General features: G+C 42.7%; 1 protein-coding gene across 1 annotated transcript; it reads left to right on the top strand.

Moving 5' to 3' along the window:
* Positions 1–20,236: 20,236 nt before the first annotated feature.
* Positions 20,237–67,685, top strand: LOC306764152 (uncharacterized protein; the record flags this gene model as incomplete). The annotated part of the gene is made up of 5 exons (XM_079251193.1): positions 20,237–20,392; positions 21,890–21,963; positions 22,421–22,434; positions 64,280–64,870; positions 67,195–67,685. The coding sequence occupies 5 exons, from the start codon at positions 20,237–20,239 to the stop codon at positions 67,683–67,685; spliced, it is 1,326 nt and encodes a 441-aa protein (XP_079107319.1).
* Between the last annotated feature and the right edge of the window lie 4,404 nt (positions 67,686–72,089).

The following is a 72,089-nucleotide window of genomic DNA, read 5'->3' as shown; positions in this document are numbered from 1 at the left end:
GAAGCAGAATAAATACAGCATCTTGCACGGCAGCATCAAAGTGGCTTTTCCCATTGATTTCCTGCTGCTGTGTGGCAGAAAGGCGGCTTGGCTAATAGGCTTCTGTTATGCAACAGCATGCAGCTGTAAAATCCCCACCAGTGCTCAGCTTGTGCAGATTAAAGTTGAGTGAACGGCCACCCTGACTGTGACACATGGATGCTGGTCGTCCACTCAAAAGAAAGTTGCTTTTTTTTTTTTTTTTGGAAATGTTCAGAATTATTCATTCTTTTTGTACATATGTGATTGGAAAATTGGATTTTTCTTGCGTCTGTTTTCTCTGGTTGGACTGGAAGATTTCAGCACTCAGAAGCTAATCACAAGCCAGAATCAACAGACTGTAAAATTATTGTTTACTTCCTGATTACTTGCTTCAAACAGAAGTATTTGCTTACTGTCTCATCTGTTTCTTGCTTCTGAATGCAAAAGCAAACGTTAATAACAATCTTCTTGGCTTGGCTTCTACCTCTCTGTATTTTTTTGTACGTGGCGTTTATGAGCTCGGAGAAACGCCACTGAGTTCTGGCTGTTGTGCTTCTCCTTGTTCAGCATCAGGACATCATCTGACTTGCACAGGAAAGCACTTTTATTTTGCTCTGTAGGCTCTTTTTGCATTTAAATTCTCAACTCTAATTAGCCTGTACGTGCCACTTACATTCAGGTCGGCATTAAATGCAGATGACTACCATTACTCTCGGTGAAGGCACCTGTCCCGCTGTAATGAATTTGGATTTTTTATTAGCATCATTTCCCCTGCGCCGTCCTGCAGCTACAATGCTTCCAGCTCAGCAGGTTTCAGCACAGCTGCTGCTTCACTTCTTGCCAAAGCTTGTTTGTTGTGTCTGGAACAGGCTTAATGCTGCAGAGAATATATCTAATACATGTAAAATATTCATAACCTGAACACGAGGATTGGGTCAGGTGGTGAATACAGATGTTGTAGTTTTTACATGCACCAGTGAAATAACTACGCAGATCTTGTACTTTTCAAATGAATTTCATGCATTTAAATGTTTAACCAGGTAAAAGTACAAAAATGAAGACCTAACTTGTGCAGAGTAACATATTTTAGATACTTTGTCTTTTAAGTTTATGTGCAATCATGTTTTCATCGCTACTGTTTCTATAGAACAAAGTATTTTAAGAGATGAACACAGATTTTCTAAATTTAGCCTATAAAGACCTGTAAGTCAATCAAACTGCTTTCTCCTCTCACACTGGACTCTTTCTTAGGGCACATTCACACTGCCTTATTGATTTGAATCCAAGTCCGTTTGCTCAGAAAGTCGCTTCATTTGGGGAAATGTGAACGTGTCACACCAATTCTGATTTGGACCAAAGAAGCGGATTTGGTCCATCTGCAAACGCAGGTCTCGGCCCGTTTCAAACAGACCAAATACAGGAGGCGGACGACAAAAAAAGTCCCTTCCTGCCTGTGGCATAGCATTGCATTGTGGGTAAATCCATAGCGATGGCGTTAAGGGTCCTCTGCCTCGTCTGGTGTTCATACTGCGTCCATTGTTGCAGTGGATTTCTGCAGTATACTTGCATAAGACACAATAAAAACCCAAAACAGCCATAGTTTGGTCTCCATGTTTAACTGGCAGGTGGAGGAAACAGAGTTTTCTTCTTCACGCCGGTCTTGTCCTCTCTTCTGCTAAATACCAGTGCAGCGCCACCTCTGGTGGGAATGGGGATAAATTATTCTAATGGTTTGACTGGTTTGACCAAAGTACAGCGTGAACACGATCTCACGGTTCGCATGGATACACCCCCCTAGCCGAGTCTTCAATCAGACTGAGTCTAGCGGACTATCCTGATGTGAATGCTTGAGATGAAGAGGAAAGAGGGGATGCGTGGCACGAGTGAGACGTGTGCCATGCATGTGCTAACACAGAAGGAATACGGAGATTCACCGGGACATGGCTGCGGGAAAATTCAGTTCATTTAAAACTTTATTTATGCTTCTCCAACATAAAATATGCAACTTGGTGTTTTACAGTTTAAAATCATTCCCGACCAACCAACCCTCCAATCCCAAATATTACTGACAGAATAGAAATATACACACACCTCCCCCGCCCTCTATCCCGGTTACACACAGCCCCCACAAAGGAAACACTGGAGGACCCCAAAGACCAAGAATCAATTTAAACAAAATAATAAAGGCATTTAAAACACATATAATGTATTAAGAGACTGAATAATACCCAATATATCCGAGCAAGCCCTGCCATGGACTGGTGAGCTGTCCAGGGTGTACCCCACCTTTTGCCCAAAGACTGCTGGGATTGGCTCCAGCTTCCCCGCGACCCTTCATCAGATTAAGCGGTTAGGATAATTAATGAATGAATGAATATCTGAGCAGAAAAAAATTATAAATAATTTAAAATCATTGAGTGAACTATTAAAAAATTAAACAGTAGAAATCAACTAAAAGCCAAACTATGTGTCCCAGACTTGAATATGCTTCGACGCTGCTTAGTCTTTATCTAACAATGTTAGCAAAACGTTAAAGGTCCCAAATTATTCCAAACTCACCTTCTAAAGGTTTTCTAAAAGTCATTTGTTTTATATCCTGTCTGAGGCACAAACATGAAAAAAATCTGTCACCTCTTTCACGTACTCCACTTTCTCTCCACATGAATTTCTGCTCAAACGGTGAGTTTGAGATCTTTCCCTTTGTGACCTCACAAAATAGACCTCGGTCGAGGATATTGTTGTTGACCCGGCTAACTGAAACGGCCCTCTGAAATCACTGAGTGGGTTCCAATGACAGCTGGATCCTCTCTCCAGATGGGCGTGGAGTTGCCGTGCACGAACAAGGTGTAGACATGGAGTCAGACTTGCTACAGTCACTCGCGGAAGGTTGAATTTGGGGTAAAACACTGAAAATAAGGTTGTTGGACCTCTAGTACCCAGATTAAATGATTGGAAAAATTCATAGTACGACCTTGAAAGGGAGGAGGTCCTGCAGTGGTTTCCAGCTTGGATACGTCGGAGCAAATCAGAAGATCTGCACGCATCAAACTGTTAGCAGTGAGGTTGGCTTTGTGCTGGGCCTGATCTAGAATCCCTGGAGCTGATTGTCCAGAGACAACTGCTGCAAAAGCTGCTGAACTAAATGGACTATAGACCACTTCTTAGCTTGCTGATACGTGACTCGTGCATGAGCACGCTTCCTGCTTCTGGAGGGCAGATGGTGCAGCTGTTAGGTGGAGAAGGTTTTATCTTCAAACTTTACCGAGGAAATTACACAGGTACCAGACAGTTGCTGTTTACCTGATTTGTAACCATTGAGGTGAGACGTTAGACATACAAGGAACACATTTTCACTTGGTTCCAGTGAAGAAACATGATGCTCTGGCACATGCACACAATGGTTGCCCAATGATGGCTATGGTTGTCTATACACATAAAGGGGAAATTGAGAGACTGAAATTGTCAAAGTAAATTGTCAGTTAAATCTTTACTCAGCTGTTTATTGATTAAATGCATTAAATCCACAATTAAATAAACTGGTGATCATTAACTGTTTACATGGACAATTATTTCTGATTGATATCTGATCAGAGATTCCAGCTGACTTGCCTGGACGTTGGATAAAATGATGCGATCGGTTGTGTTTACATGATGGGCAGATTTAATCGACCAAAATGGAGGATTGTGTCTGAAATGGAGGATGTTCTCTGGCTGGAAAGTGGGCTGGTTTGGCCGTCAAAATCCCGGCTAGTCTTCCATACATCCTCCTCAGCTTCTTCAGCCTTTCTGAAGTTTATTTGCCAGGCATCGCTTATGTCCTTATCTCACAATGTTTGAGAACCTCTGCTCTACACAACGCAGTGAGGAAACGGAGGGTGTTCAGTCAGAGGCTTCTTCATGTAGCTGCAAGGCAGAAAGATGCAATCATCTCCCCATCAAATCCACATTTATCTATAAAGCACATTTCTTGCATAAAATAAATCATTTAAATAATGGAAAAACAACAGTTTTTGTGTGAAAGTAACTTATCTTCTGCTCCTCCTTTGCAGCCAGCTGTTTTTGGAACGTTGACCAATGGCAGCGCGCCGTGCGACAACAGACTGGTAAGCCCCCTCATACGAACCTTTTTCCAGCTGGACAGTGGCGTGCTACAATTCTGAACATTTGGGGTTTTCCCGCTGAGAATTTTAATTAAAAAGCAGCAAAATTTTTAATTAAGCTAAAATTTGAGGATAAAGAATCGCAGACGCACCGACAGATGTCGGAGTTGAATTCTGCTCTGCGGTTTTTTTCATGGAAATTTTGACCCCTTTAATACTGAAACTGACTTTTCTTAGATGTTAATTAAAATTTTGAAAGAGTAAAACAGTGAAACATCATGGCAGATGTCTGTGGACGATGCCATGTCTTTACAGAAATGAAAGACTTCCTCAGTGTTTGTTGTTGTGTAATGCAAATGTGATGGCACACCGCGCAGAAAGCCAATTAAGCAGCAACAAAGGGCATTACTGAGCTGCCCGGGTGTTTGCCTGGCTAAATCTATCAGAGGAGGCGTGTATGCAGCGGGCCTGTGCCAACTGGCATGTGACTTATTTAATTACTTAGTTCACCCAATGAAATCAACAGATTTATGGATTCGTCCATTTCCCATTCATCAGAAATAGAATGAAAGCATCTCTTTATACTCTCTAACGTCCCCCTCCAGGGAGCTGTGGCCATCAAGCAGGACCCCCCTGCTTGGCCTTTCTCCGTCTGCTCTTAGTAATGGACTGCAGCAGGTGGGTGGGCGGTCCAGTGTCGATTCAGGTGCAATAAAGGATTTTAAACCCATTGATGGTGAAAGTGAAGCAGCAAGTGGATAATGGAGGTTTGGAGGCATCTGTTTCGGAGGAATCCGTCCAGGTTTTCAGTTTTCAGCTGCTCTGAGGAGCAAATCAAACCTTGGTCTTCATCCAGGTTGAGTGGACAAAGTTGCCTATTTTTCCTAACAAACCAACATGTTTTCACAAAGGAAGTTTTGTGCTTTCAGTGTCAGAATTTAACTTCTACAATCTGAAGTCTCTTTGAGAACAGATGGAGCCATACGGGCATTTTATAGACCTTCCTGTAGTAAAACCCCTTCCATTTTAATCTTGATTCACCTTATCAGAGATAACGTTCATATCTCGTACTATGAGCTGATAAAAGTTGGATCGTTCACGTGTTGAGCTTCACATGCATCCGGAAACTCTCTTCTTTTGTGCGATGTGCAATCTTGTTGTCATTAGGGATGGGCGATACTACTAGTTAATGATACTGATGTTGATCATTTTTGAAAGTCATACTTGAAGAGTCCACATTAACATCTTTATTTATCTGGATTATGGAATATACATAAAAATCAAACAGCAATACTCGAAAGAAATGCTTTTAAATCAAGAATATACTATACACATAAACAAAAATAAGATCAAATTAATCTTTTTATAATTTATAAAAGAGTTAAACTACATTTAGTAGGAGAATTTAGATTTATTAAAAGAAAATGGACTATAATGTGTAAAAACTAATATAAATATAATAAGTAAATCCCAATAACCTGCATTAATACAATGAACTATCTAAATAAAAACTCATCATCAATAACTGTATCATCATGACATCATGACACCGGGACATCTGATAGGCTATCATAATCATGTGACACTGAAAAAAAAATCCCGGCCTGTAGGACTCCATGGCGACTCCATGGCAACGCCATGGCAACACACCAACTGGACTCCAGCAAGACTTATTCATGACGTCCTCTACTGTTTAATTTCTCGCTCTCTCTTATAAATCACATCTGCTAAATGACAACAGAATAGAATAGAATAGAATAGAATAGAATAGAATAGAATAGAAAAATCTGTTGCTGGGCTTCAAATGCTATTTTACTGTTTAAATCAAAAAAGAGAAAAGAGAAAACAAATGGCATGTTTTGTATCAGCAGAGTGGTATCTCTATACTAAAAAAAAAGTATCAAAACCAATATTTTGATTGACTGATATCGAAGTATCAACTCCAGAGTATTGATACGCCAATTTCTAATCCATATTACATCATAGAAATACAGTTTCCAATCTGAAGCCTGAACACACAGGGGTGAAAGGGTTAAAATGAAAGCCTTTATGAATAAAATTGTTCAGTGTTTCTGTAACAGTTTATGAAAAATAAACAATTCAAAGGAATAAAACCAAAATAAATACATAATAAATAAAAGTAAACTAGAGAACACTAAACCAGACATGTTGTAAACTTGGCTATGACTGTTGTTACTTGGTTTTTGTTTTGTTTGTGTGTTTGTGGCTAAAAACATGATGTAATGGTATGGCCCAAGATTTGTTCGTTTCGTTCCCAGTTTGATATATTTTCTATTTATTTAGTGGATTATGTGATTCACTATATTCAGTCAGCATTGAGTAAACCTACTTCTAACCCCCCTGAGACGTTTTCTCATCTATTCTGACACGTTTCCTTTGCATCTGCTGACCTCACATAAAGGCACTTAAAGTGGAACGGCTGGACGTATCAGCGGAGGATTACGCTAACGTTATGTACGAAGAACAACAGATCTTTCAGTGGGACCATCAGAGAAAACAGCCGCTACGGAATCACCCCAGACAGATTAAATCTTTTGTAGAATTAATCTGGTGATAAATGCTGATTAATTTTACTTCTCCATTTAATTTCTTTTTTGACCATTTAGTCAGTCAGTCATTTTCAGAACCGCAGAGTTTAGTTAGGAGTTGCTGGGAAGCTGGAGCCGATCCCAGCAATCACTGGGCGAGAGGCAGGGTACAGCTTAGTCATATATGTGTATGTGTTTATATAGTGTAAATCTGTATGGCCTTTACACAAGAATCATTCATGTAAATATTACAGCATCAAAACTTTGGCTTATACAAATGTGAAAATATTTACTCTGTCAATGACAAACATCACATCTCAACAAACTTTTTATTTTTCAGCTTCCCGACGAGTCAAACGATGCAGATGGTGTTTTGGTTGACATATTTGTAATGGCGCGTTTGGTTGGCCCAAATACCCATTAATAGCTTTTCCGAGGCGCGATCTGCCATTCAACACACACAGTCCTTCAGTTTATTTTAAATGAAGAATAGAAAGGACCATGCAAAAACCATGCAAGTGGGGTGTAGTTGTCACCCTCCGAGTGGGTTGAATCTGGGAGAGAGGGTACTTGGCTCAATGGATGGGGGAAGCGTACTTCACTCCTTCCGTGCTTGTCGAAAGCGTCCTCCCTCGTCTTTCCCCGTCATGGGAAGCCGACTGCTCCGTTGCTTCCAACGCTGTGGTGCTTCTCCTCTGGTATGGCCCTGTGGCTGTCGTTGATCCTGTCACGACTCGCCGCCTCCGTTCTGCCGCTTCCTTTCCTCTCCTCAGCCTTCCCTGCCATCAGAGCCGGCCTCCCGGCCTCCGCTCTCGGCCCCTCTCTCACCCGGTCACTCTCCGTGTCCGCTCTCTGGGCCTCTCTGTCCACCTGAGAGAAAAGGCCTCCGCCAGCCAATCCCTGCTCAGCTGGCCCGGTCTCCAGGTGGAAGCATAAGGTGCTGATTAAGCTACCTGTTCTGGGAGGAACGGGGTGTCAAACACACACACACACACACACACACCTCTGACATATTGTGCTCAGGTTTGGTGTTTTATTTGTTGTCACACATTAAAAGTAACAACATGTGAATAGTTTTGTTTGTTAGCTACTTTTAAAGGTGAAATACAGTAAATTTTACAGCTTTTCCCACAACTTTGTGCAAAAGGTGCAGCAAAATCCAGCTTTTTATGCTCCTAAAATCACAAAAAAGATTTTTTTTGTCTCGGGAGCTTGAGCTAGTCCACTGGATTGTTTTACCTTTTGTTTTAACAAACGTGAAACTGGCGTATCGGCAGATATTAGCTCGAACACCACCATGTTACAGGTCACGCTTCTCACCATGCAGTTCCTGCATGCTGTTTACAAACGTCCTCTTGTATCATGGCACCTCAGTGCGACAGCGTCGTGTAAGCAGCGCTGACCTGAAGGTCTTCTCAGGAGCAAAAAGGTGCAGTATCTCTCTCATAATAGCCATTTCTTTTAGCCCTGTGTGATCATTTGCAGCGAAAGTCAGGTCTAATTCATCTTCAGTGAGATTCGGGAGCAAATCGTGTTTGTAATCCTGTTAAAGCCCACATGTGATAAGCGACATTTGGCGGACAGATTATGTCAGAGCCCTTAGAGTACCGTGGGTCCCGAGCTTTCATACGGGTGGTCCCAGAAGGAATTAAACTCCTGACCCGGCCTGTGTGTGCACATGGCCCTTAAGTGCCCGCAAATGAATTAATAATATTAATGGCAGATGTTCATAAAGACAGCAAGATGTCATCGGAGTGTGTTGGTGCACGAGATTCCCTCGTTAGCAGTAAAGTACGTCGTGCTTTAGATTTCATCTAATTCATCCAAATATGAAGAAAGTGTCTTATTTCACTTACCCTTTTTTATTTTATTTTAGTTTTTAATGTAATTTTATTTAAGTTTTTGTTTTATGTTGAATGTTTTTTAATTCAGTTGTAGTTTGAAAACGTCGTTTTCTCACACTTTCTCATTTCATTTCATCTTATTTCAATTTTCATTTTCTATTTGTTTTAATTTGACTTTATTTTTTATATTTCTGATTATTTTGTCTTATTTTTATCTTTTATTTTTCATTTTGTGTGTTTTTTCATTTTCTCATGCTTTTAATTGAATAATTTCTTTTATTTTTACTAATACTTTCTTTTAATTAAGTTATTTATTGTCAGTTTTAAATCAACCATGAGTTTGACTCTGTGATGGAGGAAGAAAAATGTTCTGAATGTCTTTAAAAGACAATAATGAGTAAATCTACTGTTTAATAAAACCCACTTAATTAAAAAACACTCTAGATGCTTTTATTTTGGAGGTTTGCCTTCATGAAGGCGAACGTTGCTCCAGAAGGTCCAAACCAGTGAGCTTCTAGAATAGGAAGGTGAACGTATAATCTGACTTAATGGAAAGCCAGTTTGATCCCGATATTCCCTTTTCCGTCCATTCTGTCACATGCACATCTTCCAAATGATCGATGTTTGGGTGATATTTTAACTTTTAATCAGTGATGTTTACAGTTTATGTCTGAAGCAAAGCATCGATGTAGATCGGTGAATTGTTGCACTTCCTACAGACGGTTCTGCACATTCAGACTTCAAACCCGTTTATACTCACTGCGTACACGGAAATGCACATCAACTCAGAGAATCTGTACCAGTTTCTGTTTTACTGCTCTTTAAACTGGTCCCAGTCTGCGCATCAGTAGCTACGTTCACACGGACAAACCTTTCATCCATCCGACATGTTTACGTGGAAGTATCGGCTGCATTTATATGATAGACAGATTTAAGTTTTTCACATCCTCTGTGCCTGTTTGTCTGGAAAAAGTGTGATTTCTTTTTATTTTGACCCTTTTGACCGTTAAAATGCTAAATAATCCCGAACTCTTTCCATTTCCAGGAAAAACGTCGTATCGGCTACAGTCCCGTTATGTTCGACTGCGACCATTTTCCCGACTTCCACGCGGGAATGAGTGTTTCCATGGTTACTTGACCTGCTGATCCCATTGTGAACGCTTTAAGCCTCTTGATCCGACTGATAATTCAGACGTGTTTACATGACTCATTTTTATCCTGATTGGATGTTCGATTGGATTAAAGGTGCTGCTGTGTGACTAACGGTGAGCGCTCTGTCGGAGCAGGATGATGGACTGCATGAAGAACCGAACCGACGCTGACAAGCGGTCACCGGTGTGTTAACTGGTGCGACTGCAGACCGGAGCTACTTATTAAAATATTATCTCCAATCAGAGTTGGACATTATGTGAGCTGTTGTCGTGGAATTTATCCGATGTGAAATAAATCTATAAATCAACTGTTTTCTGTTCAATTTATTGGCCATGTACAGATGTTGCGGGCGAGAGGTCTGGAGAGCTCTGCCCCCGCTCAGAGTGCTACAGTCTTCTTTAAGCAGACACAAACAACCCTTGCCTGGCAGCACTAGTCAAAACAACTGCTAGCTTGGAGATAACAACAGTCAAAGCTGAAACAGGCCTTGAACAGAACACTTAGTTTTATGCATGAATCTACTAAAGCAAGCTTACTGAACTACTCTAACTATGCAGAATATATATCTTGTACTACTTAAAAGAAACTTAATAAATGAGTCACGTATTAAAACTACACTATACGCATAATTCCACCACAGCTGTCCTTTAGTTTTCTGGCAATCTGCCGGGAATCCAGTGCAGACGCACCACTGAGGGGTTGCACAACCTCCTGCTCCAGAGTCCTGTGTGTGTTTGTGCGTCTGAGTGTGTGTGAGACATCTGTTAACCTTGTGTTGGCCACAGACCTCACTGTCACACACAACTTCGGATGTTATGTAACCTTGTCATAGCAGGGATCGAGTCTCCTCACAGAGATGTCCACCCACAGATAAACACCCGGTCCACAGAGATGAAGTCAGCCGTCTGGCTGGCAGTGGGGGTGTGTTCGGATGTGTTTGTGTTAAACAGCTACTTGCAAGCGTGTTTCGGGGTCTACAGGTCTTGTGATTATTAGTCACGGTCTGGACTTTGGCCTCGAGCCAGCTCGTACTTCTGCGTGTGTGTGAGTGTGTTTGTTCCCGCTGTGTTCGTTTAATACCTGGTATTCAGTGGCACGCTGTCTGGTCCTCCACATGCCCGTGCTTTGAACTACGGGAAGAAAGTGTGTGTTCTAAGTTTTACAGACACATGCACACACAAACACACGCTAAAGTTTCTCTCAGCTTCGCGTTCTGACTGATACCGCTGATGTCAAAGCAGCGTCGCGTCATCCAGCAGCCATCTAGACATGATGATGTCTCCGACTGTTACATCTGGAAACATCTGGACCAGAATAAGCCGGTCATTTATTTATTTTTCTACGACCAGGTTGGACCCTGTTCCAAGGATTCAAGGAACTTTATTGTCATGTCAGCTCACATTCACATGTCAGAGATACGAGATGGAACGGAGGTCTCAGGAGTGGCTGACAGAAGGAAATACTGATAAATACTAAAAACTATGTAAAAGTATAAATAGAAATAAAGATAAAGTAGAAAAATAAGCTAAATAAAAAATATAAACACAATTATAAATGTACACTACATGTGGCTACATGTGCAAGAAGTAGTTTGGAGTATTGCACTTAGTGTTGCATTGGTGAAGTAAAGGTGCTCGCAGTGCATGTCTGTACAGATCTGTTGTCATGAGGTGGGGTGCGTGCAGGGAAGGGGGGGTTAAGGGGTGCTGGGGTCTACGTGGCATGGCTGGAGATGCAGATCTTCCTGAATAAGTGCAGTTGTACATGTTGATCTGTCTTTCCTGTCGTCTCCACCCCAACCAGTCGAGGCAGATGGCTGCCCTCCCTGAGCCGGGTTCTGACGGAGGTTTTCTTCCTGTTAAAGGGAAGTTTTTTCCTTCCCACTGTCGCCGTGTGCAGCTCAGGATGGGGAATTTGATCCAAGTCATGACTCGATGCAATCAGTTGGTTTCTATTATAGGATATGGATGAATTGGCTTGAAATGATGTGTATGGAAAGTGTCCTGTGACAACATTGTTGTGAAGTGATTCTATACAACTAAAGCTGCATTGAACTGAATTCAGCAGTCTGACATCTTCAGGAAAAAAAAACTGTTTTTGAGCCTGCTTGGTTAAGTACGCACCCAGATACCCGTAGCTGGAGACCACCCTCTCATGTGCAGGGGGGAGTAGGGCGCCTGTCCTTCCTGAAGTCTACTACCATCTCCTTGGTCTTCTTCACATTGATGTGGAGGTTGTTGTCTATGCACCAGATGTTCCACCTTCTCCCTGTTCTCCAAGTCATTGTTGTTGCTGATGCGTTCCACAACCACTGTGTCATCTGCAAACTTCACTATGTGACAGCTGGGATGTCTGGCCGAGCAATCGTAAGTCAGCAGAGGGAACAGGAAGGGGCTCAGCACACAACCCTGAGGAGAACCGGTGCTGAGGGTGATGGGGGACGAAGTGGATCCTGACAGTCTGAAGTCTGTTGGTCAGGAAGTCCAGGACCCAGTTCTCCCAGTGTGGGACTCACACCTGCAGAACTGATTTTATTCTTGGTGTTACAGATCCAACAAGGTGGAAATGTAACTCAGAGATTTCCTCCATGTTGACATGAAGCATCACACATCATGATGAGAATCTCCCAAAGCTGCTCTGCTGGATGTAGATCTGGTGACTGTGGAGCCGTTGGAGGACAGTGAACTCATCGTCATGGTGGAGATGATGTGAGCTTTGTGACATGGTGCATCATCCTGCTGGAAGTTTCCATCAGAAGATGCTACACTGTGCTCAGAAAGGGATGGACATGGTCAGCAGCAGGACTCAGGTAGGCTGTGGAGGTTAAACCATGTCATACTGGTACTAAGGGGACCAAACTGGGACCAGAAAACCTCCCCCCACCATTCCAGCAGCAGCAGCCTGAAGCCTTGATCCTGACGGCAGGATGGATCCATGTTGTCATGATGTTTCCAGCAGATTCTGATCCTACCATGTGAACGTGGAGCTGAACTGGAGACTCATCAGACCAGCAACGTTTCTCCATCTTCTATTGTCCAGTTCTGGTGAGTCTGTGGGAATTGTAGTCTGTTTCCTCCCAGTAAAGACCAACAACACGCCACGTTCAGAGTCACTTAAATCTCATTTCTTCCTCATTCTGATGGAGTTTGAACATCAGCAAGTTGTCTTTACCACATCTGCATGACTTTGAGTTGCTGTCATGTGACAAGCTTGTATGCAGGTCTAACAAAGTGACCAGTGGGTGTAGTTTCCACTTGGAAGACCATGTTCCATACACTAGCATCTATAGATAAATGTACGCAGCTTCATCTGCACTGTGAGGCTCACTTTTTATCTGTAAAGACCGCATTAACATCACAAAGTCCTGGCTGGTCAGCAGACATGCTGGACTTAACACCTTGGTCAAACAGTACCCAACCAATCCAGCAGTTTCTAATGAGAAGTTGTTGATATTCAACATATTTATTCATCTACAGAAATGAAAGTGGTACCGTATCATTTCCATAAACTGCTGTTTATGATGCAGCTGAGTTGAAAACTGACTGAAAGAACAAGTTCAGGCTTTCGAGCCAGTTTGGATTCCAGTCTCATTCTTTCTGGAAGTCTAGTGGAAATTTCTTTAACACGTCCATGTTGAAGAGACAGAAAGGCTGTTCAGGTCCTTACCACACGGCTACAGCAATAAACACGACTTGCATTAGTGTTTATTTACTGTAAAAGAATTTCTTGTATTCGGTCGTGTTTGTGCAGCAAACCCACACAGCCTCTCAAGTCGAGCTTTAATACGGTAACCCTCCTTATTGGGGTTAATCAGCTTACACTTAAATGCCACGCTGTGCAGCATTCCCTCCCCTGACAGGTTGGAAAGTCACTAATCCAATTTCATTTCCTCTTGGATTACTGGACTCGGAGAGACGGAGCGAAGGCTAAAGAGTGCAAAAGAGAATATTAGCCGTGTCGTCTGTCATGCCGGAAAGCAACCAGAGAGGAGATTTAGTACCCGTCAAATCTGAGAAGTGTTTTTATTTAACTCTATTTGTGCCCTAAGATTTATCAATATGGTCCCAGTTAGTCCCGGTGGCAGCTGGTTTCACCAGGTAGCATGGAGATTCTCTTAGATGCACTGCTGAAAAAATAAAGGGAACAGTAAAGTAACAGGTTGTAGATTTGAATTAATCAAATATTTTTATTGAATACTTTGTTCGTTCCATATTACAATGGTGCTGACAAAATCACACAAAAATTATCTATGAAAATCAAACGTATCAACCCATGGAGGTCTGGATTTGGAGTTCTACTCCAAATGAAAGTGGAAAAACAGACTACAGGCTGATCCAACTTTGATGTAATGTCCTTTAAACAAGTCAGAATGAGGCTCAGTAGTGTGTGTGGCCTCCGCGTGCCTGTATGACCTCCCTACAACGCCTGGGCATGCTCCTGATGAGGCGGCGGATGTTCTCCTGAGGGATCTCCTCCCAGACCTGGACTAAAGCATCCGCCAACTCCTGGACAGTCTGTGGTGCAACTTGGCGTTGGTGGATGGAGTGAGACATGATGTCCCAGATGTGCTCAGCTGGATCCAGGTCTGGGGAACGGGCGGGCCGGTCCATAACATCAATGCCTTCATGTTGCAGGAACTGCTGACACACTCCAGCCACATGAGGTCTAGCATTGTCTTGCATTAGGAGGAACCCAGGACCAACCGCACCAGCATATGGTCCCACAAGGGGTCTGAGGATCTCATCTCGGTACCTAATGGCAGTCAGGCTACCTCTGGCGAGCACATGGAGGGCTGTGCGGCCCTCCAAAGAAATGCCCCCCCACACCATTACTGACCCACTGCCAAACCGGTCCTGCTGGAGGATGTTGCAGGCAGCAGAACGTTCTCCACGGCGTCTCCAGACTCTGTCACGTGTGCTCAGTTTGAACCTGCTTCCATCTGTGAAGAGCACAGGGTGCCAGTGGTGAATTTGCCAATCTTGGTGTTCTCTGACAAACGCCAAACGTCCTGCACGGTGTTGGGCTGGAAGCACAACCCCCACCTGTGGACGTCGGGCCCTCATACCACCCTCATGGAGTCTGTTTCTGACTGTTGGAGCAGACACATGCACATCTGTGTCCTGCTGGAGCTCATTCTGCAGGGCTCTGGCAGTGCTCCTCCTGTTCCTCCTTGCACAAAGAAGGAGGTAGCGGTCCTGCTGCTGGGTTGTTGCCCTCCCACGTCCTCCTCCACGTCTCCTGATGTACTGGCCTGTCTCCTGGTAGCGCCTCCATGCTCTGGACACGACGCTGACAGACAGCAAACCTTCTTGCCACAGCTGGCATTGATGTGCCATCCTGGATGAGCTGCACTACCTGAGCCACTTGTGTGGGTTGTAGACTCCGTCTCATGCAACCACTAGAGTGAAAGCACCGCCAGCATTCAGACCAAAACATCAGGCAGAAAGCATCGGAACTGAGAAGTGGTCTGTGGTCTCCACCTGCAGAACCACTCCTTTATTGGGTGTGTCTTGCCAATTGCCTATAATTTCCACCTGTTGTCTATTCCATTTGCACAACAGCATGTTGAACTGATTGTCAATCAGTGTTGCTTCCTAAGTGGACAGTTCCATTTCACAGAAGTGTGGTGACTTGGAGTTCCATTGTGTTGTATAAGTGATCCCTTTATTTTTTTGAGCAGTGTATATATGACAAGAGCACATTCCAGGCTGTTGCTCTTACATTGTACAATGTCATTTATCTCCTCTTAACTGTTTTGCAGACTTTTTAAATTTTATACTGTTCTGTTTATTCGTGTTATAAACACAATTTTACATGGAGGCTGCAACAACTAAATATCCTAAGTTGGGATTAATACAGTACTTCTATTCTACTTTACTCATCTGGAAGAGACAGAAAGTATCTTAGTTAAAGATATGTTGCCGTTTAAGTTACATAAAGCGTCTAAACTTTGTTAGAATCCATTCACAGTCATATTTACTGTCACCAGTTTTCAAGTTTCGCATAAAAACATGCGACTGTCGGAATCATTTGTACGGCTTTTCTCCACCATGACGATGAGTTCACTGTCCTCCAACGGCCTCCACAGTCACCAGATCTACATCCAACAGAGCAGCTTTCAGATGTGGTGGAACCATAGACTGTATATAAAAGATGGGCGGAGCCCCCATGACGTCACCAACTCTAACCATAGGTTTCTGAAGAGCTAAATTGAAGCTCACTGGGCGGTTCCTAACATCGCCATTTTAGCAGCGTTACGCTTGTCAACAGTCTTGGAAAATGCGAAAATGGGCAAAGAGGTAGAGCTAAGAGGGAGGCTGTGAACGTGGGGGTGGATGATTGACATCTATCCAACTCCTACCTGCCTGTAGCTAAGAGCTATCTGAGCTAACCTGGAGCTAACCAGTTAATGGAGGTAAGCTGGCTGAAGCTAACGTTGTTAACCGGCTTAAAACCGCAGTTGTTCTACATTCCTCCGTCTTGAAGCAGGATGTCAGGTACCTGTCAATCAAAAGGACACGCCCCTAAATATGCTGACTATCGAGATGAAATTACTTTTAAATGGAAGAGTTAGAAAAAAAATTCACTCCCCCCACAGTTGTCATGAAGGTAAACCTGACCTATTAAACCAAAAATTGATTTTTGAACCAGGCTGTAAACATGTTTATTTGTGCTGTAAACATGTTTATTTGTGCTGTAAACATGTTTATTTGTGCTGTAAACATGTTTATTTGTGCTGTAAACGTGTTTATTTCTGCTGTAAACATGTTTATTTCTGCTGTGAAGGTGGTCTTTTTAACATGGGAGTCTATGGGGATTCACTTTGTTTTGGAGCCCCTAGTGGTTGAAGGAGAACTGCAATTTATGCTCTTCTGCATAGGCTTCAGTTTTCGCCGCCAGAGGTTGCCGCTTGGGTGGAACGGGAGATTCTCATTATGATGTGCAGCAACTGTGTGATGCTTCATGTCAACATGGAGAAGATCTCTGAGGAATGTTTCCACCTTGTTGAATCTGTGACACCGATAATAAAAGCAGTTCTGATATGGCACCACTATATATCAAAGACCTCATTGTTCCTTATATACCAAGCAGAGTACTTCGTTCGCAGACTGCAGGCTTACTTGTGGTTCCTAGAGTCTCAAAGAGCCGAGCAGGAGGCAGAGCCTTTGGTTATCAGGCCCCTCTCTTATGGAATAAGCTCCCAGTTAGTGTTAGGGAAGCAGACACCCTCCCCACCTTTAAGACTAGGCTGAAGACTTATCTTTTTGATAAGTCCTATAGCTAGGGATGGTTAGCATCCCTTAGTTATGCTGCTATAGGTTTAGACTGCTGAGGGACATTTCCTGATACACTGAGCTTCTTTCTTTTTCTCTTTATCTCTTTCTTTTACCCCCCCCCCCATAACAGTGTTGCATCATTAACATGTATGTCTCCTGTCTCAGCAGGTCTCCCTGGCCGGGAGTAGCAGTTCCTGTTGTCTGTTGTCTTTCTGTCCTCTTCCCCCCACACAGCAGAGGCAGATGGCTGCCTGTCCTGAGCCGGGTTCTGCCGGAGGTTTCCTTCCTGTTAAAAGGGAGTTTTTCCTTCCCACTGTCGCCAGTGTGCTTGCTCAGGATGGGAGATTGAGTTGGACTCAACTCAATCTGTTGGTTTCCTTATATAGGCTGTTATGAATTGGCCTTCATTATGTTTTCCCCTCTGTCTGTAAAGCGTCTTGAGATGGCATTGCCGTGATTTGACGCTATATAAATAAAGTTGAATTGAATTGAATTGAATTGAATTCTGCAGGTAAAACCTGGTGTGGACCTAATGAATGTACAATAGTCCTTATGCACATTTGTAAAAACATAAACAAGCCCTGCATCTGCATTTGCTCTGCCACATTTACGTACAATGTTTAGTGGCAACACACACACACACACACACACACACATGCAGTTAATGAAAATGTGTTCATAATATTTTCTTTCACATTAACTTGCATATGATGCATTTAGGGAACATTTGTCAAAGGTTTTGGATTAATAAATGCTCTGGATTCATCGTCTGTCATGATTAAAACCTGCTTGTAGTCATTAATTTTGAGACATTTCAGATTCATTTAAAAGTCCAGAAGCGACGCTGAAACGAAGCCATTACTGAGAAGATGAATCATCCAGATAAGCTTTTTATTTTAATGTGATGTTTTTTTATAATGTGAAAACCTAAAAGGGAATACACGCCGTGGCTGGTATTAACATTACTCCTGCATTCCTGACTAAAACTGCCATCGCTGCTCCAAAAGATTAAAAAGTGCAAAGCTTTGCATCTTTCTGTAACCTCAAACAATACTTTGATCACTGGAATTTGCAGCTCTGACTGCAAGCAGACGCGGCGGTGTGGTAGAAACAGGGCTGGTAATGAGTTCAGGCAGCGATCCATAAGCTCTGTTGTTATTAGTGTTGTTATGGAAGGAAACTCCAAGCATCGCCTCCCGTTTCATCGCTTCAAGCTTTTATGTGTCTTTATTTTCTCTCTTAAGGAGTCCCTAATGTAGATATGAGACCCCGGACAAGTAGCAGACAATGGATGGATACATGTAAAGACCAATAAGATCATTGTTATTTTGCATTATGTGGACATTGTGCAAAATAACAATGATCTTATACGCCTTTACATGTATCCATCCATTGTCTGCTAATTATTTATGGTCGGGTTGAGGTGGGAGTTGCCTGTGCAGGAAAGCAAAGACTTCCTTCTCCTCAGCCACATTCACCCGCTTTTCCTGGGGGGGGGGGGGGGGGTCTCCAGGGGTTCCCCGGCTAGATATGTAATCTGACGTATAGCAAAGTCTTGAAAATGGTCCAAATTATGCTTGTAACTGACACGGCAGATGAGTAAAACTATCCATCCGTAAGGGGTGGGAAAACTGAAACCTCCTGAAACACTGACTACGGTTACACAATGCTTTTTAATTCGGAATTAATCATTCGGAAATACACAAAGTTCGCTTCCTGTTTTCGTCTTTTTGGTCGTAACGTGAAAAACTAAATAGTAAAAGACAGTTTTGCCGTTATTTTGAATATAATTTTGAAGCACCAGCTCAACACGATAATACTACTTCTCTTTTTTCAGCAGCTAAGAAGGAAGATCGACGACCAAGGACGGGAGACAGAACAACGTGTGAAATATGTGCGTCATTGGGACACGCAAGCACAGAACAATCGGAATTATCTAAGAGTGGAATGACGATTTACATAACACAGGAATTAATCGGTTTGGATTTGAGGTACAAATAAACCGGCCACTTACTTCGGAATTACAGGCGGTCCTCTGTTTGCAAACAATTTCAGTTCCTACTTCGCAGCGTAACCCAAAATTCCACCTAAGTCAGATTTTTACCCTTAAATACCCCCTTAATCACAAAATAACTATCTAAATACACGTATTAAACATCATATCAATAGCAAAAGACATTTTAATTAAAGTAAAATAAATATACACACACACTGATGTGTCGTCTCAATCTCTGCGTTACGCATCGTAAGAGCTTATGCGGAACCTCGTAACTTTGAAACTTCTTGCTTTTTTAAAATTTACATCTATTTATGTCGTAAAGTCAAAATGACGTAAGTCGAGAACCGTGTAACCTGAGGACCGCCTATAGGTTTAATTCCGAATTGACTTTTGCTTTGGGAATTAGTTGTTAACATTGTTTTTTTTTCATACCAGTTTAAAGCAGAAATAACTTTTGTTTGGAATTTAAGAGGAATTAAAACTCTTGTTTGAATGCGGCCACAGACTCACTTTGACGCGAACGGCGTATGATCGATTCACTGCGACAACACAGAGCTCCACCTGCTGGCAGCCGGTGTGTGATGCATTTGAGGGCAACCGTTGACTCCTCGTCTCATCTGTGCCTTGGTGTTTAATAAAAAAAAAATAATTTACAAACCCAAGTTATTTATTTTCTATCGTTTTTGAAGTGTGAAGTTTTTAAACAGGAAGAGTTGTAGAAAAGGGTGTTTACGTGACCGGGAGTGATTCTGTTTCTGTATCAATCTGAGACAAATGCTTCAGCAAGTTGTAAAGTTTCAAAGATTTCTTATTTTTAATATCTCTTTGTTGAGGTTTGGCTTCAGTCTGCTTATCTTCTGCCTCTCCAGCAGGTTGCACCAGAAAGAAACACAAGATTAAAAGTACAATTAACCAACATTAAAAGCATTTAAATGCTACGCTGGTAGTTATGAGAGAGCAACTCTGCTAGCGGAGGTCATCCAGGTTGTGGTACTCTTCTACAGCTGCAGACCGATACGTTTCCTCTGATGCTTCCTGATTAAGTTGATAATATTTAACTTTAATGTTTGCTTTTTGCAAAGCTATTTAAAAGACAATAATAGAAATAAAAAGAAAAAATCCTACCTGTGATCTTGAAACCCCATCTTATTCAGCAGTTACCATGGCAACTGCATCATGCGCAAGTGTTTTCGCAAAAGCTGATGTCTTTCCAAGGTGAGGCTTTCTGCCAGTCCTTCAATGCTGGATAGTTGCTGACTGAATCCGTTTTATAGCATCGTAACACAACGTAACGATGTCTAGCCTGGTGCGGTCACATGACTTCAGGCATGCTGAATCGGCGTATCGGAACAACGCTCGCGACACTCGAGCAGACAAGCCACCAGACAACACACAGGGTGGTGTGCACAACACCACCCTGCAACTGGTGAAGGTGTTCATGAGGCATGAAGTAACCGGGACAAAACAAGCATTTCTCAAATTTTTCCATCAAAAACAAAGTTCTATGTTGTGGAATATGTGTTGAGCACGAGAGAGCCCAGAAATCCTGCAGAGGAAACACATTTCACCTGCGTCTGGTTCGATCTCCCAATTCATTACAGTTACACCCGCAAGACCCCGTGACGTTTGTACACCTCCGCTTCTTCCCGACCCAAAGAAGACACGCCCCCCTTTTCCGACTCACAATCACGTCTTGGATCCGGAGGTTCTGATCTTCATCACAGCTGCTTTTACTATAAACTGTTCCAGCGAGAAATTCATCACAAAGTTCCAACAAAAAACCTGCTTAAATTAGAGGTTGTTGTGCAAAAAAACAGAAACTGTAACCAGAATACTGAAGGACATGATGGCGAGTCACTGTAGTCGGACATGCATGCTGGATTTTTGGAAGATTAGAACTTTAAAATGAGGCTTCAGCTGCAGACGTTTGTCTTTAAAACAGTTTAATATGTTAATATATTAACTGTTCAGAAGGCTTAACAGACGTGTGTGTGTGCAAAAATGCATTATATTGCTATTTCTCACAGCCCTGCAGTCACCAAGGCTTCATTTCTGTCCAACCTGTCCATCCACATCAAAAGCAATAAAAAGCTCTCTTCTGAAGCTTGGGGGGTTGGGTGGAGGGGGGGTCAGGAGGAAAACAGCTCCTCTTATCACACCCACACACAAAGCCTCACATAAACATCTCCATATTTTAAATGAATGCGTTGAAGATGCTCTCAGCTGCACTGGGGATACATCATCTGCCAAAATAAATGAAATATCAGATCAAATAAGCTGGATGTCTTTGTTTGCTGTTGTACTGTAGGGAGACACAAAGGGAGGGGTTTTCTTTGTTAATACGATGGAGGAGGAGGGGTCGCCCCATGTTTTATTCATGTCAGATCCCGCCCGTGGCAAGCCGAGGCTTTTTATGCATTTAAGTGATATTTGTTAAGTCGTTTGTTAAATTGTACAACAGGATGAGACGGAGGGAATTTGCATTTACTGTCTGACGTGACTAACTGGTTTGTCACGAAGCTCGGGGCGACTGGGGGGGGATTCAGTTTGTTATGGCGAAATATCCAGTTCTCTTCAGACCCATCGCTTCCCTGATGACAAAGTAAAGATCCAAACAGACCAAACTAAGTCGGAAACCAGTGTGTTTGACGAAAATTTGTGAATGGAACAAAGAAAGCAACAAAGAAGCGCCTGACTTGCTGAAAACAGGAAAAAGAAGCTATGATTTACAGAAACATAGAACATAGAACAAACCGTAGACAAGCTTGATGGTTTCGCCCAAAGATTTTTACTCCATGTTCGATAGGTCAGCTTTCAGATCCCAGCAGAATGTTTGGTGATTGGCTGGAAGCTAACATGCCTTCTGACATGTTTTTATTAAACATGTCAGAAGCGCCAAGGTCACAAACGTGTCAATCTGACTGAACGCTGACGCTTCTCGTTTTAGATCTGTGATTGGCTGAAAGTTAAGGATTTTGTTTTCCATGTACACGTGAAAAGACCTCGGACTGAGTCAACGGGGTAAAGGTCCATTTCTGATCCTGTATGTATATACATGAGGACGTATGTTTCAAACACGGTCATACGTCGCTGCTCTTGTACCTCCACGTGTCTTTTATGTCACCATAGTTGAGTCAGTTCATCCACGAGGGGCCAGAGATGCTTTTAGATGTTGTTTCTGTGTTTTGGCCAAGCAGCAACCTCCACTGGTAAAGAGTGAAGCCTAAACCTGCAGTTCCCCCTTCATCCACTAGGGGCTCCAAAAAAGAGCAAATCCCCATAGACTCCCATGTTAAAAAGACCAACTTCACAGCAGGAATAAACATGTTTACAGCCTGGTTCAAAAATCAATTTTTGGTTTAATAGGTCAGGTTTACCTTCATGACAACTGTAGGGGACTTTTTTCTAACTCCTCCTTTTGGAAGTAATTTAATCTTAAAATTCGGTATATTTAACGGTGTGTCCTTTTGATTGACAGGTACCTGAAAGAATGTAGAACTGCAGTTTTTAGCTGGTTTACAGTGTGATTAAGCTGTAACCTCCATTAGCTGGTTATCCCCTGTTTGCTTATATAGTGCTTAGCTACAGGCAGGTCAGAGTTCACTAGATGTCAATCATCCACCATGACGCTCACAGCCCCCCTCTCAGCTCCACCTCTTTGCCCATATTTGTATTTTCCGGGTGAGACGACACGGATGCCCCTGCCAAGATGGCGACGGTAGGAACCACCCGCCGAGCTTCAATTCAGCTCTTCAGAAACCTACAGGTGACGTCACGGAGGCTCCGCCCATCTTTTTTTAGAGTCTTTTTTTACACCAGTTTGCAGCAGTGATGCGTCGTTATAAAGTTGTTTAAAACTGTTCAAAAAACACGACAAGACAAAATTCACAAATTGTTCTAAACTTCTTCAGGTGCTCTATATGTGGCAGTTCTGCATCTTCTTCTTCTCTGGTTTGTTCCTATACAGCTTCACACTGCCCCCCCATGGTTTCCAGTGGTATCACTCCATTTTCCGTGTAGCGTGACGGATAGCGAAGCCCCTTGTGTTGTCTGCTTATCCGTCTTCAGCTTAAATGGGCTTTTAGGGCTCAGCTGTTAGCGGTTGCTTCCACACTAACCGAGGCCTTTCTATGTCGTCGGTGCAGGATGAGCTGCTTCGTTTTTAGCTGAATAACCAATGCTTCATCGTGCTTCACCATCCGGAAGATTTTTAATATTAACAATAAATAAGCCACGTTTGCTTTTTTTTTTTTTGTTTTTGCTGTTTCAGTCCCTTCAGAAAAGCTTCTGAATGAAGGTTTCTCCTGCATTTATTTTATTTCTAAATTTAGCATCATTATTTTGTTGTTTGTTTCTGCTTTTTACTAACTTTTAACACTTTGACTTTTTTTTTCTTAAAGCATTTCCAACAGTCGTGTGCATAAAAGGTGCTGCTTGCATCGCCTCTTTAGGACATTACTTTTACATCCTTTTTATCAGCGGTAGATTTTAGGTCTGGTCCATCTTCACCAGGTTTAATTTGTCACTACAAACATGATATCTCTATAACTGCATCAAATGAATAGTTACCTTTCCTGTGTCAAATGAACAACGATGTACAACGTGTGTATAAATTTATAAAGAAAGTTTGGAAGATCAAACACAAACAACAAGCATTACTGAACATTATAAAGTAGATGAAATAAACATATACTGAATGTAATTTTAATATCTGAAGTAATTTTTTTTTCTCATTGATTTATTAACGAATCATAATCTAGTCCGTGAAATCTGATCTTCCAGAGTTGGGAGAATGTTTTGGGGTTTTTTTCGTGGCTTTGGCAGCGATGCAAAATGCCAGCCGGTCGGCTTTGATTGATTTCTAAAAGTCAAGTATGGAGTTGTTCTGCAGAGGATTAATAACAGCGATTGTTTTCATTTTTCTGGACGGAAAGGCTGAATTGTAAAGCCGGCGGATAATTGAGTCTGTAATTAACACTTTTATTGTTCGTGGTCCTCTATTCTGTCACTCCAGGTTCTGTTTGCTCTTTCACTCCGTTTTGATTGACAGCGTCTTATAGGAAGGGGGTGGGGGGATTTAATGTGTGTGTGTGTGTGTGTAGACTAATTTGCAAACCAAATCTTCAAGCCTTTGAGATTTTAATAAGATGATGGATAATAACCGGTGGAGATATTTCTTTGTCAGCCACAAAGATGTTGATGCATAAAACAGGCAACAAAGGAAAACTAAAATTAAAAATTTGTTTATTAAATGAGACTTTATGAAGTTTATCCTCAAATTTCTGCAAAAAATTAACGTCATAAAGAGTGTATTTGGTGCCATTTAAGTTGGTCGTGCTCTCTCTTGTTTTAATGTTGGTAAATAAAACAAACAGGTTGCTGAAACGTGCACGTTGGCTCATCTCGTCAAATTCCAAGAAGGTGAAAATTTACAAACAAACCTGCTGAAAACCAGAGCAGATCGCGTGAAATGGTGGATTTGTGTGTAAATGTTCGTGACCAGGTGGTGGTCCCGCTGTGTCCGTCTTCACTCATGTCTCCATCTGTAGTTTGACTCCACAGTTAGGAACAGCAACACTTGTCATATTTCATACTTTTACAGATTTCCTCATGTCTCAAAGTGCAGTAACTACACATTTTACCGGGCTTTCCTGTCTTAGCGCTTGTAACCTGCCATTTGTTTGGGAACCATTACTACAGACCCAAAGAAAATCAAACATGTTTTAAATTATCAGACATTTTGTTGTTTGGCCACAAATATGAGATAATTAAGTTGTGGCCGTTTTTAACAAGTTTTAGTTGAAACTGTGAATCTTAGCAACCCCAGTTTGGCGTATTTAACTGATTTATCACAACAAACCAGCTTGTTCTGTCATATTTTAGGTTCCTGAGAAGCATGAATGTCCCTTTAGGGTTACCGTAGAGCAGGTAGACTAGAGTATATGTAGAATACAGGAGGACAGGAGGTGGAATGTCAGTCAGACGTCAAGGTTTATCAAGACGGAAAACTCAGTTGGTTCAGGTAAACAAAGTTGCAGGTAAAAAAGTTGCAGATGGGGGGGGGGGGGGGCTGTAGCTCAGCAGAGCAGTCGTTTCCAGGCTTCCCCTGACTATGTGCTGAAGACCCACGTTGCCCCTTCAGCCTATCAGGCTGAGTGTGTGTGTAAGTCGCTTTGGATAAAAGCATCTGCTAAATGACTGGAGAATAGAATAGAATAGAATAGAATAGAATAAAGTGGCAGGTAAACAAGGAGGAGTTGAACTTTGTATTCGGAGGCCGTTCCTCACTGGAAACTCAGCTGCAGCCTGTGTTCACGGTGATTCTGATGTTTTTCTGCTCCACTTCATCAACATTCAACATTTATTGGACCTCCAGCTGAACTCGCCTGCTGCCTGGAACCTGTCGGAGAACTAAAAGTTGTTTTATTTGCTGCTGTGGAGGTAAACTGTGGCTCTGCAGTGATAAACAGAAAAGTCCTGTGGTCTGACACGATGAAGAAGAAGCTGCATTTCTTCCAGAAGCTGAACGTTTCGGTCGAGAGGCACTGCAACGTCAATGCAACGTGAAAACAACGTCAAATCAGCTGAAAACTGTGAAAACCCATCAAACTGAAAATTAGACTCATGAATCTTAAAGTTAATCCCGAGTTGCTTCAAACGATCCACCAGGGTCAATCCGTTCAGTCGTTCAAATGTTGGGCTTTGACAGACATTGAAGAGAAGATGAAGAATGTGAGGTATGAAGACACGTCTTCATCGCTTGAAGCTTCTCTGATCTCATCGTGTGGAGCGTCTGGCAGCAGCTGACCTTACATTCCACTCATAGCCGCGCTTTGGCGTCGCCATTACATGATGGTATTAATGAAACTCAGAGCTTTGTGTGCCAGACATTAATCTGAAGTCTGATCCAGAGAAAGGATGTTTACTAACAACCAAGTTTCTGTATGGATTAGAAATGCCTTATTGGTACGTTTGTTTCACTTTAAATCACACTTATTTATCATATTTTATATTAACCCCCTTCAGCTGCCCTGGTGAGCTCCTCCACTGCCTGCTGTTGGGTCTTTCCCAAGCAGCACAATCTGGAGGTTTAAAAGTGAAGCCTATCCAGAAGTGCATAAAACTGCAGTTCCCCCTTCATCCACTAGGGGCTGCAAAACAGAGCAAATCCCCATAGACTCCCATGTTAAAAAGGCCAACTTTACAGCAGGAATAAACATGTTTACAGCAGGAATAAACATGTTTACAGCAGGAATAAACATGTTTACAGCAGGAATAAACATGTTTACAGCAGGAATAAACATGTTTACAGCAGGAATAAACATGTTTACTGCCTGGTTCAAAAATCCATTTTTGGTTTTATAGGTCAGATTTACCTTCATGACAACTGTGGGGGGAGTGAATTTGTTTCTAACTTGCCTGTTTAAAAGTAGTTTAATCTCGAAATTTGGAAAAATTAGGGGCGTGTCTCTTTGATTGACAGGTACCTGATAACCCGCAACAAGAAGGAGGAACATAGAACAACCGCGGTTTTAGCCGGTTAACAACGTGATTTAGCTTAGCCAATGTTAGCTGGGCAGCCCTGAGTTAGCTCTTAGCTACAGAAAGCTCGGAGTTCGCTCGATGTCAATCATCCACCATGACGCTCACACCCCCCCCCCCTCTCAGCTCCACCTCTTTGCCCATATTTGTATTTTCCAGGTGAGACGACACGCATGACCCTGCCAACATGGTGATGGTAGGAACCGCCCACCGAGCTTCAGTTCAGCTCTTCAGAAACCTACGGGTGACGTCACGGAGGCTCCGCCCATCTCTTTACATACAGTCTATGGTCCACCACAGTCGCTTTGATGCTGAAGTCTCAGCAGCCCAACAGACTTCCCTCCAGCCATGCTGTTGCATGTCCAGACTGTATATCCAGAGAGAAGCTGAACAAAGCTCATGTTTAGGCCTGAGATTGGTTGGGATGCAGCTGGGAAGACCTGGTCAGACTTCCAGGTCTACGGCTGTTTCTGCACATTTTGGCACGGCCCACCTGGCGTCTCCCTCTGCTTTTTCCAGAATAATGCTGTCGGTGCGTGATGGGATACAGGAGGAAGGGAGGCGCTGACGCTCCAGCTCCGCTGTTAAGGTGCCATAACACCCAGCTCTGCTGCCAGGTGTATCAGCCTTGGGGGAAGTTGGTCTTGCAGCCCACTTGGACCTGTTTCTGTTGCTGGATTGGACTAGAGTGAGCATGTGGGCTCTCCATACCACTGGCAGGACTTTACTAGTCTCCATCTCCAACAACTCGTTCCAGGAAATCATTATTCACTCTCATCTCATCTCCTGGCCTTGAGATGGCTGGAAAGCCTTGTAGCCTCCTCCTGCTGATGCACCTCCTACAGCCTGCGTCTCTGAGCGGGAGGATGCACGTTGACTTGCAGGATGAGAGCAGTGTGTTGTTGTTCAGAATTTTACCTAAATAACATGTTAAATAAGCTTCATGTATACACCAAGTTCTGAGTTATTCTGCGGGTGATGATTTAGTTCATTTTTCCAACATATAATCAGGAAAATGACCAAAAATCAAATTCAATTAAATCATATTTGTTTATATGAATATTTGGTTTTGTTTGAACAAAATTACTAATGAGGAGAAACATTTTTCCAACCAATCAAAATCCAGCATTCTAGATTATTCTGTGTAAAAGTTTCTACACATTAAATGGTTGTAAGGAACTGAAAATGTTTATATGTCGGACATCTTTTTTTTTTCTTTCTTAAAATTGATTTATTTTAATTTTATACTTTTTTTTTTCTTTAAATTTTCAAATTTTAAAACATTTTTTGATAAAAGATATAGTTTTCTAAAAGAACTTGATCACTTGATGCAGAAAATGGAGCAATACTGCCTGAAATGGTGGCAGCAATTTGTACAGCTAACTCAAAACTGGTGAGCGGAACAAAACTAAGATGAAAAACAAGAAGACGATGACGTCATAACTGCCAAATAAAAAAGACCTAAAAAAGAAGTTGAGAACCGCAGAAAAATTTTTTTTCCCTTCTTCTGGTGTTTTTGGACTTATTATATTTTTCTAGTGGTGTGTCAACCATAGACTGTATATAGAGATGGGCGGAGCCTCTGTGACGTCACCCGTAGGTTTGTGAAAAGCTGAACTGAAGCTCGGTGGGCGGTTCCTACCATCACCATCTTGGCAGGGTCATGCGTGTCGTCCCGGAAAATACAAATATGGGCAAAGAGGTGGAGCTGTGAGAGGGGGGCTGTGGCGTCATGGTGGATGATTGACATCGAGTGAACTCTGAGCTTTCTGTAGCTAAGAGCTAACTGAGCTAACCCGGAGATAACAGGAGCTAACCAGCTAACGGAGGCAAGCGCGCTAAAGCTAAGTCACGTTGTTAACCGGCTAAAAACCGCGGTTGTTCTACGTTCTTCTGACTTCAGGTGGGAGATCGGGTATCTGTCAATCAAAACGACACGCCCCTAAATATGCCAACTTAAAGGGCCGAGTTAGAAAGAAATTCCCTCCCCCCCACAGTTGTCATGGAGGTAAACCTGACCTATTAAACCTAAAATGGATTTTTGAACCAGGCTGTAAACATGTTTATTTGTGCTGTGAAGTTGGTCTTTTTAACATGGGAGTCTATGGGGATTCAATCTGTTTTGGAGCCCCTAGTGGATGAAGAGGGAACTGCAATTTTATGCACTTCCACATAGGTTTACTTTTTACCGTCAAGGCTCAGTCCATATTTCATATACGGTCTCTGGTGTCACCGCTACAAACTGCTGTCAAAAGCAGAAGTGAACTCTGATCTCAGCACTGCCCCCTGGTGGATGAACTGACTGAACATCCACAGCAACGTAAAAGACGCATGGAAGCAAGAGACAACGTTTGAAACGAATGTCCCCAATGGGAGCAGAAATTGGCCTTAAGGACACCACCACATCAGCCCAACGTTCTGCTGGTATTTCTGCAGCATGGGATGGAGCTTTGTCTTGTCTGCTGAAGAAATGCTTTATCCATCCAGCCCAAAGCATCACTCCACCACCACCTTACTGACATGGTGGCCATCCACCAACCACCCAGTCATCTGGACCATCTAACATACCTGGAAACTATTGATCAAACCCGTTACAATCGAAACCGGCAGGAGAAATGACACTAAATCCATAAAATCCAAATGTTTCATGAACCGCTCATGGAACATTGTTAAAGATGGAACAAATAGAACAAATCTGCTTCTACCTGAAGTTACGTAACAACTTCTCCACCAGCTGCTTTCCAGGTTGCTCTCGTCCACATTTAGAAGAATCGTTGGAGTTTTTCACCTTTATCAGGCAGAAAAATTAAACGAGTTTACAAATTTCCTTTCTAAAGCTTGTTTTACAAAAGATGGCTGTTCCGTTGTCTTGACCTTTTACTCTTCTGTTGTCCTGATGGACGCTGAACATATGTGTGTGAAAGGCAAGAGGAGGGTAGACAAAGAGCAAGGGCGGGATTAACTCTGTTCCAACACCTCTAATAACTCCCTGAGGTGGACGGTGGTGAGAGAAGTGCAGCGTCTGGCTCTGCAGACAGCAGGATGAATAATGGAAAGGTTACCATATGCAGGAGTGTGTGCACGTGACCCACAGCACAATAATAATTGACCAATTAGATGGTGGAAAGGGCGTGTTAGCACCTGGGGCTTGGTGCAGAGAGGTGAAACGTTACGGACCCCCCCCCACCGCGGCACGTTGAAATGATCAGATGCAAACCAACCATTCTGTCACCCAGCCACTCATATCTGCACGTTAGGATTTCCTGTCATTAAAACAGAAAAAAATTCCCCCCATCCCCCCACTACAGGTGAGATCACATCGAGCTGTGTGATATTGTCCAAACAGAAGCAGCTGCGCCAGTTGTGTCCTGATTTATGGTCCAAAGACGGAAAAAAATAGCCAGTTAAATAAAGTTTTAGTGTCTGAATAGTTTCAGTTTGTAATGAAATAGTTTCCTTCTCATCTTTACAGGTAAATAAACCTTTTTCCCCCCCTAAATAAAACATTTTACACTGCAAAACTGAAATCTAAGTAATATTAAAAATCTTAAATTGAGTACACATATGCTTATTTTTTTTAAAAGGTAAAATAATTCTTAGTTTTTATGCCAGAGAATTCTTCTTGTTTTAAGAGTATTTTTACTCGTTTTTGGAAGTCTTGACAAACCAAATGTTCTTGTTCTGTTGGCAGATATTTTATCTTATTTTAAGCAACATTTACCTCATTTTTGTATATTTTTTTTCTTGTTTTTCGAGGCTGAGTTTTTGCAGTGTGGCTTGTATGCACCTTACAAAGCCCAAGCAGGGATCAGCGGTGAATTCTTTCTGTGTAAAACACTAATTCAACTACATCTTTCCTGAAAATGTCTTTAAATTCATTTAAAAGCAGAGCTTGAATGTTGTAAATAAAGATTAACAAAAAACGTCTGTGCATGTAAGAAGCTTCACGCATCGGGATGATCCCTTCAAACACGTCAATTTTAACACTAGAAGAACATTAACGTGCTAAATCCAGCATTTATCTTACATGTCCAAGCTTTGTTTCTGTCAACAACATAAATAAAATGGGAGAATCCTCCGTTTAAATGTTGGATTATTCATTAATTCATCCGTTTTCCTAACTGCTTAGTCTGATGAAGGGTCGCAGGGAAGCTGGAGCCTATCCCAGCAGTCTTTGGGTGAAAGGCAGGTACACCCTGGACAACTCGCCAGTCCATCGCAGATGTTGGATTATTCCTACCCTAAAATATGGCTCAGTTTGCTGCAAGTTTTATATGTTTCCCTGCTGCAACACACCTGATTCAGTCTCTTCAGACAGATTAATTACCCACTGATTTGACTCAGGTGTGTTGCAGCAGGGAGACTCCAGGATGGAGGATGCCAGATATACACTAACAAACCTCATGAGTATCCGGTTGAAACTCCCTTTACCTCCAGAACCGTCTTAATTCCTGCTCTCATGACGAAGTTTCAGAAACGTTCCTCAGAGATCTTCTCCATGTTGACATGAAGCATCACACATCATGATGAGAACCTCCCAAAGCTGCTCTGCTGGATGTAGATCTGGTGACTGTGGAGCCGTTGGAGGACAGTGAACTCATCGTCATGGTGGAGATGATGTGAGCTTTGTGACATGGTGCATCATCCTGCTGGAAGTTTCCATCAGAAGATGCTACACTGTGCTCAGAAAGGGACGGACATGGTCAGCAGCAGGACTCAGGTAGGCTGTGGAGGTTAAACCAGGTCATACTGGTACTAATGGGACCAAACTGGGACCAGAAAACCTCCCCCCACCATTCCAGCAGCAGCAGCCTGAAGCGTTGATCCTGACGGCAGGATGGATCCATGTTGTCATGACGTTTCCAGCAGATTTACTCCTTTAATTCTTCTTTCTGCTCCGTTTAAACTGCAGCAAATCGCCTGGATGTGCCTTCAGCTTGTTGTCTGCAGCAGAAAACTGCTGCTTGTCTGTCATTATAAATCTCTTGCTTCCATTATTTACACCCTGTAATGACTCGTTGATTAACACGTGCTGGCCATGTGGTGATCGGAGCAAATGCTTTGTTCATGAAACATGGTCCAAATATTTTGATTTGACTATATCCAGCAGAGCAACCTGCAGGGGATGATGGGTAACCAAATGCTGACTTGAAATGAGACTGATCTGTTGGTTCTACTGCAACATGAGGTCTGTAAGTTCTTCTCATATCGAGATGAACGAAGTCTTGGCTACTTTATTCCATTATTACTTCTCTGAAGTCCAGTATTGGCTACTGGAGCAGGAAGTGCTGGAATTCCTTTCCTGCGACGTTCCAGCGCAGCGATGGTTAACAAGAGGGGTAAACCGTTTGTGATTCGTGGTCCCTCGCCGCTTTCGGCTGCTCAGGATTTACAATGGTGACCTTCCAGCCATCAGGCCTGACTGGCAGCGTCTGAGCCCTCTGCTGACACCCCGATTGTCAGAGCGCGCTTTGATCCCACCAGACCGAGAAACTGTTCATGAATAAAACAAATCCCCCCAACCCCAAAACGCCTCCTTCGCCTCTGCATGACAGAAGATGCAACAATTTATATATATAAATGTGAAGTTGGTGAGAACAGCGGCACATGTTGAAGATGTGAAGGCTTGTCCTACGAAACGGCTTTGGCGTAACGCAACTCTTCATGTAAACACACTGGAATGTGGGCATTTGCACCTCAATCTGAGTCAGACATGAATGTTACCAGACTGGACAGGGATATTTTACCTTAAACATGTAAAGTCAGTGACTTGTTTTAAAATCCATAATAAATAAAGCTGTTTGTCACGAGACGACTGGAGGTGCAGGGAGGCGTTTTCATTCAGCTCCAGCAGTTTAATCAGGTTGGAAAGGCACGTAGCAAGGCAAGACCGTCTGATTTAGACTCACAAAGATTCAATTTGACCTTTTTTTTCCTTCAGAACTTATTTAATTCTCAGTTTCACAGACAGAGGAGGCATTTCCTGGTCCAGAAAGTAAAAGTCCTGCCATGTTTCTGGATCTACCTGTACATTTAGAACAGGTGTTTTCACCAACAGGCTCGTTTACCTGGTAAATAAACTCTGCTCATTAAATTCAGCTGGTTTGGTGACTGGTTGGAGCAGCTGCTGGACTGGACTTTTACTTTCTGGACCAGGAGTTGCCACCTCTGGTCACAGATTCAACAAAGTGTTGGAAACATCGTCTCCATGTTGACGTGAACAGCAACTGTGCTGTTCACACAGTTGCTGCTCTGCTGGACTAAGATCTGGGATGGATTTTTCTCTTAGTGTCAACCAGAAAGAGGAAATTTATGATAACTCGCTGAGTCCTCCTGTTGGTCACATGACTTATGTCGCCGTATTGGCAGGAAAATCTGCCTCTAAATGTGCGGCGCTGGCTGGAAATGTGCGAGTTTACGTCTCACTTTTAACCAGAAGGTGCTGCTGGATTTACAGGGAAACTAAAGAACTTAAATATCAGCACCTGTTTAAAACTGTTAAATAAACTTTTTGGACGGTTGTAAACAACTATATAGCGGCGCTTTAATGCTGTAAACCGGTGTCAGAAAGCAGAGGCGAACTCTGAACTCAGCACTGCCCCCTAGTGGATATACTACCTGAACGATAACTAGGTAAAGGAGCAGAAATGGGCCATGAAATGTTCTTAGGTCAGTCATGAGATTACCAGTTTGGTAAAATAATTTCCAACCTGTCGAACCATTTTATTATCATATTAATATTTTCTTTATGTGAGAGACAAGCTGGAGCTGAGCATCGCTGGCTTCCCTGCAACGCAGCTCAAAAACTGTGACTTTTATGGCTTTAACTCCAAAGTGATTCCAGTTTGACCTCTGATCGGGTTACGTAACAGCGCGACCTGATTTAGAAGTTTTACTGCGTCACAGTATTTGTATTGATATGAGGAATAATGTTTGCATAATGCAGATGTTCCTGTAAGGGATATACTGTTGCATCAGTCAGACATGTGGGAGGAAACATGGAGAGTTGCGACAGATGTATTAGGATAAAATCCGATTCTGACATTTACAAGCTAACATCATGGTATGGGACTCTAAAATGTAAACAATGCACCTTAGTGAGGTCCAGCTCTGTCCTGGAGGGGAAAAAATCATTATATAAACCTTTCTGGGTCAGGTTCGAGACATTGGTTACGCAAAGGCCCTTTGATGGTGTGCACAGATGACGGCCAGCCGGCGGCTACTTTCTCCTGACCTCATTCCTCACATCTTTAGATAGAGCTCGTTACAAGATGGGAGGATGACCGGAGATCGTTACTGATGGCGACGGTGGTTATGCAAGACATTGTACTGACAGGGGTCAGTGAGGAGGATGAGGAGAGGGCACAGTTTGTCTGACTGGAACAAGCAAATCAAATGGCTGTCAGCATAAACGTGTGAACAAATGGCTCTGCAGCTGGAGGCTTGCTGCACACTCCACCTGCTACCGGAGCCTGTAAATCCTACGCAACGGACAAGTGTTTACAACACATTTCCAGACTGGCAGCGAGTAAATGCTTCTTAATAACCTCGTGTCATTTAAGAAGTGATACTTATTGTCTGCTTTTTATGTGCGTTTCCACTGGCGAAAACTGGGAAGGATGCTGGAAAATCCAACCAGTCGGACCTTTTAGTGCCGTTGCATTCGGATCTGAATCGTACTACTCCAACCCTAAAGGCAGGGAAGCCCAGACTTCCCTCTCCCCAGCCACATTTGCCAACTCTGCGGGGGGGATCCCGAGGCGTTCCCAGGCCAGCTGAGAGATATAATCCCTCCAGCGTGTCCTGGGTCTTCCCCGGGGTCTCCTCCCAGAGAGACGTGCCTGGAACACCTCACCAGGGAGGTCCAGGAGGCATCCTGACCAGATGCCCGAGCCACCTCAACTGGTTCCTCTCGATGCGGAGGAGCAGCGGCTCTACTCTGATCTCCTCCCGGATGACCGAGCTCCTCACCCTATCTCTAAGGGAGAGCCCGGCCACCCTGCGGAGGAAACCCATTTCAGCCGCCTGTATACGAGATCTCCTTCTTTCGGTCACGACCCACAGCTCATGACCATAGGTGAGGGTAGGAACGTAGATCGACTGGTAAATCGAGAGCTTCACCTTCTGGCTCAGTTCCTTCTTCACCACGACAGACCGGCGCAGAGTCCGCATTACTGCAGACGCCGCACCGATCCGTCTGTCCATCTCGCGCTCCATCCTTCCCTCACTCGTGAACAAGACCCCGAGATATTTAAACTCCTCCACTTGAGGCAGGACCTGACATCCCTTCACGCAATATCATAATAATTAGCTGATTTAAGGAATTTTGACAGGGATCAATCCTCCATTCTAAGCTGCACGAGGCGACGGTGGGAAGGAAAAAACCTCCAACAGAACTGGCTTAGGGAGGGCGGCCATCTGCCTGGACTGGTTGGGGTGGAGAGGACAGGAACAGACCAACATGATGCAACTTTTATCCAGAAAGACCTGCAGAAAGAGGAGAAATACATTAATCATGGCATTACTGTCACATGCAGGTTTTCATCTCGCATCAACCACTTGTTTTATTCTGTTGGTTCTTTTTTAATTTTTTTTTTTTTTTTTACAATTCTCTCAAAATACAAATTGAATAAATAAAATTTCATGTCATGACACATGCTTTAACTTGGTAACTAGTCTTACATCTGGGTTTTTATTCAGGATTCAGGATAAGTTTTTACTTTACTGCTTCATTGTTGATCTGATGAGCTGAAAGTCTGAATGATCATCTTAACAGGAACAAAATGCGGAGCGGCGGTAAAGCAAAGCCAACTTAAACATTTTATAAAAGTGTTTACATGGAGAAAAAGGAGAATGGCTTCACGGATCAGTCATTTCTGCTGGTGTTTGCGTGGCAGAAGTGTTTAACTTCGAGGCTTTCAAACGGCTTTTTAGGTGAAGAATAGACACAGTCAGTTTTCTGTCTGGACTCAGCTGGAAACGACTCGTTACAGACAGGAAACTGCAGCTACGGTGAGCTAGCCGAAGGTTCGGGAACTTGCAACAGCAGCTCTAAGAGGAGAAACCCATCATTTCCATTCTGGGTTTGTGTTGCAAGTCACCTGCTCTGCAACCCCATCCTGCTTTATTCCTCCTGACCTGGAACTTTAGTAGTTTTGTGATGCAAATACACAGCTTACATATTCACACCCCACTGTGAGAGCTCAAAATGCCGCACTCCTGCGAGCTCGGCCTTCCGTGCCTGGAGGCTGTGACGGGTCTTTAATCTGCAAAGGCCACTTGTGAACCTCCTGCTGTTGGATTAAAGCACAATCATTCTTGCTCTTGGAGAGCTGACCACAGCCACCACCCTGCTGCATAATCGTCCTGTGCTGGATGAGACGTTTAGTATGCACAAGATTCAGTCGGGCTCAAGGATGATGGTGAACATGCAGGTTTTGCAAAGGTTTTTCTGGAAGGGAAGATTATTTTATGGATATGCAAGAAACCGGCAGACAAAGAAAGCCTTTCAGAAGTAAACATGGTTGTAGGATACAGCCACACGTTTACAAACCAGTCAGAAATGCCTTTATGTGGCGGTTTTCAGGAGATAAACAGTCTGTAAATTAAACTACATTTGATGCAGTTACATGTAATAAAAGGGATCTACTCATAGTGTCATAGTTCAGGGTCTGCAGGCTTGGGAATGTGCAGTAGACTACGGAGTGTCCGACGACGCCTACACACTCCGAAGCCGCTAACCGGTGGGGAAATGAGGGAGCCTGTATAGCGTAGGAAAATTATCCATAGTGCTTCAGTGTCGCGATGAGAATCTCCCGTTCCACCCATAGACCGTAGATGAAAGATGGACGGAGCCTCCGGCGGTTAAAAGTGAAGCCTATGCGAAATTGCATAAAACTGCAGTTCCCCCTTCATCCACTAGGGGCTGCAAAGCAGAGCAAATCCCCATAGACTCCCATGTTAAAAAGACCAACTTCACAGCAGAAATAAACATGTTTACAGCCTGGTTCAAAAATCCATTTTAGGTTTAATAGGTCAGGTTTACCTTCATGACAACTGTGGGGGGAGTGAATTTTTTTCTAACTCGCCCGTTCAGAACTAATTTAATCTTGAAGTTCGGCATATTTAGGGGCGGGTCCTTTTGATTGACAGGTATCCAATCTCCTGCTTCAAGTAAGAAGAACGTAGTTTAACAATTTGATATTCTCCACTCTATTCCACCATCAGCCTTCAAACCAGAAGAGAAAAATGCTGCTTTTTACTACAAAAACAAGACAATTCGGTATCCTCCTCCTGTTCTCTTCTGGATCGTCCCACGTTTCGAAGAACCTCTTCTGTCTCTCTGGATACTTTAATATGGATTACTTGTTGGTTTTCTCTGAAAATTACAAAGAAGATGCAGAAAAATGGAGACTTGCTGGCATGCGACTCCTGTCGTTATGCCGCCGAGGCTGGGATGAGCTTCCTAACAGAGAGATCCAGTGGCGCTGAGGTCGAGGAGAGCTAATTTACACACGGTGCCACAGGCGGGATGGGGGGGCTGTATATGCAGGAGGTGAAGAATGGAAGGAGATGAGGCTAATTACACTCCCTGCAGGAACGTCCCCTGGCTTTCTGCTGGGAAGCTTGTCAAGATGCGACTCCCTGGTGAGAAGATGAGCTGAGGAAAAACATGACGAAGAAAGACACAATTCTCAATTAAAAGACTGTTTCTTTGAAAATTGGTGTCCAGTGGTGAGGAGTGGTGTGTGCGTCATGTTGAAAGGTGGGAAGGGAAATGTGCGTTTGCTGGCTAGGAATGCGACTTCCTCCAACATTTCTTCATCGTTACAGATGTCAGGTTTTTTTTTTTTTTTTATCCTATTTTATGTCTCAACTGACTTTTTTTCCATCAGTTTTGGTCATATTAAAGGGACATTGTGTGAAAATTACTAAATTAAAAATGAATAATGCATTACCTCACTAACTTCAAACACCAGTTGCAACAACGGTAGCCGCTGTGGGTCAAAAAACCTCAACAGCACTTCAGCAAGTCGTCTCTGTGCTGTGTGTGTATTCTGCCCAGCAGGTTACTTCACCGTGCTGAATCAGCTGGTTTACAGCAGCTGATTCAGCAGAAATAATTCATGGCATGGAGACGACTTATAAATGTAATTCCAACCTCTGCTACTCAATAAGTTTGCATGTAAGAACGCAGACACGACACTGGGTGTTTACGTGGTCTCAGTAGCTTTCAGTGGCGGTAAAGACGGACAAAAAAAATCAGCATTTACTGCAATTTTAAAAAAGCCACTGAACATACTGTTCTGTAGCAACGAGGCTGGTGTGTTTTAACAGGATATGACTGTTATGTTGCCATGGTAACGAGCAACACTGTCCAACAAAACCCAATGAAACGGTTAGCTTTAGGCTAATTTAGACAGGAGGTCTGTTAGATATTTCACAGGAAATGTGAAATGTTTTGTTGTCAGTGAAGAAAATACATTTTGTTCAGGCGGACATGGTCGGGGACATCAGGCGAGCACATCTTTGTTCTCGCGGTGAGAAGTATTGTGTGATTGGTTGGACATTTGAGGTGGAGTTTTTGATGTATGTCCCTGCAGGGTTACCGTAGAGACCAGACAGACCAGTTTTATGCTGAATGGTGCAGCTGGTATGACGTCGCCGTTTGTTGTTTTCTAACTAAATGTTTAGTTAGTTGAATCCAGTAAATTCAGTTACATCAACATAATTCATCCTGAGATTTACATAAAGACCATCCATGTTTGATGCGTGCTGCAGACACACAGCTTCAACCTGCTGCTGTTATCTCATTTCCACGTTAGAAATGTAGCAATGATGCACACATTTCCCACTGATGGCATCCAACTAGAGCTTTGCAACAGCAATGTCTTCTTCCCTTTTAAATAAGAATTAAAATCATCTCCCTAAGAATTTAGAAGAAATGTTTTTCTTTTTTTAACAGAACTGAAAAACTCCCACAGAACTGCATTAATAAGGAACTACAGCATGACTGTGATAGAAAACAGTAAACTATGATATAATAAGAAGTAGCTTAAACTTTGACCCAGTATGTGAATCTATTGTGTTCAGATCTGAAAATAATCTCATTTACTGGCTTCATTAATGTTCCAAAGCAAAAAACCTTGGACATAAAAGCAATTAGCATGTAATTAATTTTTTTTTTCTATTTAAAGAGAAACAACAAAGCAAAGCATCCTGTTATATTGTGCGTGTGCATGTGATGTGTAATTATTATGGGACTTTTACCGTCGTCAGTTTTGCATGCTTGGCCTTATTTTGACTCTCTCTGAGGCCTCGAGGCCAAACACAACACTAGTGATCATCAAGGGCTGGGAACACCCATCAACAGGCGAAACAGGCTGCAGAAGAGGAGCGTGATGTACGGTCGGCTACATTACACTGCAGTACAGTGTGTTCTCCTGAACCAGAACACACATTCCTCCAAAAAACAAAAAACAAACCCAGTTCCACCCAGTTTGTGCTGGAATGCGGCCTCGTTCTGCATTGCTTACTCTGCGTGGTCCAGTCTCATCAGCCTGCAGCCAAAGTGAAAGGAGAGCGATATGAAGATGTGCAAATCTGGTGCAGCTGAGAGGAAAAAAACACCTTTATTCGCAGCAGCTTTACTGTCTTTAACGACAAGCTCAACTTGAAAAGCTGAGAGGTCGGAACTGAGCTGAGCTCCCTTTTCTTTATTTATTCCACCACCTGGCAGGTATCTTGTATAACCTCTGTCTTCTCAGCTGAACAGGAACCCAGTATTTTCTTTCCCATGAAATTTTGCTCCATATTGTTGTGAAATTTCTTGTTGCCCTTTAAATAAAAGCCCAGAGTTCAGTTCACAGCTGCTGTGGACTCGTCAGTTGTAAAACGAGACAGCAGACTCCTGTGAAAAGCCATTTCTCGGGAGCATTTTCCTGCAGGAAGAAAGATTTTCTCAGCGCCGTTCTGCGAACGGAGCCTCCAACTCTCTGGACGCTGCCTTGACGGCTAATCTGTGAAATAACACTCAATCACTTCCAGCTCTTGGACAGTTTCGTAACAAGCGTGAGACTGACTGGCTTTCATTTTCTCAAAGGAGCCATTTTTCCCTCTCTTCCTCCCATGCTTGGCAAACGCTGCTCAGCTCTCCAGTTTAGCAGCCATCAGAGGTCTGATCGGTCGAGCTGAGGTCGCTTTACCAGAGGAATGTTGTCACATTGTGCAACAACATTTAGCAATGATGCCAATTTGCAGCCAGAAGCCTGTCCATGTAGAAAGTATGAAGGTATCACAAAAATTAGTTTTATGAAGCTTAAATCCTCCCTTTGATTTGCTGTTTCTGGTTAAAAATGTTTTTAGCGTAAATTCAAAAGTTTTATCACTGAATTTTAGTCCATTTCTGCACTTTGCAGACCCCGAACGACGGCTAATTCATCCTTCTAGAGCAGGGGTGCCCAAGTCCGGTCCTGGAGATCTACCATCCTGCTGTTTTTAGGTGCAACCCTTCTCCAACACACCTGAATCAAATGAGTGTCTTGTCAGCAGGCCTCTGCAGAGCTGGACGACATGCAGGAGAGGAATTCAGCTGTTTGACTCAGCTGTGCTGGACAGGGGTTGCATCTAAAGGTTGCAGGATGGTAGATCTCCAGGACTGGACTTGGGCTACCCTGTTCTAGAGGTTCATGCATAATCCACCAGGTCCGTGTGCACCATGTTCCAGCTGTACTGCAGTTTAATTCCGGCCTCCATTGTGCGCTAACACACCAGGAGCATTTATGGCTTTTATTTTGAAATTTACCAGAAACGTCACACTGCTCCTGTGTCCCTCCTCGTTGTGGAAGCTTTGGCAGAAATAGACCCGGTGGATATTTTCATAGCAGAGAGCTGCGACGGGATGCTTCTGATGCACAACGGCGCTCTGTGGGAATCAAACCTTTGATTAGCTCCAAAGGCGGTGGTGCACACCGACCCGGTGGAATTTGGTCTTTATGTTTTAGTTTGTTATTTTTACTTTATGGAAGCTCATTATCATCAGCTGGAAAAAGCGCTGCATGTCTGAGATGGACGAAAGTATAAAAACAACAAAACGATCAAAATTAACAGCAAAAGATTAAAGTTATGGACCGACAGGAGGGTAAATGTTCCTGAAGCGGGAGAAGGTTCTGTCTCTTCTCAGCTTCTTTCAGAGGGAACTTCTGCTCAGCTGATCTGAGGGACTAGCGGTGAAAAAGTGGAACAAGCAAACTTGAAAATGGTATAATGGACTCTAAAGTGCACGTTCAGTGATCCCAGAAGCGGAGTCACGTGATCTCTTTCCTGTTAAGTCGTACAGCAGCGTTCTGAGCTGACTGCTGTCTCGATAGAAAAAGTTTTACCTTCGCCCGTTTCCTTAGATCATAAAAGTTCAAGTTAAATGTGCCATTAATTTGTTTTAATTTGAAATCGCTGTTGGCTTAATATTCATTTTTAAAGTCCCATTTATGCTCCCTTATGTATATAAATGGGGACGTTTGTTCGATCATTGTCATATTTTCATCCATATTTTACGTTTTTAAGTTAGTTCTCGGCTTCTTCGGGTGTTTTTATTTTGTTGGTTTCTTCCTGTTCCTCTTCTTCTCTGGTTTGTTGCTTACGTGTCAGCTATGCAACTCAACCCTGCAACGTGATTTCTGGTTGTATCGCTCTGTTTTCTGCATCAAATGACACCTAGCTAAGCCCTTTGAAAACAGACCAAATTACGTGTGCAACCTAAACAGACCGACGAAACTGGACCCAAACTGGAAACATCAGCTGGGAGAACTTCATGACTTTGACAGCAACGTTACACAACGTTTACTAAAATAGACAGGAAACTTCTACAGTTTAGCTTTAAATAAAAATTAAATACAAATTAAAAGTCCCATGTAAACGCACGGATAGTTTGCCCAAAGAAGTTCTGTACCACCTATACTGGATGTTAGAGGTGCAACCATCCAATTCCAACCTTTATTTACACCCTGTATATGCTGACAAATATGGCTTCATAAGAGAAAAATTGAGAAAACTGCTCAAAATACAAGACATTTGTAGCTTTCCAGACTCTCTGGGAGAGTTTGTTGTAAATCTTGTTGAGGGTCTGACATCTTTCAATAAAGACTTCAGAAATTTAAACCTTAATTAAGTTTAATTCCCAATAGAAATTAGCATTAGGAATTAAGTGTTTACATGGTCGTTTTTCATCAGTTTAAAGCGGAATTAACTTTTATTTAGAATTAAAGAGGAATTAAAACTCCCATGTAAACACACGGAATCACATTTTAAGTTTATTGAAAAAACAAACAAAACAACATCACATTCTCAGATGCAGTTTTTCCCTTTGAAATGATTTGAAAAGTTCTCAGACAAACATCTTTCACAGCAACAGTTTCTCCTCTTGTAATCAGGCTAATGTCCCCCTGTCCTGCTGCTTCGCTGCGTCTCTCTTTACTGAGAGCCTGAGTCCATCTGGACCTGTTATGGCATGCCATTTGGTACTCTAAATGGCGGCCAGCCTTGGGTTGCCATCTGTGCCACTTTTCTTTACAGAGGTACCGTCACGGGGCCTTGCCAGCAGCGTACAAACCATTTATCCTTCAATCCCTCATTTCTTTCTTGTAAAAGGAAATAATGGCAAGAGCATCCGCTGGAATGGGGGAAAAGTCCTAAATAGGCCTGTTCCAGCCGACCGACTTGCCCTGGTTGTTACATAAATCCTCCAGATTATGTAATCTTGGACATCTTGGCCAGTGTTTGATTTTCTTTGTGTAGGTGGTTCCATTTCTCTGGGCTGAGAAGTGGGAAAGAAAAGAGTGTGGGCAGATCAGTGGGCACTTGTATGGGTGGTGCAGTTCCTCTGCAGCTGTAGCTCACGATGCTGCATTCGAATGGCTGGGGCCTGGGCTTCTCCCCGGGATCCACAAACCAGTGCCAGCGGGCGATGAAGTGGTGCAGATGGATTCATGTGTGTGTTTGTCTTGCTGAGAGTTGGGATAGCAACCTGCTGGGACCCACAGTTGTTTTCCTGGCAGTCTTCTTCAAAGTTTAACCCACACACACACACATACACACACCATGCGTGCGCACGCTGTCGACGTGACCATGTGGAGAAAGCCAGACTCTGACTGTTTACTCGCCGCTTCCCTCCACGTCACTGGATTAGCGCTTCAAAGAGCAGAGAGGCCTGAGATCTCTCAGAGATCCTTTACTCTTTACATGATGAGATCTGACTGCAGGCGCACTGCAGCGGCTGCTTCACGCAGTGCACGTAAAGCGCTCGCGCCGCGTCTGGTCAGCAGCACACACTCAATTAAGAGATAAGAAACCTTCCATCTGATAGTCGCTGCAATTTTGGATTATCACGACTTTGTCAAACTTTGTCAAACAGCTCGGATGCAGGGAAGGTTTTTAATGCAGAAGAAGCTTTTAGAGCCACGTGTCGGCGTCAAGCGGCAACCTCTGGCGGTTCAAAGTGAAGCCTATGCATAAACCTGCAGTTCCCCCTTCATCCACTAGGGCCTGCAAAACAGAGCAAATCCCCATAGACTCCCATGTTAAAAAGACCAACTTCACAGCAGAAATAAACATGTTTACAGCAGGAATAAACATGTTTACAGTCTGGTACAAAAATCCATTTTAGGTTTAATAGGTCGGGTTTACCTTCATGACAACTGTGGGGGGAGTGATTTTTTTTCTAACTCACCCGTTTAAAAGTAATTTATCCTGGAAGTTCGGCATATTTAGGGGCATGTCCTTTTGATTGACAGGTACCCGATCTCCCGCTTCAAGTCAGAAGAACGTAGAACAACCGCGGTTTTTTGCCAGTTAACAACATGACTTAGCTTTAGCCCGCTTACCTCCGTTAGCTGGTTAGCTCCTGTTATCTCAGGGTTAGCTCGGTTAGCTCTTAGCTACAGAAAGCTCGGAGTTCGCTCGATGTCAATCATCCACCATGACGCTCACAGCCCCCCTCTCAGCTCCACCTCTTTGCCCATATTTGTATTTTCCAGGCGAGGCAACACGCATGCCCCTGCCAAGATGGTGATGGTAGGAACCGCCCACCGAGCTTCAATACAGCTCTTCAGAAACCTACGGGTGACGTCACGAAGGCTCCGCCCATCTCTTTACATACAGCCTATGTTCTACCACAGTCGCTTTGATGCTGAAGTGTCAGCAGCCCAACAGACTTCCCTCCAGCCATGCTGTTGCATGTCCAGACTGTATATCCAGAGAGAAGCTGAACAAAGCTCATGTTTAGGCCTGAGATTGGTTGGGATGCAGCTTTTTATATGCAGTCTATGGTACCTAGAGGTACCATATACTGTACCATATAAATACCATATATTTATCTCACCTTAAAATTAAATAAATATCAAATTAAATTAAATATAAATTTTGAAATATAAAAATAAATATAAATTAAAATTGAAAGTTGTTTGAGGAGCCTCATTTCCAGCATAATTTCTGGAGCTTTTCAGGTAATTTATTTACATTTTCAACTTTTCTTTTGTATCATTTCAACTTAACATGACAAATGTTTTGGTAAAAGGCAGGTTTGCCATTAATTCACAGTACATAGTGTACTCTTCATCTCTCAGGCGTCACTCAGCTGTGAAAAATGAGGGTTGGAAGCAGCAGCTTGTGTTGCATTAAAACCGAAAGGGTGGAAAATTTCTTTTCAATTCAGAAATTTTTTTTATTTTCATTAAAATCATCTTATTAAATCAAAAATTGGGGCATAAAATTGTTGTCTTAATAAAAAAAAAAAACCTTTACTTGTTTATTCAGAATAAATGAACAGAATATTTTTATGTGAAATTATATTAATTTAGAGAATAAAATGATAGAAATGATCATGAGAGAAAAAACCCCAAATTATTTTAATTGGAAAAAAAAACAAATCATAAAAAGTGAATAAAATCAAAAGAATCACGTGTCATCCATCATAAATAACCTGCACAGGAAAATCTCCTCCACCTCCTGATCTTGGCCACAGAACTCGTGTAGCTGTTCTTATTGATCCAGGGTGGGGCTTCCTCCCACCCCGCTGTCGTGGCGATGGGAGGAGGGCAAAAGGGCAGTGAAGGAAAAGGAGACGATGGGGGTGGAGTTAGGTGGGGTTGCTTTGACGGTGGCTCATTGTTTCCATGGTTTCCTCAAGTCACTTCCCCAGTGACCTGAAGCATGTTACAAACAAAACAAAGAGAGGAAGATGAAGCTGAAGATGACTGAAAAGTGGCTTTAATTATGTAAAAACACTGGTAGAAAAGGAAGTTCCAGCCAACACATTTAACATGTAAATAATATTTTTGATGGTTAAAAAGCTTAAAAGTTGGCTTAAAAAATCCTTTCAGAACAGACTGAAACGTTCCTGACTTTCTGGAAAATTCAGATCAGATCAGTTGTTGTTGATAAATAATTCATCCATCATTCTTTGAACAGTTTATTCTATCGATGTGTCGAATTAATAAATCCCTGATGGGATGAAACTGGCTTTTATTGGTAAAGATGACAGAAAAGACTCCAGCTGCCCAGGCTAATTTCAGACATCCCCAGACCGGCAACGCCAGGCTCTGCAGACAGACCTCCTCCGTGCTTTAATGCAGCTAATGATACTATTGTTTGGTGACGCTGCTGCGTCTTCACAGCTCCTCTTTACGCCGCTGCACCTGCTTCCTCCAACGCTGCCGATGCCTGGCGGTAATTTCCCTCCAAAGAAAAGCATGAGATGTTGGTGAAATGCAGAATCTTATCAGATGGATTAAATGGATGCAAAGTAGTTCTGAACAGCAGAGTTTTCTCACCTCATTAATCGCAGGTGTTTGGTAGAATTTGTTAGAAGAAATGCCGGACGCTTCAGGCTGGACTGTGGGTGTGTTCACACTGGATGTGTGACGCATATCTGATGTTTTTATTACGTTATTATGAGAAAGTGTTGGCTTCACGCCTCTAGCTTCCTGTCCATCACTGGATTTTAAGATTTCATGGCTGATTTTTAAGTCTCTATGTTGGCTTGTTTCACATTTGCTTTGATATAAACCAACAAAAACACAAGTCAAGTTTACATAAGCTGGATTTTGTGATTTACAGGTGTTCCCATTGAACAGTGATCCCACATGAGCCTAAGTACTTGTAAAATCTTGTTTTAGTGATGAGATTTTGCGAGAATTGCGGCTCATGCAAGGTAGCCACGTAGCGTCATTTTGGGGTTTTCCATTTGCTGCGGAGAATTTATAACGACTTTTCTAAACTTTTCTCGCGCGTTTTCTTTTCTAAAACTCTGAAGTTTGCTTTTGTTTGTTCCCCACATCACGTCTGGGGACACTTAAATGCAAAAATAAGTGGTTCCCTGACACTTTTGCAATATATTTCTACATTGAAACAACTGAAAAACCACCTCATGAGAGCTTGAAAACTTTTTTGCGATATTTAAGACTTTTTTTTAAATGTAGCTATTTCCATTTGCGGTTTTTTTATTGCGATATTTAGTTTTTGCGCAATTCTAGGTGTGATAGAAACACAACTATAAAGACTTTTACCTCATTCGGTTTAAAATAATCAGGACAGTTTTTTCCATGGAAACTAAGCCGTTCCAAATGGTGTGGATGTGCGCTAACATTTAAGCAGAATGGTCCGGTCTGATGTTGTCAAGAAAGATGTTTACGTTGCGGGATTTATAAACGATGGAGAGGTGTACACACTGATCGTCACAGTTGTGGTGTTTGCAGAACTTTCATGCCGCAGCTTGACACTCGTACGCTCTGACCGCAAACAGTGAAGAGGAAAAGGTGCAGAGTCTGGATTAAAAACCAACTTTCTGCCGCTGTCCGGTGAATTTGTTAGTTTGCCGCCATCTCCCCGAGTGAGGAAACGCCACTTGGTGCACGTTTACGTGAAGTCAGAGCATCGCTGTAAGAACGCAGCCTAACAACGTGCTGATTCAGTGTTTACATGATGCTACCATCTGTTTGGGAAAAGGTTTCCACCCCTGTGAAACCCAATGAAAACCCTTTCAGTGTGACACTTTTCATTGGGATTGAGGTGAAACATGGATCATTTTCATTCCGATTGCAGTCGGTATATTTGGCTCCGTGTAAACGTAGCTACTGAGGTCAACCTTAGGAAGATCCAAGCATTACTGTCTCTCTTCCATCCACTGTGTTCTTGAATTTTTATGGACTGTTATGGTTTATTCAACCCTCGATGGGCAGAACCTGGAATTAAGTGTGTTTTACAGCCGAATGAAATCTAAATGCGATACGTCTCTCAGCTCTGTGAAGAAAAAGGTCACTGTAGACCAGATAATGTCCAGTAACCAAGTTTGAAACAGATTTAAGTTGTTTACTTTTAAATTACTGAGAGCTTATTCTTCACATTTTGTTTATCCAGACGGCTTAACATGTAAATAAGCATGTCTGATGGGACGGACGTGGTTTGTTTGGAGACACAGTGTCCACTCTGAGAGGCCAGATGGAGGATGGGATAACTACAGAAACAGATGCCAGTCTTTCAGTTATTTCATGTGCTGGAGGTAAAATGGTTCGCTCCCATTAGTCTTAAAAACTATAAATAAAGAGGAGAAAGAAGGAACAGAAACAGATTAGCTGAGCTAACTGATTCCAGTCTTTATACTGGGTTTCTTTATGACGTAGATCGTTCCAGGTAGGTTGATCAGAGCTAAATCTGAACAATCCAACATGGTCTAACTGTAGAAATTTGGACTTATTTCATTCACCGATCACCAGTGGAAGTCTTGTTTGTTGCATGTGTTTTGTGACTTAGCAGCTTCTGATGGATTTCTCCTCTGATTGGATCTGAGATAGCTTTGTGGTTCACTTCCAACAGAACGATCCGGAGAGATAAGGTTTGTCTGAGCAGCAGTTTAGGTTTATTGCCACCAAACCACCAGAATCCAGCTGTATTTGTCAATATTTTACCGTATGACGAAATATCTCGACCTGGTTGGTCCCCTTTTTCATGGATGGATCAAATCTGCAGCAACTGCATGATGCTTCATGTCAACAGCTGCGTTGCTTTTACATTTTTCACTAAATAAAAGAAATATTTGTAAGTTCTGACAACAATTGCGTTATGCAGGGGATTCTATAGAACAGTGTTTAGAAGATAAGCCTCAGCTCTCGTAAAATATCGTCCGATTGAGATTTTACGTTTGCACTTCGATCGATGTCATCAGCTGCATTTCCATCAGGTTTTAAAATAAATAAAAGCGATATTTCTAAAATTTCCTGAAACAACAGTTATGACTCGCAGCTCTCGGAAAATCTTGCGAATTGCGGCTTGTTCGAGGTCGCCACCTAGCGTTTATTTCATGGTTTTCTACTTGCTGCGGAAGATTTGCCATGGCTTTTCGAAGCCTTTCTCTCTCGTTTTCCTCTCTAATTCACTAGAAAACTTCATTTCACTGATGTTTGGCGCCGTCTTTTCCTAAAATGAATTGGTCATGTGACCCTCTTTCAGGGAAACATAAATGCAGAAAAAGGATCCATTGCATTTTTGCAATATACTTTTATGTTGAAACGTCTGAAAAATCACTTTGTTAGAACATGAGAGGTTTTATTTGAGATGTTTTTCAAAATGTAGGCATCTCCATTACCACTTATTACTGAGAGATTCAGGTGTTGGTGTAACTCTATGGGTTATGTAAACGTAGCTATTAGCTCATCGATCCCATGATCGATATACATCTATGCAGATTGATGTTTTTACACCCCCTGGTAAAGCTGCTGGGCCGCATTGCTGCATCAAATTAATATACTGACCCCACAAAAAGCCAACAGAACATGAAATGGGGATTTAAATGTTAAAATACAGCTTTGTAAAGCATTTTTCCAACTAAAAGACGTCAGCTTAATTGATTTAACTGTTGGTGCATCATTCAGCTCGTTCTCCTTTGCAGGGTTTACGAAGGATCATTGGTTTTAAAGTTAAGTTGCTCTGGTTTCACTTGGCTTCTTGTAACTTTTACCCTCTTCAGCTTTGTACAAATTCTAAGAGATTATATATATATATATATATGTATATATATATATATATATATATATATATATATATATATATACATAATAAATGATATAGAACGAAGGCAGAGAAATACCAATCGTTCCACCGTAGATATGACCCACTTTCTCACTTTTATGCAAGCACATTCCCGGCTCAATTAGAGGTTCCTCCACATCGTTTCCATCAGCTGTATTCAGGACACGGGGTGTTGACCGACGGTATGTGTGGGGGTTGGCTGGCTGGAAGTGGCTTTACAGCGAGGTGGGGGGGGGGGCTCTTCTTGTGTGGTCAGTATCAGCTTACCAGAAGTAACGTGGACGCTTGTGTGTGCTGTGAAAACAGAATAGGCACAGAAATACTTGGAATTCCTCAGCCACCAAAAGGGGGGGGGGGGTGCCCCGGTGACTTGGGGGGACAAATTCCTCCAAATGTTTTCTTGAGGGGGTGGTCTGCACAGGGGGCCGATTGCGTTCCCACCCAGAAAAACCTCTTCATGTGAGGATCCAGCAGGTTGATGGCTTATGAAACACAAAGTACATTTAAAGTCTCATTCCGAGAAGAAAAGCATGGCGTGAAGCAGTAAGTAGAAGTGTTTTGTGATGATCTATTCTCTCATTAACAAATATGTTATAAAAACAACAACATCCAAACCAACAGTCGCAGTCCGTCCATCTCAGAGGAACAGAAATGTACCTGTTGTGTTTTATATTCTCCAACAATTAAAAATCTTTTTAAAGATGTCCTCATTCACACTCTGATGCATCAATTACTAAAGAAAAAGACACTTTTTTTTTCCTTGCAATTTTCTACATACAGACATGAACAGAAAGACTTTGACATTATTTGACTTTTTTTTTTAGTTTATTTAGTTGATCTATTCTATAGAAATATTTCTAAAATATTTTGTCACAAGCATTTTTTCCCAAATAAAAGTGATATTTCTAAGTTTCAACAGACAACAATTGCGATTTGCAGGTGTTTCCATTGAAAAGTGTTTAGTGCAGAAGCCTCAGTTCTCTCATCTGGTTAGAGATTTAACGAGAATTGCGTCGTATGCAAGGTCGCTTTTGTTTGGTTAACGTTGCATTTTTCTGGGGTTTTCTATTTGCTGCTGAGAATTTCCTTCGGCTTTCTGAAGCTTTTCTCCTTATTTTCTTTAATAAAACTCTGAAATTCACTGCTGTTTGTTCCACACCACGCCATCTTTACTGGAAATAAACTGGTCACGACCCCCCACGTAACACATAAATGCAAAAAAAGTGTTTCCATTACACTTTTTAGATATTCTATATCGAAAAACCACCTCACGAGAGTGAAAAAAAACAGCGATATTTGAGTCTTTTTTGAAAATGTAGGAGTTTTCATTGGCAGTTTTTGATTGCGATATTTAGCTTTTGCGCATTTTTGGGTGTAATGGAAACGTACTTACTACATTGGTTTATTCTTCAGTGAGTGGCAGCATGTTGGACGACTCTCTAAGGCCCACTGAAGTGCCAAAATTGCAAATATATCATGTTTACTTATGAATATACAAGAAAAAAGCCTTTAAATAAGCGACCATGATACATGTGGGCGGCTGTAGCTCAGGAGGAAGAGCAGCCGTCCTTCAACTGGTAAGCTGGGGGACTGACTCCAGGCTTCCCCTGACTAAAATGCCGAAGTGTCCTAGGGCAAGACACTGAACCCCAAACTGTGGGTGCCTATCGGGGTATGAGTGTGTGTGTGAATGGGTGAATGTGACAAGTAGTGTAAAAGCGTTTTGAGTGGTCTGCATGACTAGAAAAGCGCTGTAGAAGTAGTCCATTGGTTCCTCTGCTGTTTGGGATCAACACCGACCAGGTGGAGGAAATTCAGCGCTGTTGTAGTGTGTGTTCACACACACCACAAACCAGCATTTTGGAAGCTCTCAGTGACCAGCATGTGCTACAAGTAAAGGCTGAATTTAAATACTTTTAAATATGAAACAAGTCAACAAAACTATGAAATAAATAAGTATACTGGTCAATATGCAAAAATAGACAAAATCTGCATCGTTTGTGAAGAAGAAAGGACTGAACACGCGAAGTAAAACTAGCATCTCTGACACGTAACGGTAACGTGTCACATTCTGACATGTATGAAGTGTACCTATAGTGTGTATCAGGGGTCGAGTGTGTGAACAAGTTTCTTGTACCCGGAGTTAACTGGGCTGAATGGGAGCACGACCTTCGCTAAACGATACGCCGCTGCATCATGTTTTATCCTATGTCACTGCTGCTGAGTGCCCATCGATGGCGGTCCGTTGCCGCTTGTGTGATGATTGGCACAACGTCGCGTGTTTGTCACTCAGTCACGTGAACTCGCATGCAGCTGTTTGACGCTGCTGTGCTCCAACGGTGCTCCAACAAGTGTTAAATACGCTGGTTGTGTTTCCAGACTTCGGTCTGACTCGTCAGACTTAAAGTATCCGAAAAAACGTGACCTGTCCTCTTTTTCCCTTTTGACTTCACGCCGTTCTTTACTTTTAAGCAGACATGAGACACGATGGTGAAATATTCAGCTGCGCATGTCACTCAGCAGGTCGTTGCTAGGTTACCAAAAAGCGTTTAGTGATGCCAAAACTTAACTTTGTTTGGCTACGAGAAGTCGAGAGGCTACGTTGCCTCATCTGCCCGGATCGGAGTCCAGTCAAAACTATCAAACATATTTCCTCTTGACATTGATCTTGAGTCTATCGGGATGAATGTCGTTATTGATTTCTCGCCCAGCCACATGGAAGATCTACTGGTCCCTGTTTTCCTGCCAGTAACAACAGTAATACGCTAAAACAGACTGGAAAAAGGCCACTTTGTGCTTTTCTTGGAGTGGATGAAGGTCTTTGACCTGAAAATCATGAAATAAATTCTTCTCATAAACAAAGTCTTGTGGTCGCTGACTGAAGGTCCGCTGTGGAATGCAGGACGCAATGTTCTTGATTCAGCGAACTTGAAATATCATTATCTACGGCGGATGTGCTTTCTCAGTGGCAGACCACCACGGCAGGTCAACACTGCGACAAAGGCATCATTCATTCAGCTGTTTACTCGTTCGGCTGCTCTCGTCAGCGTGATGCTGTGTCATGCTGACCGACTGTGATGTAACCGCGGAGCTTCTTACTGTCCTGACAGGCAGTGGACGGTGTCCCAGAGCACTGCCCGACATCTCACCGCTTATATAAACAGCCACCTTACGTAAAAACGTCCAACTAACCCTAAAAGTCCAACTTCTTTTAGCTTCATTTAAAATCTGCTCGTCTACAAGCAACAAAGTGGGATGTTTTTAACTCTTTGCGCTACTTTTAGCTCCGTTTGATTCGCTTTTGTTCCGCTTTCTGTTTGAAAACAAAGGAAGAAGGAATTTAAGGTGGAAACGCCTGCAGAGTGAGAGAGCGATCAACTCAGGCAAAGAGGATGTGAAGTGTGTGGCTGGAGACCGTTTCAGCCGATCAAGAGATACTAATGTCTACGACTCAAATAAACTGGGACTTTACTGAGGAAATCTGTGCTAATAACAAGTTTCCCTCAAAGCTATGCCTTTACTACACCCCCCCATAGCGACTTCCACTTAATCTGAACCTGATCTGGACTGAATATGTGTGTTTTTTCCTCTTCATGCGGGCATCTGTTTCTCATCGTGAGTGTTTTGATGATCGGCATCGTTCTGGTGTTGGTCAAAGTGGCCTCTGCAAATTGGTGGCTGCTATAAAAATTCAGGCTAATTAGAGAGCGTGGAGGCAACGGCCTGCGCGTTCTGTTAAACGTTTGAGAGACTCGGGATAGAGCTTTGAAAAGAGACGGGCAACTCCACATCACAACGGCTCTGAAGCCCACTTTTATTGCCGATGAATGACCTGCTGTGTTCTGTGGTCGAGCATCCCACCCTGGTACGGTGGCATATGCTCTGCAGCTGCAAATCACGGCTGTAATGGGACATTTTCTGCACGGCTTGCTGGAGTTTTAACCAGCAGTGATGAGTCTGAATAACATTGATATTTTCTTCTTTTCATAAATCTATAACAGGGTGTAAAAGTAGTGTTGTAATGCTGAAAACAGGCCTTCATTCTGAGTCGTAGGCAGCTAAGTTAGCAACACATTTTAGCTCACAATGCTAACGACTTACACATGAGAGGAGGATTAAAAAGAGAGGAATCAGGAGTGAAAGGAAAATTCTGGATGAGCCTCAAACTTGTGACCTCTTGTATGGAAGTTCATGGATCAGTGCCTTCAACCATCACCGCCGCTTTGTGGCCCAGTAACCACCCAGTAACCACCAGTGAAATGTGGAGGATAATCATGCATCCCCTGAACTGACCTCTAGTATGTTTTACAGCCATGCCATGAAGCCTGCAGGACAGTCTGCCTGACGTTTGAAACGTCATCTCATCTCAGCGTAAATTAGCTTTAAAGTGGAACTATTATGTGCATTTCAGGCTAATTTATTTTTTATTTCTGAGACCAGAAGGGCTGGGATTGATCGAGTTATTGTCACAAATGGCTTTATTTACTTCAGACCGACCCTCTCCGTAGGCAGTCAGATCAGCCTGCGGGCAAAACGAATGGATTGAGACTCTTCCGCATTAAGCCCCGCCTCCCGCCACTGCACTACATCGGGAGCGCGCACCGCACTTGCTTTCACCGTCATTGTAACGTCTCATAAACAGAAGGATTAGGCTCATATGAACTCAATAAAAAAACAAAATACAATGTCAACACATAACATCCAGCCCTACATGTTGGAACCTGAATCAGAGCCTGAAAACGAAGTGGAAAACAGCAACCCACAGCAACGAATGCAGCAGGATGTCTCTCTTTGGTAAACTCACCAGCCATCGTTGGAAATAACTTTATCCCACGTTTTCCACCCGCCTGATGTATTTGTACATGCCCTTGTTAACCAGTAGAAGGTAACCAATCACCGAACCTTATCCCCCGGGACGTCACAAGGATTTCCAAGTAGAAAAAACTCTCTAAAACTACGCGTTTTTTTTGTCGCCATGGAAACCGAACGGAGAGAGTGCTGGAACTCAAACTCAAACATGCATTTAGGTGATAAAAAAACAGTGCTGTTCACATGTCTGATGAGGATTCAACACTGTAACACTGTAGAAAGCTCAGAAAACTGGAAATACCATCATAGCACCCCTTTAAGCTAATCTGATGCAATAGAATGTCACGTTATGATCAGACTTACACCAATAATTACCACAAATATAAAATTTAATGATCTTTATGAGTGTTTGTAACCTTCTGGTGTCACAATAAAACCCATCCAGTATCTTGTGGTCGTGCATCGTACAGATGTGGCCACAGCTGCGACCTGTAGCCGTGAATCAGTCGTGTCGTTTCCATGCATCACTAACAAACCGGTGCGTCTCATCAGGTCTAACCTACAGCCCAACAATCTAAGGCTGCGTTCACACTGCAGGGTTTGCTGCTCATATCGGATGTTTTTGTGAAATCTGAATTCTTTGAAAGTCCGTTCACATTTCCGATCAAATGTGGCTTGTATGTGATCTCCTGTATGAACCTCATGCGCTCCAGAAGCGTCCCGCATGTGTAGAAGACACGGTGACGTGCAGTGAGCGTGCGTGTGGCGTCTTTGTGTCTGCAGAAGTAAATATGGATGGCAGCAGAGCATTTGCTATTTTAAAAGTTTTGTCCAACTGTAGAAGTTGAATAAAAGTTAAAAGTTTTGTCCAACCGTAGAAGTTGAATAAAAGTTAAAAGTTTTGTCCAACCGTAGAAGTTGAATAAAAGTTAAAAGTTTTGTCCAACCTCAGCCACAACATTGTGAATGGTGTAGTGCAGGGGGCCCAAGTCCGATCCTCGAGATCTACCATCCTGCTGTTTTTAGGTGCAACCCTTCTCCAACGCACTTGAATCAAATTAGTAGCTGGTTAGCAGGCCTGCAGAGCTGAAGGACATGCAGGAGAGAAATTCAGCTGTTTGACTCAGCTGTGCTGGACAGGGGTTGCATCTAAAGGTTGCAGGATGGTAGATCTCCTTGGGCACCCCCGGTGTAGTGACTCTTACATATACTCATGCATAATTCACCATGCAGTAAATTAAAGTATGTACTCGGTTACTCAGGAACCCCAAGCCAGCTTTTGGTCTACACAGGACGCGGGTTTCCGGGGGTTTTTGGGGAAAAAAGCAGCTGCGCCATTTTTTGTCATGTTTTTTGAGTGCTAACCCTCCAATAAACGACACGCTGTTGCGTGAAAAGTGAGAAATTGCTTCTTCGTCTGTTACAATTTCCACTCTGGGTTCGTTTTAAAGAGACGTTTACAGAAGAGGAAAGTAAAACTTTTGGTCAAGGCCTTTTGTGGAGCTGTGGCAGAGAGAAACGTTTGGGTACGGAGTGATGTGAGCGCATTTCCCGCTAAAGAGTTCATAAACATCAAACGCAGAATAACGACGTTTGTCGTGTGTCAATGACGCGCCGGTCGGATTAATGCGACCTGACCATTCAGACTGAAGTCACATGGCAAAAGATCAGAAACATATCGGATTTAGGACCACATATCCAAGCGGCCTGGGTCGCATTCAAAAATATCAGATCTGTGTCAGACTGTTAAGAAAAGACGCACACGTCGCATAGGGGCTCAAACACCGGATTGAAGTCACTTCAGCCTGTAGTGCGAACGTAGCCCGACTATCTGGTTGAAACCAGCAGAGACGCTCTGATTAAAGCTCATCACGTAGCGCAGTCAGGCTGCATGACATCAGCTTATACGTTCGGGAGGGTTGGAAGCTAAAGTAAGAAAAACAAAACACAGATTCCATAAATAGCAGCGCTGCTCCTGAGTTGTTGTACCTGGTGTGAAATGTTTCAGCCCACTGATCCAAACAGCACAGCTTGTCAGGAGACATGAGAGGAGAGGGAGGGGGTGGAGCCACGCCAGAGAGCAGCATGCAGTCAGGGGTTTGGCGTCTCCACAGCAGGATACCTCAGTTCTGCTCCATCCAACGCTGACGTAACCATCTCCACACCTCGCTGTGTGCACACTGACCTATTTTCCTGCACTACTACTGTCACCGCGAGTAGACGTACAGCCCGTCCCTCCCCGCCAAAACGCTGAAGGCGGTCCTGGAAGGGAGAGGAGACACTGCAGGCTCTGCCGTTCCTTAGCTGTTATGGACATACTTAGTTTGTTTTAGGTGATTATTCTGCATTTTGGTCAGGATTTTTTAACTTTCATTGTCAAAAAAAGTGCAAAAACAAGCCTGTTTTTAAAAAAAAATTTTTTTATGGCTTTTAATGTCAGCGTTTTGTTTTTCAGAATCAAATCGATTTAGTTCATCAGTCGTTGCATATTACGCTACAACAAAGCAAACACTAAAGTTTCACTTCTGTTTGTTTATTTACAGGAATTTTGCAGGGAAAATCCATAAACATCTCATTTGTAAATGTAAGAGAATGAACACAACTGTCCTCTCATGTTGTGCTTTAAATGATGTGGTGTCTTTATTGCCTTTTATTTTAATTACACATCCACACACTGCACACATATCAGGTCTGCTTTACTAGTACCTTCTCAGACCCTGTTTTGGTCTTGATGTGACAGATCCAACACGGTGGAAACGTTCCTCCTTGCCATGTTGACATGAAGTAAGTAGTAAGTAAAGTTTATTTATAAAGCGCTTTGTGTACAGCACTTTGTGATAAAAATCACAAAGTGCTGTACATAAAAATGGGTACAATAACACAATCAACAACAAAAAAGAAACAGAATTAAAATCATCGAAAAATCAACCAAAAGCTCTTCTAAACAGAGTCTTTAGCTGCATTTTAAAAGAGTCCACAGAGTCAAGCACACGAAGGGACCGAGACAGCTCATTCCAGAGTCTGGGAGCAACAGACTGGAAAGACAGGTCACCACGAGTTTTAAAACCAGTTTTTGGAACCTTCAGGAGGTTCTGGCCAGAAGACCGAAGAGAGCGTCCAGAGGAGTATGGACAAAGTAAGTCGGTGATGTACTGAGGGGCCTGACCATGTAACGCCCGAAAGGTCAACACTAAAATTTTGAAATCTATGCGAAATTTAACAGGAAGCCAACGAAGACGTGACAAGACAGGGGTGATGTGGGCTGTTCTGGCTGCACCTGTCAACAGTCTGGCAGCAGAGTTCTGCACAATTTGAAGCTTATTTAGAGTCGTCTTATTTAAGTAAGTGAAAACAGAGTTACAGTAATCAATGCGACTCGAGATGAAAGCATGGATGATCATTTCAAGATCTGATTTTGACAACAACCTCCTTACTTTAGAGATGTTTCTTAGATGATAGAAACCGTTTTTGGTCAGTTGTCGGGTGTGACTCTCCAAAGACATGGCCTGACCAAACACAACCCCAAGGTTTCTGAGACTGGTTTTCACAGACGAGCCCAGAGCACCAAGATAGTTTTTGATCATAGGTATCTTTTTATCAGGGGCAATGATCAGAGTTTCTGTTTTGTTAGAATTTATCTGAAGGTAATTTGAGGAGAGCCAGTTTTTAATGCAGGACACACATTCTAACAACATAGATAAAAAATGAAACTCTGAGTCATTGAAGGAACAGTACAACTGAATATCATCAGCGTAAAAGTGATAAGATACATTTTCAAAACCACAAATAAGTCGGCCAAGAGGCAATAAGTACAAAAGAAACAAAACAGGTCCCAGGACAGAACCTTGGGCCACTCCACACGACAGTTTAGACACATGGGACATTATATTGTTTACCGCAACATTAAAGGTTCTACCTTTTATGTATGAGGAGAACCACTGAAGAACAGTCCCAGAAAAACCCATCTCTGATTTAAGTCGATCAATCAATAAGTCATGGTCTACTGTGTCAAAGGCAGACGTTAAATCTAGTAAAACCAAAACTGTGTAGCGACCAGAGTCAGCGGCCATCATCACATCATCATGATGAGAACCTCCCAAAGCTGCTCTGCTGGATGTAGATCTGGTGACTGTGGAGCAGTTGGAGGACAGTGAACTCATCGTCATGGTGGAGATGATGTGAGCTTTGTGACATGGTGCATCATCCTGCTGGAAGTTTCCATCAGAAGATGCTACACTGTGCTTGTTACTGAGCCAATCAGCTAAAATGAGGCGTTTGCAGGGTAGTTTAGCACACTGAGCTGTGGTTTGTAGGAGCATTTTTACAGGTAGAGACCATTGCTGTAGACATTCGGTAAACCCTCCGAGGGTTGATGCTTCCAGTAAAGGAGGATGCAGAAATGTAGAAATGTTTCCATATCGCCTCGGATCTTCAGCAAGTTTGCATTTTATCAGAGTTTTTATACGATGCAAGTCTTTCTGAAAGTGTTTACCAGGCTTTTCTATGTGAGGATTCATGTTCGGTGTTCAGCATCCAGCAGGGAAACTGCCTGGGAACATGCATGATTAATAAGCTGGATGTCCAGTCCACCGTCTCCCCTCTTCCTCTGTAATTACGGCGACGCTGCAGCCCCGTCATTTGTTTTGGCATATCCGTGTGTGAAATGGCTTTGTAGTGGTCGCTGCTCCATATTTGCCCTGTGAGGAATGATTTCTTTTTATTTCTGGATCTCAGAGTTTGTAGCTGTTTCCAAAACTGGAAGTGCAGATTCAGGAATTTAAAGACTGGTTGTACAGTAACACACCCGACATATGAAACAGACCTGCAGCTCAGACCTGAAGCTCTGTAAACATGATGTGTGCAGACTAGTTTTATTGTTCAGTCCTTGTTGGCTTGCCAGGAATGAAGCCGTCTTGTCAGCATGTGTTTGGCCAGTTTGTTGGTGGTTTCCAGACTAAATGCAAGGTTGAAATTTCTAAAGTCTTTATTGAAAGATGTCAGACCCTCAATAAGATTTACAACAAACTCTCCCAGAAAGTCTGGAAAGCTGCAAATGTCTTGTATTTTGAGCAGTTTTCTCAATTTGTCTCTTATGAAGCCATATTTGTCAGCATATACAGGGTGTAAATAAAGGTTGGAATTGGATGGTTGCACCTCTAACATCCAGTATAGGTGGTACAGAACTTCTTTGGGCAAACTATCTGTGCGTTTACATGGGACTTTTAATTTCTATTTAATTCTGAATAAAAGTTAATTCCGCTTTAAACTGATGAAAAACGACCATGTAAACACTTAATTCCTGATGCTAATTTCTATTAGGAATTAAACTTAATTCCGATGTGTCGGGTTTATTCGCATTTTAATCCCGAACTATTTAATTCCTCTGTCATGTAAACCTTCATTCCGCTCTAAGTTAATTCCGGTCGTTCTGAGCATGCTCGTAACCTTGTCCTGTCCCGATGACGCGCGTTGTTTTACCTCCCGTGTTCGGTGGTCTGTCTTTCTTCTCCTTCTCAGTTGCTGCAGAAAGTGAAGTAGTATGCTGGTGTTGAGCTGCTACTTCACATTTATAACAATAGCAGTGAAACTGGTACTTATTATGTAGTTTTTACAAGTTACGACTGAAAAGACGAGAAGCAGGGAGCCAACTTTGTTTATTTCTGGTATACGTCATGCGTCACGTGCACCCTCTGTCCAATCAGAACCCTTCCCAACCCGCTGCTCTGAAGAGGAATTAAGTCAGGACGTGTTTCATGTAAACATTCATTTGGAATTATTATTTTCATGTAAACTTGTAGGAGAATACGTTAACTCCGAATTAAAACACATCATGTAGCCGTAGCCTATGTGTTGTTCCAAGCTCGTATGGCTCAGCCTTGCAGACTACCATCATCTCATGACAGAGTGTAAAATAGTTTCCTGATCCACGTCAGAAAACTCTGCAAACGGTGGCTGAGATACTGGACAAAGTTGTCCGAACTCTCCTAAACCTCCTGAGTCCTGAGCTCATATTCGGGCCTCTGCATAATGAAATGAGTCCAAACAAAAGACGTTTGTTGTCGCTGGTTTGGCCTGCAGGACAGCGTGTACGTCATCCGTCTGTGTTCTGACTAATTTATTTTCTTTTCACGCTGTGTTTTGTCTCTTGACTTGCAGAACTAATTTCTGCTCAGACTTCCACGCGTCTTTCACGTTGCCGTGTTTGCTGAGTCAGTTCATCCACTAGGGGGCAGTGCTGAGTTCAGAGATCCCTTATGACACCGGTTGGTTGCTGTTACAACAAGGTTTTTTTTCCTTTTCTAAACGTTTTCTGTGTCGTCTTCGGGTGCTTTTTATCTGATGGTTTCTGCTTCTGCATTTAGACAAGTGGGTTTGTGTGAAACCGAACCGCCGTGACGGTCAGGGAACTGGTTTTAACTGGAACTTGGATTTCCCTGCTTTCACGCTCCGAGATGAATAAAAGCACCGTGAAGTAAGAGTTGGGAAAGCGGCCACATTGCAGGTGATTCTCTTCATATTAAGGGAAAAGTAAATGAGAAGTGACACGTCAAACTGCACCTTGCCAAAGACCAGTACGGAAACTTGTTTCATGGGTCTTAACTGGTTCCTGGAAAAGTGTGAGAAGAAGTTGCTGGGATGACCTTTCAGTTCTGTGAAAGCCCCTCTTTCATGATAAAAGGGGGATTTTTTTGGTTCTTTTTTTATTCCATTGTACCTTTTTCCCCCCACATTTTGTGTAACCTTGAGAAAAAACCACATCTGCCTTTTCTTATTTCCTCTTTAGGAGATAAATGCAGGGTGGCGAAAATCAGCCAGTTTTTCTTTTTGTTCTCAGTTTCTGGTGTCAGACGGAGTTTTGTTGTGTCACCTGACTCCCTGAGAATATTTCATCATTACAAAAGTGACTTTCTGTATTTTAAGCCGGCACAGAGGTTTGTTACGACGCTGCGTACAGCTCAGACTGGTAAAAGAGGAAACTGAAGCGTTTATTATCAGCCTCCAGCAACTTGCAGGCTTCTCTCCACAGATCTGGAAAACATGAAATTAAAAACAACTTCTCAGAAAACAAAGCTAAAGTTTGAGATTTTGGGCTAAATAATCTGTATGCTACAAATATTTTCATGTCTTCCTAGAGGCCAGGATGGGTTTTCTCAGACACACAGAAATGTGTATTACTTGATATGTTTAACACCGGAGTACACACTCTGCTGCCGTGGCTCGTCGTTCCACTGCATGATAAAGCTTAAAGTGCAAACGTTCCACAGGAGAGCAGCTTCAGCGTGTATCAGCAGCACCTCAGCAGCCTCTAACCGATGTGTCGGAGGTGGAAACGGTGAGAACTGATGTTCTGGAACACAGAGGGGGACACCAGAGGTCTCAACGCCCTCGTCAGACATCCAGGGAATGCAGACAAACCATTAACACCTCGGCCTCTTTACGAGCTTCTTCCTCTGGATCATTCCCTCTTGTCATTTTAAATGGAGACGGGTTGTGATGCGCACACACACACACACACACACACACACATGCAGGCTCGTGTGGGTCGCCTTGCTGAATGGTCAACATGTTTTACTGTGGTCTTCTTCTCCTTTCCTGCTTCAGCATTTTCCAGCAGCTGGAGGCCTGATAGGTTTTCAGTAACCTTTCTGACCCCGGCGCTTTCAGCCCCACCCTGCTGTGACTCTGCTGTTTCATTCTCATGAATGAGAAGGCTGCAGATTTCCATGCAGAGCTATCGTCTGCACTTTACATGCCTGCAACCCCACTCACATAACACACACACATACACACAACACAACTGCTGTGGGGTTTTCCACCTGTGTGTTTCAGCTTCTTGTGAAATCAGTTTTCATATAAAGTTTTAGTTTTGTATCTTATCTGATAAATATAGATCAAGCTCACTGTTCTGAAACTCTGAGAAATAAATACAAAATAAAGCACAAACTACATGAGAAAACAGATATTTTCATTAAAAATCAGTAAACATATGATGATTTATGTCAGTTTTAGATAAAAATAAAAAAATATTTTAAAACATTTTTATCCCAGTGAGGAAATGTAAACATGCATGTTGTTTCTGTGGAACTCTTACAGGAAACATGTAGGTTTACTTTTTTTGTTCACCCTTCTACTGCCACTGTTTACTCATATTTCTTTACTTTTTACTTACATATTATGTTTGTAAAATTCAAAACAAGTAAAATAATATCTGGAAGAGAAAAGAATGAAAAAACATTTTAGAAAAATCAGAATGTGCATGGACTCTTTAAATGTGTAAAAATGATTACAGACGCAGAAAACATTAGCAAAGACCTACCGATGTTATTTCTGGAAATTTAATGAATCATATTCTCAACAGTATTTAGTAAATGCAACACTTTTATTATTAGCAAAGATAATTAACTTAAATGTATCTTTAAAAAAAAAAACAAAAAAAAAAAACTGGTACCGAATCTAAAAATGAAACGTTTAAAGTCAGATTTTTAAAGTCAATTTTAATGAAGAATCAAGAGAAAAATGTTTAATGGTTGTCAAACTTACTACTTGGAATAATTTTGTTAAACTTGTAAATATTCATCTTATTTTTTTTTTTATCAAAGTTTTATTTATTTACATATATACAGTTGTGCTCATATGTCTTCATCCCCTTTCATTAAAGAAAAGGCTGAATTTAAAACAGTGATATAAGATACTGCTTTTTCATTTAATTTAGTTAAAGAAAGAAAGGTAAAACAAACGAACAAACTGGTCCTGGACAAATTAGAGCACTTTTCTGTTGAACAGTGGGACAAAATACCTGTCAACAGGTGCAGAAGTCTGACTGAGAGGAACAGAAAACGCCTGACTGTAAAGGATTGTTCCACTAAATCTTAGTTTATGAGTGATGTAATATGTAATAAATTATCTTATTTGTTTGCTTTCTTTAAAAAAATTATTCAATTGAACCAGAATTAGAAGATTTCATAAAAAAATTTATTTAATATTACTTTAGTCAAAAAAAAAATATATATATATGTATATATATATATATATATATATATATATATATATATATATATATATGATATGTGTATATATATATATATATATGAGAAAATGTGTCTCAGTAAATTTTTTTTAAACTTTTTTGAACGTCACGTCACGTGACACCAAACGTTGACCGCCGTAAACCGGAAGCGAGGACTGTTGCCCGTGCTTCATGTTTACGTCGCTTTAACGCATCAAAATGAACCCTGCGATGATCAACTCGACCAGCTCCGTGTCAACAACAAGAAGTAAGCCCGAGTAGAAGCAGCTGGTTTGGCAATTTCTCGTTGAACACAGTCAGAGATTCATATTTTTAGACGTGGGTCAGTTAGCTGTTAGCCGTTAGCTGTTAGCTGCTCTTCCTCACAACGAAGTTGGGTTTCTGTTCACTCTCACGTACTCATGAGGCTTTAAAGTGGACATTTGCTCAAAACAACCCCCAAAGTGTCGTCGAGCTCTACCTCTCTTCTTTTTCCTTTCTTAAAATGTAAATGTTAAGCAGTGTTTATGATTTAGCATTTTGCTAACCCTAACTTCCTCACGTCTTCCTGTTTGGCTAAAGTCGCGTTCACGTGACCTTTCTGCTCAGCTCGTAGCCACGCGCATCTTTAAAACATTATTTATAAATTAATTTATTACAGTTGGATGTGTTTGATCCATAACTGATGTCTTTATAACTTTTACCAGTATATTTCATTCAGTGCACCTGCTTGCAAAGCATCCTGTCTCATGTTATCAATCAATCAGTTTATTTGTAAAGCACTTTTCATACAAGAGGAGCAGGAAGTGCTTTACTTTTTACAAAAATAATATGTAAGTAAAATTCAAAACAAGTAAAAGAATAGCTGGAAGAGAAAAGAAGGAAAAAAAACAAACATTTTAGAGAAATCAGAATCTGCATGGACTCTTTATCATTGAATTTATTTATTGAATAAAAGTAAAATAACTCTTTTTATTATTGAATTTCCCTTTGTGGATTAATAAAGTATTTTTCATTTCATTTAAATGTGTAAAACTGATTACAGACGCAGAAAACATTAGCAGAGACCTACTGATATTATTTCTGGAAATTTAATGAATTATATTCTCAACAGTATCTTGAGTATCAGTATCTTTTTAAAAAAATATTGGCATTGAATCTAAAAGTTAAATGTTGTTTAAAGTCAGATTTTTAAAGTCAATTTTACGAAAGACTCGAGTAAAATGTCGTTGAATGGTTTTCAGGGCAACTATTTGTTAAAAAAATAAACATACTCCTTGGAATAAATGTAAATGTCGCAGAAAGTGGTTTACAAAATATAAAGCAAGAATAAAACAAGGTTAAACCCGCCTTCACAAACAAAAATATAGAATTTACCCAACGTCTAACACATATACTCACTTTTCACACACACTCACATTGGTTTGATGAGAGTTTTATGTGTTTTATCAATCTTAAGGATCCACATTGGCACACACACACACACACACACACACACAAAAAATTAAATAAAAAAATTTAAATGACAATCATAAAAGAAAAGTCTAAAAATAAAACCAATTAAAAGCTTGATTAAAAAGATGGGTCTTGATCCCACTTTTAAAAACTTCAACAGTATCCATCATCCTCATGTCCTCCGGCAGACTGTTCCACATATGTGGAGCATAAAACCAAAATGAAGTTATTGATTATTTATCATATAATTTTGGAATTTTATAGAAAAATAATGAATAGGAAAGCATATTAGGTCATGTTTAGTCGCCCTTTTTATTTATATTTAATATCAACATTTTCTTATTTTTGACCCACATATTTTATCAATAACATATTCCATGATTAGAAGCGAATAGTTTGATCGTATCTGGATAGATCACATAATCTGGCTGTGTTCTGCATGCACAGGGAAACGAGACGCAGAGCGTTCGGTTAACTGGACGGCGGAGGAAACTCAGGTGCTCCTGTGTGCGTGGAGTGACGAGCGTGTCCAGAGGAGTTTAGCAGAAAACCTCCGCAACACGCACGTCTTCAAGCACCTGTCGGCCCGCATGAGCGAGATGGGCTTCTCTCGGAGTCCCCACCAGTGCCGACTGCGCGTGAAAACTCTGAAGGCGAACTATGTGAGAGCCAAACTGCAGAAGAGTGTTGACGGATTGCAGCCATGCACCTTTAAGTACTTTGCAGAGATGGATGCGGTGTTGGGCCGGCACTCAGCAGGAATGGAGAGAGGCCTCCGTTTCATTTCTCTGGACGGGGTGGCAGAGTGTTACGGCAGGATAAACTCCAAGGCAAAGGTTGGTGGAGCTTACCTCGATGCGCTGGGGAGCACAGAAAGACAAAGCTTGAGCTGTTTGGAGCAGCGAGTCGGCGCTCAGCTCAACTCTGACATCAAGCTGGAGGATGGAGAAGAATCATCAAACGAGTTTGAGTTCAGTGATGCAGGAATGTCGCAGCATGGAGTTTACATGGAGACGAGCCTCCGCCCTGGAAGTAACTGTAAGTACTCTGATTACTAGTTTTACATCCAGACGTGGTGAAGTAACTTCAGTAGTGTGTAGTTTTCAGAAGTAGCTTCGTGTTTCGTCATTGCGTTCCGTCGCAGCTGTTTCCAGACCTGAACTGCTTCACACTGAGTTCTTCTTCCCCTCGCAACCGGGTGGGGATCATTAGGGCTGTAACGATATGCTTTTGTCCCAATTCGATTCAATTAGATTTTTTTGGAGTTTTTTGGATTCGATTTTATATTGCAATTCTCACAGTTCTTCGATATTGCTGATTTTTGTAGATTAAAAACAAAATAAATGTATAAAACTTTTTTTTTTTTACTTGTCATTTTTCATGATTTCAATTAGGAAAAAACAAGCCAGTAGCCAGACCATTATTCTGCTGCTTTAATGCCCAAGAAGACAAGTAAAAAGATAAATAAAAACAATAAAAATGGCTTAAATTTTACAAGGGATTATTTTTATTTGTTTGGAAAAAAAAAAAGGATTTTGAACCAAAAAATCTATTTTAAAATTGTGAAGCAATTTCTCAATTTTTCAATTCGATTTTCCCGCCCATAGTGATCATGGCATGAATCTGTGAAAATAAACAGTCCAGAGATCTCCAATTCTGGTCCTCGAGGGATGGTGTCAAGTTTTCCCTTCTGCAACACACCTGATTCGAATGAAATAGATCTCCACAGCTTGTTCAGCACAAGTGTGTTAATGAATCAGGTGTGTTGCAGCAGGGAAACATCCAATAGTTGCAGGACACCGGCCCTCGAGGACCGTGGTACATGGTCCAGGGAAGTCCAGTTCTGGTTGTAGATGTTTTCCTGCTTTACCTTCATGACAACTGTGGGGGGAGTGAATTTTTTTCTAACTCGCCCGTTTAAAAGTAATTTAATCTCAAAGTTCATCATATTTAGCGGCGTGTCCTTTTGATTGACAGGTCCCGAGCTCCCGCTTCAAGTCAGAAGAACGTAGAACAACCGCAGTTTTTAGCCGGTTAACAACGTGACTTAGCTTTAGCCCGCTTACCTCCGTTAGCTGGTTAGCTCCTGTTATCTCCGGGTTAGCTCTTAGCTACAAAAAGCTCGGAGTTCGCTCGATGTCAATCATCCACCATGACGCTCACAGCCCCCCTCTCAGCTCCACCTATTTGCCCATATTTGTATTTTCCGGGTGAGAAGACATGCATGCCCCTGCCAGAATGGCGATGGTAGGAACCACCCACCGAGCTTCAACTCAGCTCTTTAGAAACCTACGGGTGACGTTAGAGGCTCCGCCCATCTTTATATACAGTCTATGGTTTTGACACCAGTAAGTCACCGCTATAAAGTTGTTTAGAACCGCTAAAAAACACCAAAAGAAGACGAAAACCAGTTTTTTTTGCTGTTCTTCACTTCTGTGTTTTTTCCACGTTGTCTTCTTCCCGTTTCTCTACTTCTTTGGTTGTGTCAGCTCAACAGCGCCCCCACGATTTCTGCTGGTATCTCTCCATTTTCTGCGTCAAGTGACAGATTGTTATTTTCCTTGACGACAAACCAAATGTCCGTCTTCTGCTGAAGGGCTTTCAGACGAATTCATACCGGAACAAAAAGAAAGCTGGTTTCCATGTGAAGCCGTTTTCCACGCAGCATCACGGCGACAGTTAATGAGAAAGTCGTGTTCCTGGCGAAGTGACAGAAATCTGCTTGTTGCTGTAAATGTTGTAAAGTTCTTCAGCGTCAGCAGCCAATCAGGGCTCAGTGAAGGTCAACATTAGGGCTGTGACGGTTTGCTTTAGTCCCGATTCAATTCCAATTTTTTGGGTGGCGATTCGATATAAATTGTGATTCTCACAATTCTCCGTTATTGCTGATTTTTGTAGATTAAAAACAAAAAAATATATAAAACTTTCTTTTGCTCGTCATTTTTCTTCAGTTCAATGAGGAAAAAACAACCCAATAGCCAGACCATCATTCTGCTGTTATAATACCCGAAAAGAAAAATGATAAAAATTTTATAGTGTTAATTTTATTTGAAAATAAAAGATTTTTTTTAACAAAAAAAATCTATTTTTAAATTGTGAAGAAAAAAATCCAGATTTCAGATTTTCGATTTGATTTTCCCGTCCCTAGTAAACATGCAGGACGGGGTGTTTCTGTAGAGTCTTACAGGAAACACAAGCTGAAAGCGTCACATGATCAGAACGGCGAAGTGGTTGAAGCTCCACGTGTCCTCGCTGATGAAAGGCATCGTTTTAGTTGCCATAGTTACAGCAGATTAATAAAGCGTGTTAGTTTTGCTTGGAAGATCATCTCACATGGAACCGTTTTATTTTTCTCCTCGTAGGTACAACGGTGGAAACCAGCCTGAGCACTCCCTCCCCACATGTTTTACCACCTCTCTCTGCTCCTGATCTTCCTCCTCCTCCTCCACCACCTCCTCAGCCCACCACATCTCATCAGCCAGGACAGCCAGATGAAAGCTCCACCACCCTCCTCTCCTCTGGCCAGCATCTCCCCGAGTCCTCCTGCCTCCAACCCGTCCTCAAGCACCTGTCTGAGTGCTTCCAGCAGCTGGTGTCCGAGACGAGGAGTTTACTGGTGCAGCTGGAGGGCCAGAGGCAGGAGCATGCCCGCTGGCACCAGGAGCTCCTGGCCCAGTGGCTGCAGAGGGAGGAGTGCCGGCAGAGGGAGGCGGCCGAGCGGGAGGAGAGGAGGGAGAAGGCCCGCATGGAGCACGAGATCAGAGTCCTGGAGCTCCTCCACAGCCTGACGTCCCAACATGGACCAGAGGCTCAGAGCGCTCCCAGTAACACCAGGAACGGAGACGCAAACTAGGACTAAACCACACGGTGGAGTCGTGTTCAAGCTCAGGTGGAAAGTCTGCATCATAAACGTTGGTGTCCTTCTCACAGACACCGTCTGGTTCTGGTTCCGGTTCCACTCTCAGATCCCAGAACCTCGGAGGTCCAATATAAGCTACGTTTTCCCAGAACAAACGAGATATTAAGACGTCGACATGAGCTCCTAGAAAACATCAACACAAATTTAAATGGGTTGCCAGGCAACGTAACAATGCAGCAACATTCAGGTTGTCAGTGTGTCCCTGCCCCAACACACCTGACTCATGTGGATCCAACAGCCTATGAAACTCTCCACAGTGATCCGGTCATCAGGGAGCTTTAGAAGCCTGCAGGACTCTGGAACTGGTCTGGATGTGGTGGGTCCTGGACTTAAACGGGTTTGTAGCTGCCGTGCAGCCGCCGTGCAGCCACCAGACACAAGGCGAACGACACGGCGTCCAGCATCGGTCTGGTTTCAGCTTTTTTTAAAACTTTATTTAAACATGAACAATCCCGCAGACTGGCGTTCAGGTGTTTCCATACCGATGACCTCAAGGCGCCAGTCGGGTGTGAGTGACCCGGATCCAGCCTGGCGGTGGGAAAGACGACCTCCAAAAGAGGAATTTGTGTTTTTCCTTGTTGCCACATCTGCCGGGGATTTTTGTTTTCGTGGTTTGACTGAAAAGAAAATGTTCTGGTTGTTTTTATAAAAATTAAAGATATTTTAAGCCACTTTCAGACTGACATGTTTCTGAATTTGTCAGCGGTTAAAACATTAATCACGTTTCTGAAAGCTTGTTGATTACAGAAGACTTTCTGTGGGAGCAGTCGGCACCATCACACCGTTTCCTCTCATTTCCACTAAACAAACACGCTTTACGGTACTTTTAAATATTATTTAATCCTTTTAGTTTAAAAAGCAAAGTGAAATAAATAAAATAGTATGAATCACTGGTCAGACTGGTGTTTGGTAAATGCAGTGACTGTGTGTGTGTGTGTGTGTGTGTGTGTGTGTGAGAGAGAGAGAGAGTGACACAGATGCATTTGAAGCATTTTTAACGCTTTGTGTCGGCGTATCGGCTGTAAGCATGAAGCTGCTAATGGAACCACAACGTGACCAGACTGGGACCAGACTGGGACCACAACGTGACCAGACTGGGACCACAGCGTGACCAGACTGGGACCAGACTGGGACCACAGCGTGACCAGACTGGGACCACAGCGTGACCAGACTGGGACCAGACTGGAACCAGACTGGGACCACAGCGTGACCAGACTGGGACCAGACTGGAACCAGACTGGGACCACAGCGTGACCAGACTGGGACCACAGCGTGACCAGACTGGGACCAGACTGGAACCAGACTGGGACCACAGCGTGACCAGACTGGGACCAGACTGGGACCACAACGTGACCAGACTGGGACCACAGCGTGACCAGACTGGGACCAGACTGGAACCAGACTGGGACCACAGCGTGACCAGACTGGGACCACAGCGTGACCAGACTGGAACCAGACTGGGACCACAGCGTGACCAGACTGGGACCAGACTGGGACCACAGCGTGACCAGACTGGGACCACAGCGTGACCAGACTGGGACCACAGCGTGACCAGACTGGGACCACAGCGTGACCAGACTGGGACCAGACTGGGACCACAGCGTGACCAGACTGGGACCAGACTGGGACCACAGCGTGACCAGACTGGAACCAGACTGGGACCACAGCGTGACCAGACTGGAACCAGACTGGGACCACAGCGTGACCAGACTGGGACCAGACTGGGACCACAGCGTGACCAGACTGGGACCAGACTGGGACCACAGCGTGACCAGACTGGGACCACAGCGTGACCAGACTGGGACCAGACTGGAACCAGACTGGGACCACAGCGTGACCAGACTGGGACCAGACTGCGACCACAGCGTGACCAGACTGGGACCAGACTGGGACCACAGCGTGACCAGACTGGGACCACAGCGTGACCAGACTGGGACCACAGCGTGACCAGACTGGGACCACAGCGTGACCAGACTGGGACCAGACTGGAACCAAACTGGGACCAGACTGCTACTGTGATGGCAGAAACATCTTCACGGATCCGCGTCGAAGCCGTGTTCAGTTGTAGAGTTGCGTGAGCGACCTGTAGCATCACACAGACCTCTTAGGTACCTTTTGTAGGGCTGCACAATTAATCGTTGAAGAATCACGATCTCGATTCATACTTGTATACGATCTCATTTTCAAATATGACTATTTAAAAAAAAAAAAAAAGACCACAAATGTACCACATTTTGAACTGGGACACCACATGCATCAAAACAAGCGCTCCCTTTTTCTCCCTCAACAAATGACAACAGCGGATCCTTAAACCACGTGACGCAGATGCTGGCTAGTAGGAGAAAGCTTGCTGACTTTCTCGCTAAATCTGGCGACTTTCCAAACCCCCTTGGCGACATAATTTTCTTGTTAAAAGCGACAAAGTAGCGACTTTTACTGGAGTTAATGGAGACGTTTCTGGTGTATTGGCGACTGACTTGGAAGCACATATTGTTCAGCAGTTACTGTCACTTTGTAACAGCTGTTGCAAAGTTGATGTGCCGGTAATGCGTGCGATATTTATATTGGAAAAAAATCGTGATTCTCATTTTATCCAGAATCATGCGGCCTGACCTCTGACATCAACATATGGATGTTTTCTCTTCTTCAGACCTTGTCTGGAAACCCTGGAGATGGTTGTTCAACAACATGCTGCGTTTCAAGACACTTAAATCTCCTTTCTTCCTCCTGATGCTCGGTTTGAACGTCAGCAGGTTGTCTTCACTACGTCTGCGTGACTAGATGAGTTCAGCTAAACGATTGGCTCATCAGGTAACGATGTTCACCAGGTGAGCCTGTTTACGTGTCCAGTCAGCGTTTATGAAGTTTAAATGTTGAACAATGGTTGTCCTCTGGGCTTTAGACATCCATGCTTTGCAGATGTTACGGTACAGAAGTTTTATAACTCAATTGGGGGTTTCTGAGGTTAAGCCAGCAGGTCGGCAGAGTTCGTCATGAAGGAGCCATGATTGTCTCACGGCTGTCAGGCAGCTGATAAGACGGCAACAACAGTTGTAACCACGCTTGTTTCCTGCCAGTGTTCCACACCACATGGCAATAAGTCGTGCATTATTTGACCCAAGACTCACCCATCGTCCTTCCTCAGTTTCCTTCTGTCAACCATTGGTTTGGTTCCAGTTCTGAGACTCACAGCAGGGGAATTGAACTGGTTAACATGTCGTCTTAGCCCCTTACTGGGAACCAGGATCTAAACAAACTCATTTTAGCTGATTTCCTCCAAGCAGCCCCGATAGTTCTCCTGAAAGACCAGATCCCGATCGGAAAGCAGAAGAAACAACGTGGCTTTTAGCTACGTTTTACGTGTGTTTATTACTCTTTTGGCAGTTTGTGTGTCATTAAATTGTTTGTTCATGTTTTTACGCTCTAAACTGACCATGATGTGTTAGAGCTGGGCGATTAATCGGATTTTAATCTCAATTACGATCTGGGTTTTCAACGATGATAAAAATAAAAGGGTGTGATTATTTTTCTCTCTGCAGTTTCCTCTCCTGCTGTCTTCAGCTGCTAATCGAGCGTCTCTGGCGTTGCAGCGCTGTGCTGTAAACTCCTCCCACAGCCGCTTTGCTTTCATTCAGACACTGTTGCCAACTTGGAGACTTTCTCGCTAAATCTGGAGACTTTTTTTGTTAAAAGCGACAAATCTAGAAGCTTTTACTGGAGTTATTAGAGACTTTTCTGGTGTTTTGGCGACTGACTTGAAGGCACATATTGTTCTGCAGTTACTGTAAGGAAGGAGCAGCGGGAGCCTCTCCCGTCCTAAAGCACTCCCAGGCGGCCAGTCTCAGTCGGCTCCGGCTGCAGGTCCATGTAGAATAACTGCAGTAGGTTGTGGAAGTTCACCTAAACATAGTTTATACCATTGTCAGTGACAACTGGCTGCATTATTTTCCTATACATAGTTCGACGAGTTAAACACTGTAATATCCCTCCGTTATGGGGCGTTGCCATAGCAACACGTTAACCAGCTGGTTCAGATCAGCTGTCTTTTAACAGGTGAATGAGAGAAATGCGCTGCAGCCTGACAGCGGTTGTTTGGTATAAAACGTACATCCAGGCCAACGTAAAATAGTTCCTATAGAAGCGGTAAAAGCGGATTAAACAACTCGGAACCGTACATTAGACGGTTATAATGCACGACACGGAGTCTAGAACACCACGACGCGCAGCGATGTTTAAAAATACTGGATAATTGTGTTAAATAATCGAGATCTCAATTTTCAGTCAAAATAATCGTGATTATAATTTTTGTCATAATCGAGCAGCCCTATATCTCAGCGT

Source organism: Telmatherina bonti (genome assembly GCF_933228915.1).
Source record: "Telmatherina bonti genome assembly, chromosome: 13".
In the NCBI taxonomy this organism is placed as follows: domain Eukaryota; kingdom Metazoa; phylum Chordata; class Actinopteri; order Atheriniformes; family Telmatherinidae; genus Telmatherina; species Telmatherina bonti.
Note: the sequence above shows the minus strand (reverse complement) of the source record. Positions and strands in the feature narration are given on the sequence as shown.